Here is a 72,089-nt window from a genome sequence, read left to right on the forward strand (position 1 = left end):
TTACCAAGCTAATTTAACTGAAACTATAACTACCCTATACATGCCAACAAATGTTCTCATTTACTCTGTATATAACATCTGTAGAAGGTATATTGCAAATATAGTGCACTATGTAGTTTTAATATGTTATTTTCATGGGCTCCTCTGACACACTCCAGTACACATTACTATTAAAAGATGCTACATGTGTATCTAAGACTGTAGAAGAATTGTCCTCACCTCTTCTATTGCAAACAGTATGTGTAAACTCCGTAGCGTGGAACTAGTTGGCTAGATGCCACCATAAGACTGTTCTCCCACACAGTTTAGGAGATCTGCAGACTTCTGAGTGGCTAGGGAAGGCACAAGCAGTTAGATAAAGAACTGTTTAGGTGACCCGTCAGGCCATAGGAGGTCTTCAAAACTTCCCCTGCATGCAGTGGTTTAAACTCTAAGCAGATTAAAGGAGTCAGTGCACATTCAACATAATCAAATCAAAGCAGTTTAGTGTACACTTAACTTACCAGCACAGGTATCCCCAGTCAGCCTGCTTGGACATTACTGTGATGGATTTCTTTAAGAGCCCCTCTGAACTCCTGACACCTGGCTGGTGGAGCTCTTAAGGTCCTGGCAAACCTTTGAAATGCTTCTAGCAAGGAATCTACCTGTGGTATGTAGCTCTTAATGTGCACTGGGGCATTCGCAAATAGGAGCCATCGTCTCAGCCCCAGTTGTCCCTAATAATTTGGAGCAGTTCCCTGCCTAAGGTAAATTAGATAGCTGTACATGCAGGCACAACATACCCTTCCTTAAGGATACACTTAAGATGAAGGGGTGGGGATAGGGGGCAATCTACTGCACGTTCTCAATCAGCAGCTTTTTAAGGCTCACAATGTCTTCAAATAAAATCAATTTATTCTGGAATAAGGCAGGCTATGCACAACTCCCTCAATGAGGTTCTTTTCAGATGTTTCAACTGTAGGGTTATTCATAAAGCTCAGAATAGGGAAAAGTGTATTTTTTTCACCCTTGAAAAGGGGCAAAATCATGTATGTACTATTTTTTTTTAAATTACCTTTGTGGAGACACTGAGGGTCAACTTCTCACCTGCATGAAAAACCCATTTGGCATGGGCAAAAAGAGGTGGGCTAATTTGCACTGGTCCCAGCCTTGAAGTGACATGGAGCAGCCTACAGGCTGCTTTAACTTGCACTAGTGGTACATGGTCCTTAAAAACAATGCGGTGTCATGCCCCCTCCCACTTTCAACATGCCGTCTGCACTGGAGTTGCGGGGGAGGCTGGTTCTGCCAGATTTACAGCACTGGAAAATTTCCATCCACCAGAGAAATTATTCACTGGGCTATTATGGCCAGAATTCAAGGGCTTTTCACTGCCTGAATGGGCCAGAACAGAAACCAGAAGTTGGCCCCAAGGTTGGAAAATTTCATCTCAAAACTTGAACATTTCAGCAAGTACTGAATGGAAGGTGAAATAGAAACTCTTACGCATCTTTAACTATAGTGGTGTCTGTCAGGTGCCCACTATAAAACCAACTTTAGAATAACCTTCCTATCCATCCTTGTGCTATCTAGAAGAAGGAATATCCTGCTCCTGAAGGTTTACAACTTTTTAAAACTGTAGCCTGCTGCTGCTTCTGACGACAACCAGTATGCCAGAATTCCAAGTATTGGAGGCAACAAACAGAGAAGAAAAGTCCTCAGTTAATTTATGGATTACCTTTTGCTGGTTTTCTACAGATTTTCAAGATACCCATATCCACTGTTGGATTCTGGCCATAACAGCCCAGTGGATAATACAGATACCAACAATGATGAGGCAGTTGCTGCGCTTATATGCCTACTTAAGTTAATAGGGATTGTTTTGCTGCTTGCCTTGTCCTCCCCACACCTTCGTTTGTTTCACCCACCTGTTCTTTTTGTCTCTTCTGTATAGATTGTAAGCTGTTTTTGGCTTCTGGCTTTATGCATATAGGTGCTGAGAGCAGTGGGGCTCTGATCTCTAGACTGGCGGAAAATAACTAATAACAATAACAATAAGCTACAATGCTTTGTATTTGGATATTAAATATTCATTCATGAATATGCAGCAACTCACTTCAGAACTAGCAGGTGGCTATTTCATAGATTCATAGATTCTAGGACTGGAAGGGACCTCGAGAGGTCATCGAGTCCAGTCCCCTGCCCGCATGGCAGGACCAAATACCATCTAGACCATCCCTGATAGACATTTATCTAACCTACTCTTAAATATCTCCAGAGATGGAGATTCCACAACCTCCCTAGGCAATTTATTCCAGTGTTTAACCACCCTGACAGTTAGGAACTTTTTCCTAATGTCCAACCTAGACCTCCCTTGCTGCAGTTTAAACCCATTGCTTCTGGTTCTATCCTTAGAGGCTAAGGTGAACAAGTTTTCTCCCTCCTCCTTATGACACCCTTTTAAATACCTGAAAACTGCTATCATATCCCCTCTCAGTCTTCTCTTTTCCAAACTAAACAAACCCAATTCTTTCAGTCTTCCTTCATAGGTCATGTTCTCAAGACCTTTAATCATTCTTGTTGCTCTTCTCTGGACCCTTTCCAATTTCTCCACATCTTTTTTAAAATGCGGTGCCCAGAACTGGACACAATACTCCAGCTGAGGCCTAACCAGAGCAGAGTAGAGCGGAAGGATGACTTCTCGTGTCTTGCTCACAACACACCTGTTAATACATCCCAGAATCATGTTTGCTTTTTTTGCAACAGCATCACACTGTTGACTCATATTTAGCTTGTGGTCCACTATAACCCCTAGATTCCTTTCTGCCGTACTCCTTCCTAGACAGTCTCTTCCCATTCTGTATGTGTGAAACTGATTTTTCCTTCCTAAGTGGAGCACTTTGCATTTGTCTTTGTTAAACTTCATCCTGATTAACTCAGACCATTTCTCCAATTTGTCCAGATCATTTTGAATTATGACCCTGTCCTCCAAAGCAGTTGCAATCCCTCCCAGTTTGGTATCATCCGCAAACTTAATAAGCGTACTTTCTATGCCAATATCTAAGTCTTTGATGAAGATATTGAACAGCGCCGGTCCCCAAACAGACCCCTGCGGTACTCCACTCGTTATGCCTTTCCAGCAGGATTGGGAACCATTAATAACAACTCTCTGAGTACGGTTATCCAGCCAGTTATGCACCCACCTTATAGTAGCCCCATCTAAATTGTATTTGCCTAGTTTATCGATAAGAATATCATGCGAGACTGTATCAAATGCCTTACTAAAGTCTAGGTATACCACATCCACAGCTTCACCCTTATCCACAAGGCTCGTTATCCTATCAAAGAAAGCTATCAGATTTTTTTGACATGATTTGTTCTTCACAAATCCATGCTGGCTGTTCCCTATCACCTTACCACCTTCCAAGTGTTTGCAGATGATTTCCTTAATTACTTGCTCCATTATCTTCCCTGGCATAGAAGTTAAACTAACTGGTCTGTAGTTTCCTGGGTTGTTTTTATTTCCCTTTTTATAGATGGGCACTATATTTGCCCTTTTCCAGTCTTCTGGAATCTCTCCCGTCTCCCATGATTTTCCAAAGATAATAGCTAGAGGCTCAGATACCTCCTCTATTAGCTCCTTGAGTATTCTAGGATTCATTTCATCAGGCCCTGGTGACTTGCAGGCATCTAACTTTTCTAAGTGATTTTTAACTTGTTCTTCTTTTATTTTATCTGCTAAACCTACCCCCTTCCCATTAGCATTCACTATGTTAGGCATTCCTTCAGACTTCTCGGTGAAACAAAGAAGTCATTAAGCATCTCTGCCATTTCCAAGTTTCCTGTTACTGTTTCTCCCTCTTCACTAAGCAGTGGGCCTACCCTGTCTTTGGTCTTCCTCTTGCTTCTAATATATTGATAAAAAGTCTTCTTGTTTCCCTTTATTCCCGTAGCTAGTTTGAGCTCATTTTGTGCCTTTGCCTTTCTAATCTTGCCCCTGCATTCCTGTGTTGTTTGCTTATATTCATCCTTTGTAATCTGTCCTAGTTTCCATTTTTTATATGACTCCTTTTTATTTTTTAGATCATGCAAGATCTCGTGGTTAAGCCAAGGTGGTCTTCTGCCACATTTTCTATCTTTCCTAACCAGCGGAATAGCTTGCTTTCGGGCCCTTAATAGTGTCCCTTTGAAAAACTGCCAACTCTCCTCAGTTGTTTTTCCCCTCAGTCTTGATTCCCATGGGACCTTACCTATTAGCTCTCTGAGCTTACCAAAATCTGCCTTCTTGAAATCCATTGTCTCTATTTTGCTGTTCTCCCTTCTACCCTTCCTTAGAATTGCAAACTCTATGATTTCATGATCACTTTCACCCAGGCTGCCTTCTACTTTCAAATTCTCAACGAGTTCCTCCCTATTTGTTAAAATCAAGTCTAGAACAGCTTCCCCCCTAGTAGCTTTTTCAACCTTCTGAAATAAAAAGTTGTCTGCAATGCAGTCCAAGAATTTGTTGGATAGTCTGTGCCCCGCTGTGTTATTTTCCCAACATATATCTGGATAGTTGAAGTCCCCCATCACCACCAAATCTTGGGCTTTGGATGATTTTGTTAGTTGCTTAAAAAAAGCCTCATCCACCTCTTCCACCTGGTTAGGTGGCCTGTAGTAGACTCCTAGCATGACACCACCCTTGTTTTTTACCCCTTTTAGCCTAACCCAGAGACTCTCAACACTTCTGTCTCCTATGTCCATCTCTACCTCAGTCCAAGTGTGTACATTTTTAATATATAAGGCAGGAGGGTTCGGAGCAGGGGTGGAGCACTGCCTGCTGCCAGAAGTAACCAGCTGCCAGTGTCCACCCTGAACCATCTCCTCCTCCACCAGTGGTGTATCAGCAGTCCTGTGTACTGGGACAGCTACCTCAGCTGTCTCCACATGGACACTGTCCAGGAATTGCTCATGGATTTGGATGCTCCTCAACCTAGCCACCTCCTCCTGTAGCTCACCCACCTGCTGCCTGAGAGATTCCACCAGCAGGCACCTCTCACATTGGATGGTCCCCCCAGCCTGGATATCAGTAAGTGGAAATTGCAAGTTACAGTCTCTGCAAAACCACACCAGGACCTGGGTAGAAGCATCCATGCTCAGGCGCTCTGTCTGGCTACAGGCACAGGTGGAGCAGACAGAAGCAGTGCTGGCACAGGTGTTGCGGGTCTTCCTAACCATCGTAAGCCTCCCTCTGTCAAACTCCCATCTGCAGCCCCCTGTCCGCTGAAAGGGTTGTTTAAGCAAGAAGTTTTGAATGTAGTTGGTTTATAGGTATTAAGGGGAATAAAGAGAAAACAGATAGAACCGGCAAGGGACCCTCACCCCCTTCCTGCTCCCCTTCCCAACTCCCTTGCGAAACTCCCTGTTAGCAGCCCCTGGTCGCTTGTGCGCTGCTTTATAAAGCCCTGGCCTGTATGAATGCCCCGCCCACTGATTAAGGCTCAGCCACTTACCAGAGGCTTCTAGCTTTCAAACCTTCCTTTGAAGCTCACGGCTTCCAACTGCCAGCCACAGCACACGGTCCTTCAAACAACCAAAACAAACAAACAGACTGACAAACACAAGCTCAGCACACATTTCAAGCAAATACAAGTAATTATACAAATATACATATACACACATATATGTATTTATGGTAAAACAAGGATTCAGTGTAAATTCATGAAGAATCCAGATATACCCTGCACTGTGAATATTCCCAATATTTTAAATCAACCAGTCTTATGAGTATGCATGTCCCATCCTAGTATGGAAAATATTTTCACATACACTGTATGCTGCTTAGGATACACAAAGGGCAGAGGACAACAAATGCCCACTGCTGAATGAAGTACTGGATTTCTTACACTGTCGGATGAAAAACATATCAGGAAAATTGTCAAGAACAATGCTCTGTAAAAACTAGAAGTGTTATATTGTATGTTGTTCTGTCAAAATAAAATACAAAGATAGAACAAAATATGTCTGGGAGAATAAAAACAAATCCATATTAAGATCACAGGCCTTCTGGTTTGCTCTTCAGGACAGACATCTATTTGGTGGCATAGAAAATAAAAGTGTTTGCAATGTATGCTCTCAGCAGCTAAGCATGCAGGTGGGTGCACAATGGTTTGAGGGATACTTTTTAAATGACATACTGGTAGTTCAGAATTTGCACAAAATTGAAGGTGCTATGCACGGAGGGGATGATTAGGCTGAATTTTTCTTATTAGGCTGGAGTCCATGCAACAAAGCAGCCTTCTAAATGTCATAAAATGGAACAGAAGAGTGGGTTAACCCACTCTGTCTAAAACTGGACTGAAACCCGTATTAGATGAGATGATTAAAAGAGTGAAAGGTATACAGGCACATACTGAGTAATTAGTGGACTATACTGAGAAGCTACTCAATGAAATGTCATGTTTTCATCATGCAGCTATTTGTACCAAAGGGTTTACATTTAATAAAGAGGCTATTTAAAGGCACTGGTTTACAATATAGAAAAGTAAATCTCATTGTATATGTTTGTAAAAGTTGTAACTGCTTAGGGTAAAAAGAACAAGAGTACTTGTGGCACTTTAGAGACTAACAAATTTATTAGAGCATAAGCTTTCGTGAGCTACAGCCCACTTCTTCGGATGCATTATGCTCTAATAAATTTGTTAGTCTCTAAGGTGCCACAAGTACTCTTGTTCTTTTTGCAGATACAGACTAACACGGCTGCTACTCTGAAACCTGCTTAGGGTAAGGATTTCAAATATAACGTAGCTCTTCAGTGATGAAGATACTTTACCCTTAATATTAATGATGACTACATATGTTTGCTCTTGAGTTTGTCTGCACATGAAATGAATTTGTGTGATGTCCAAACAGCTTTAGCTTGTCCCTGTAATTGTTTACAGTGTGTACAGTTTTGATGTGCTGGGCCAGATTGCCCTTTCAGTTACAGCAGGGTAAAGCAGAAGTGACATGACTGGAGTGAAGGAGTTATCCTGGATTTACCTCACTGTTACTGAGCAGACACTTACCCACTGTTTTATTTGACAAGCTCTTTGGATGTTTTTGTAAAACAGAAAATTAAACTAATCCAGGGGAAGGCAAATCCTCCATTCCTCCTGCACCAAGCAAGAGCTGCCCGGCTTGGCATAGGGGTTTCTGCAGGGGAGGAAAGAAATTCTCCCTCAGAAGCTTTCCACATGTCGGAGTGTCTGCAACTTAACATCTGGGCACCTGTAAAGTAACATCCATATTGTGTTATTATGGCAGTACTGTCTATACTGCAGGCTGGGAGTGCGCCTCCCAGTCCAGGTTGCTTTGCTCAAGCGAGTGCATTAAAAATAGCAGCATGGCTCTGCAGGCACAGGCAGTGGCTTGGTTTAGCTGCCTGAGTGCAAGCGCGCTTACCCGCAGGGCCCGAGCTTGGGTGGCTAGCTCGAGCTGCCATCCAGGCCACAATGTGCACACTGCCATTTTTAGCACACACTAGCCTGAGCACAGCTCGTGCGAGTCTGTCTACCCAGGCTGGGAGGCATGGTCACTGCTGCAGCCAAGATCACGACAGCACTGTTCTAGCACATAATGAAGGGCAGTCTCTGCAGTGTAAATAGATGTCTAAGCCAGACAGAGGGTGGTAATGAAAACAGAGAGGTGAAGTGACTTGCCCAAGGTCACACAGCAGCAAAGCCAGAAAGAGAATCCTAGCTCTCTCAATTCCCAGTCCAGTGGCCTGGCCACTAGATCACTCTGTTTGTCTGTTTTTTTCAAACACCAATTGCTAGAAATATATTATTCAGTCAATACTATTTATATAACTTAATAATTTCACTATGCACAGCCTCCAGTATTGTTAACAATTTGCAGCCAAGTATTTAAAAATAGATAACTACACAATTAGATTAAAATCCTATTAGTTTTGCCTCCAACCGTACGGCTTTTTCTAAGTCTCCAGGGATGTTAATTGATATGTTTTTGTAAACAAATGTATGATGCTCTCTGTAGACTGGTGAAACAATACCCCTATTTTTTTTAAACAGGATTTTAGATTCAAGTGCCAACTTTCCCTGCACCTTACTTACGCTTACATGCATAACCCTGCTATCTGTAGGACTGGGATATCTCCAACTAAAAGGGAAAAATATTACTTTATCATTTAATCTTCATTTTTGTTTGGTTTTCAAATGTATAAAGGAGGCGTATTTAACTATAAAGAACTACTCAATATTTCTATTCAAAGAAAATTCAACCCTGTAGAAGTATGTTATGTAAAATGGTTGAATTTGTTTGCTTTTTGTTCACATTATTCAGTGGAAAAATACAAAATGCTGTAATGACTCCCCCAAATCTGACTTTAAAATTCGGTTTATTTAGAACGCAAAAATGCACATGAAATTTAATCAGTATCTCAAGTCACATTATGTACTACAGGAAGTGAGCAAATAAATTAGCTGAACTGGGACATAGTCCCAGATCCACCCTTACTTGGTTACAGCACCTTTTCCTAGGAACTTCCAGCAGGGGAAGCTCTTAGCACATCAGTGTCTCCACACTTCTTCAAGAGACAGCAAAGTTTAGTCAAGGCCCGGCAAAGGAGGAAAAAAAAATTAATGAAAAAGTAAACGGCAATGTAATACCTGTATTGGCAGTTAATAAGAATATAGTCCAATTAAATGCCTTTGCTGTGTTTTGAATGTCTTTATCACCTGTATGGAAAGTTTTCAATTTTTTTTTTTGGTATACATTTTGGGTTCACAAAAGTCCATCAGTGAGAGAACAGTCGTCCACTTCGAGTCTGAAAGCCAGTCTTCAAGCTTTATGTTTTGCACACTAATCCCTCATCTGCAGGTTACTGAAAACTACTTGCATTTTTGTTCCCAGTTCACCTTGGTGAAAAAACCAAATTCCATAAATGATAAATCCAGTGTCTGCAGAAAGACAGTCACCTAATTGCACAGTGAAGCAGAAGAAAGCCTTGCAAATGGTATACAATTTTCAAAGTGTTCCAAGCCTTAGGCAAAAGCCTTTCAACTGTGTCTAAAACTGAATGATAAAATATGTTGTACAAATTATCTGTGAACAGGAAACATGTGGTAGTGGCAGGGGACTGAAATGTAACACTTGTAAAGAAATAGGAACTGCCAGTCATTTATACCCTTTTACTTTTCTTTCAGTTGCAAGTTCCATCATTTTTTTTCACCATCAGTTGATGTTCAAGTTTATAATAAAACATTTATCAGATCTCACTAGGCCAATTACAGCTTTTGTATCAGAAACAACAAAAAATAATACCCTGCATGTGGCTAAAGGTTTAGTTTTGTCCCTTTCTACATACTCTTAAAATGTTTCTGTTTAATCATTTTGAGAATACATGTGGATGGAATTTTGAAAAAGCCTGAGTGCTCCAGAAATGGATAATTTGCCAATCCACAATATTTTGGACCCAGGTAAATCATAAATTGAGAAAGATTTCTCAAGTCTTATCTATAAAATATAGTAATAATAATAATTTAATAATAAATGTCAAGCACAAGTACTATTCAACAAGAAACAGAGAAGGGTCTATTCTGAAAGGTCATTTCTTCTGCCTGACTCTTTAAATTCCTACAGTGATGGTGTATCCTATGATAGCTCCTGTTATTTAAAGATGTAATCCTTATCACCAATACCAACCCCTGTGCACGGTGGTCCTCACTTATGGAATTTTTAATAGTTTATCTCCAAAACAACACTTCAGGGTTTAGAAAAAAATGTTTCTATTTTGTGCTTCACCTTGCAGAAAAAAAGTAAACTTTTACCTAGTTTCAGAAAATTATCTGGGGAAGCAGAAACACTAGGCGATTTAAATCTAGTACATAAAAAAATCCACTTTCAACCACTCAAATTCGAAGTCCTTTATGACGCACTTTGAAGGGGTTCTTTGGGCCTTGATTTAGCAATCCACTTATGCATGTGATTAACTTTAATCATGTGCTTAAGCTCATCACTGCTCAGCAAAGTGTTTAAATGCTTTGCTGAATGACAGCCTTAGTTTTTATTTTAAAACCTTGCTCTAGGCTTTGTTCCTTTGTTGTGTATTACCTGTCTAATTAGATCACATAAGGTGTGCTTAGTCTACTGTGGTGTCAATGCCTCACCATCATGGTAGCTTTACTCAAGGCATAGAGGTGCTCTTTGTGGATGGAAACATGTAACCCTTTGCACTGAGAGATGTTGATAGGACAAATTACTATAAAGCTAAATTATAGGGGTAGGATTTTTCAGAAGTGCCCCGTGTTGGCCTAACTTTGTTGCCATTGAAGGCAATTGCAAAACTCCCACTGACTTCAATGGGAGCAGAGTTAGGCCAATTGCTAAATATTTTTGGAACTCCCACCAATAATAACTAATATGGGGAAGTTTAAACTTCCTCTCCCTGGGCTGTGGATCAGCAGAGAACTTCTGCTTTGGTTGGGAGGTGCCAATCTGGCACCTTTCATAAGCACTAAATTTACCTGAAACTTGGTTTTTAAAAAAAGGAAAGAAAAAGAGACAAACCACTGTCTGGCCTGGCACACCAAAATACTGCCACAGAGCGGACAGAAATTCAGATCCAATGCAGTCCCCAACTCCTCAGGATGTGAGCGCTACTTGCTTCTACTGGGTGCTCAGACACTAGGGGTAAAATACCTTATAGTAGCTTCATACAACCTTCTCATGCTGGTTCATGGAATGTAGCTAATTGGCTAAGAAGGAAGCCACATCCAGTTGAATTTATTTCTTCACACAACACATAGTCACTCCTTGCCAGTGGAACTCCTTGCCAGAGAATGTTGTGAAGGCCAAGACTATAACAGGGTTCAAAAAAGAACTAGATAAATTTATGGAGGATAGGTCCATCAATGGCTATTAGCCAGGATGGGCAGGCATGGTGTCCCTAGCCTCTGTTTGCCAGATGCTGGGAATGGACAACAGGGGATGGATCACTTGATGATTACCTGTTCTGTTCATTCCCTCTGGGGCACCTGGCAATTTGCCACTGTTAGAAGACAGGATACTGGGCTAGATGGACCTTTGGTCTGATCCAGTATGGCCATTCTTACATTCTTATGAATGGATGACTGTCAAAAAAGTCTTGAGAAGTGAAGTGAAATAAAAGGTAAGGAAAAAGAGTATTCCTGATCAAACAGGTACCCCCAAATGAGTACCTGTAATGTGTTTCCACAAGCTGCCATTGATTTGCCTCGATAAAAATATAATGTAGTTTAATGCACATTTTCAGGATAATTTCTCTTTTAGATTATAAACCCCAGTTTGAAGGAATGCTGCTCCTGAGAAAGAGTTGTACAGCACAGTGGGTTTGCCTGTTTTCATAATAATAATAATTTACATTTTTATGGAGCCTTTAACTCAAAAGCATCCCAAAGTGCTTCATAAACACACTCCATAGAATGCCACAGATATGCAACCACATAGAGAATGACAGTGTAAAGGGGAAACTTTGTGAAAAGGAGGCAGGAGCAAACCCTTATTCTCATGAAAAGTATTATGTGATCTTTAATGTCTACATACAGCAGATGGAGCCTCATTTTTTTAAAGATCTCATCCAAAAGAGTCCCACATATGATGTGCAATGAACCAAATATATCCATTTGGGAAGGATAAAGACTGAAACAACCCCAATGAGATTTGGGCCTTGTGGTTTTAAAAGTCCCCAATTTGAAAGTTAGGCTTTAAGTCAATTCCTTCTAAAATTTCTCTGATATGAACTAAAAGCCAAATCCTGAGGCTCTACTTCAGTCTTTATTCTGTCCTTATTCAGGCAAATCTCACTGAAGTCAATGGCAGTTTATGTAATTAAGGACTGAGTAAAAACCGAAGGCCATCTTCCTAGGGAAAATCCTCTGGAAAGGGGCCCCAAAGGGTGGGAAGATATGTGCAACTCCCCTCACAGAGTTTCAATGAGGTTGTTCCATCAGGATGGGGGAAGGGAAGATAGGGACTTTCCAGTCTTATCCTGAGGCATGAGCAATGTGGGGTTCGCCTCTAAAACTCACTGATCTCAGAAGGTTCCACTCAAGAGCTGAGCCACCTGCACGAGGGCCCTGGATCTCCTTACTGGCTCTAAAGCTTCCCAAATTATGCGTCCATGTGGCACAGAGCAAAGAAATTAACTGAGACTTAAGCCTTGACCTGGTGTTACAATTCAAGGTCAACTGAATTACATTTCACCTACCTACAGCATAATTCTCCCTATAGTTCCAACTGTGAATATTATTTCTTACTTCTCTACATTAAAAAATTATGCAGTGTTGCTGCTGGAGAAATATCTGCTTTCCTCCACCCCAGCAGTGGCTGCAGTGCTCAGTGAATGATCCCTCTATTTGCAAAGCAGCTATTACTAATGTTATTTCCTCTCTGATGCTTTCCAGTCATCTCAGTCAGGAGGACTTTATCAGAGCTGCTTTTTCAGTCAATCACTCCTTCTGTAATCTTGTGCTTTTAAATATAATTTAAAGTTAAAACCCACCTTGTAGTCTAGAGCTTTTGCAGAGAAGCTGTTGATTAAAGACACCATGTGGGAGTAAAGATCAGTGAGTCCAAAATCAACTCAGGCTGTGGATTTTTCTGCAGGAGGACAGGAAGTGGGGGAGCGTGGCCCAGTGATTAGGGCCGTGGTCTGGGATTTGGACAATCTGGCTTCAATTCCCTGATCTAGCACAGGCTTCCTGTATGACCTTGGGCAAGTCACTAAGTCTCTTTGTACCTCAGTTCCCCATCTGTCCTGGAGAGGCAATGGGCACTGCTAGGATAAAACCTGCCCATTGAAACATCATGAAAATGATGCTCCTATGACTGAGCTGGTCACAGGCTACACACCCAGGACCGGGAGAGATTGTTCTTCAGCTAGTTCAACTGACTAAGCAGAAGGGGACAACCTATTGTTCTATTTACTGATATCTGAAAGAGCTCATACTAGGCTGATATATAGTGTTAGCACAGAGAGCTAGGGTGAAGATTTGAGAGAAATGTAGGATGCATCTGGTAGGCACTGGGGAGGAAGTGATCTAATAGGATGTGATCTTGAAAACCAGAAGACCTGAGTTCTGTTCCCAGCTCTGATATAGTCTGTTTGACTTTGACCACTTCACATTTCTGTGTTCTTGTTTCCCTTCCCACCCAGAATCAGTCTTGATTATTTATCTTGTCAGTTCTTTGAGGCAGGGACCAACTCCTACTACAAGTTTGTTCAGTGCCTAGCACAATGGGGCCTCAGTCTCAGTTGGGACTTGTAGGTATTACTATAATACAAATAATAAATAATACTGGTAGTCAGTTATGTTGTCATGGCTACAGGGCAAACTGCACCTCAGACTCTTTTTAGTGACTCTCAAGTGCACCCCTCAGGTGACAAGCCTGCATTCCTGCACCTCACTCTGGGTGGAACATGTGGCCCGCACACTGTTAGACTGGACATCTGGGCTGCTGCCTTCCTGGTTTCCAAATGTATTAAAAAACAGGTCCAACTTGATTTTGGCACCTGTATGAGTTTAACTTTGGGAGCCTGTGACAGCAAGCATTTGCAGTGTCTTCAAACCAAAGCTGTATTTATTCATTCCTCAAAAGATTCACAACATGTAGAGCAAATGGTAAGAACAAGAAAGAGCCTAAACACATGGGTATTCCTTACTCATTTGTTAGTTCCCCTCAGCTCAACTAACCCCACCTCTGGCAAGGAGAAACAGATCACTCTTGCTCACAATATCTGTGTCTCTCTGTGTTTCAGAAAGCCTGTCATCTTTCACTGATACCCCAGGCCATCTCTCTGGTTCACTCAATCTCTTTCCCTTTCCTAGTGAGTTTGAGGATTTTTTAAAAATCCCCTTTGATCCCTTGGGAAGCGTGTCGGAGGTCAAGTGCCCACTCTTGGCCACTCACCAGACTGCTAGAGGGGATCCAGCCAGTGAATCCCCAGATGTTTTAAACCTCTGATTCATTCAGGTTGGAAAATAAAGCCTCTGAACAGAATCCAGGCATTATCCCTGTCTTGGAGTCCCTAGGCACACTTTTCAGGGTGCAGACCATCTGTGTAGAACTCTGTCCTGAGAGCTTAAACCACATGGTCCTCTGACCATCCCCTTGGAATCAGTGCTGGCCCCTCAGACTTCCCCATAGCTTAAACACACCTTTTCCCAGAGCTCCACCCAAAGGTGTGAGCCTTTTGACTTACCTTTTCATGGGGCCACATGGTAGGTGTAACACATAACGTATACAGACACTTTTCACAGAATTCCAATACCATTGTGCTTTACTTAACATATAAAGCATGGAGAATACAGATCATATAGAAAACAACAAACATCCTGAACCCAATACCTCTCTCTCCAGCTCACCCTTTCCTTGGGAATTCTTGGGGGGACCATCTGAGTTCAGGTAGGCAAAGTTCGCCCTTGCCTCATTAGGCTCCTGCAGCAGCTTCTGTCCGCTTGAGCTGGTGAAAATGGCCGAAGCCCCCGAATAATCCCAGTCTCTCTGTCATGTGACTCCCAGATCAGCCTCCTCAGATGTTCCCAGACTGTGACCAGGTGATATTGTTGCTAGGTGACCTCTTCCCTAATAAACCAGTTCTCCTGGGTAGGAACCAATCTATTGTTTAGAGCTATTCCATTTCAATGGGAGAGTACTTAAGTCAATAACTATTGTCATCCCTTTGCCAGCAGCCTTTGGCATTCCAGTCCAACATGGATGTAACAAGACATCAGAGAAGGTAAAGAGCTCCACATCCAAAATTGAATCTGCAGTCCAACACCGATACGCTTAAAGAGTTCCCAATATCAAACAGAATTCATAGGTTGTATGTATGGATTACACAAATCACCAGAAAGAGTAAACCATTCTAGTTTTTCCCCCATGGCCAAGCCATCGTTATTTTAAGGCCTTTGAAGTTGTTTACCTCAGGAGTCTTATCTTTGCCATTGTTTCATTTCCTGTGGGTTTCCCTATGAGAGCTTCCCTTGAATTAACTCCATTCAGGCTGGATAATATAATCCAGATAAACTGAGGTGCATGATATTTATAAAACATAATACAGATATTTCCCAGTTCTCCTCATATGTACTTAAGCCTTGTCTATACTAGAGAGACTACCCATTGCTGATATGAGTGTCAGCTGAACTGGTGCTTAACAGCTATGAGCATAGCCAAGGACAAAGAGCTACACCTATGGTCAGAAATGGGAAATTCTTGTAGACTAGACAAGCCCTTAGGTATTATGTTTATAGGAACCTTACAATATGAAAGAGCGAGAGAGAGTAACCAGTGGGGAGTAAAGACACCAACATAAGGTAGATACAGCAAAACCATTAGCAGGACAGGGACCTAAAGAGCATTGACTTTAATGGGAGCACATGCCAGCTATTAATGAGGATGGGGATGGCATTAAGGTTCAGCGCCCTAATGAGCAATGAGCCATTTGAGTAGCAGCCACCAACTACATATAAGATGCAAAAGTAATTGCTATTACAAACTCTGACAAAGAGATGCCCCAGTTCTCTCATGGAAGATGAGCACTCTCAGGGAAGAGTAGTTTATTAGAAGTCCTTCTTGTAGCTGTGGAAAGAAAAAAATGGATGAGATACACCCTGTGTCAGTTTTGTTATTGTTGCCATCAGAAGAATCCTAAAAAAAATTAATAGTAAAGGTAACTTATTCAAAGGGTTTCAGTGCCAGGGTGGCATTTTATTTCATTTGAACCCAGGCTGATGTTCCATGTCTCCACTGAGGGATCTCCAAATCACTTATACATGAGATTAAGTTTACTCATGTGAATAGTCTCCTTGACTTCACTGGAACTAGCCATGTGAGTGATGTTACTCATCTGCACATTTGCAGGATCTAGCCCTAAGAGTACAGCCTGGATTACACTATATGTTCACAAACTGATCATTAGGCTAGCCACTTTGCCCAGTCAAATCACAGGGGTTCTAATGTTCATCTTAAATGTGAATCTAGAAGTTTGTTCTTTGAAGTTTAAGGAGAGACCCATATTTTTTTTACAAAAAGCTATTTTTCATGGTTTTATTTATTTATTTTCCATTTTAAAATAGCAGGTCATTACATTGCTAGAGAACTTTGGCAAGTTATCTGGAGTGTCCGAAAACTGATGACAAATGAGGCTGTAGGGAGGGAAGGAGTGCGATGGTGGGGGCATGGGGGAGGCATATGGAGCTAAGCTCCAAATGATAGAACGGATTAAACTTGTTGGACATCACCTAGCCTGATCCAGTGTTGCTTTGGGTCACTCCTTTGATGAGCTAGTAATCACTTGCAATGGTGCATGGAGAACTCGTTAGTCACTTCAGAACCACAAAAGAAATAGCCCATTTGAATCTTATTTTCGAGTATGCTTTGAAGCTTTGAGGTTAACAAATCCTTTAGTCACATATGGTACTGTCCTAATCAAACCTCTTTCTGTTTGGACATGCAGAGTATATTTTTTGAATGAGACCTCAACTGAAATGAAAGGGGCACCAGCAACTCAAAAATCACACTTCTGTCTGAAAATATTTTACCTACTATTGTGAGAAGTAACTCCTAAATTCACTGTAACTGAGACAGATTAGAGATTTTCTTTTTCTTTCCATTTTGTTTACTTTTTGCTATTTGACAGCTCTTTGTGTACAACCAATTTCATCATTTCCTCTGTTACCGTGACTCCTTTGTACAGCACCAGCAGAGAATGAACTACAGTACTTTTAAAAGAGAGAATATCATTGTAAACCCCAAAAATATGGGCAGAAGGACTCCAAGTCAGTTGTAGTACTACCTGAAAGTACTTTAAACTCTTTTTTTAAACTGAGTAGATTTAAAGTGACCTAGTCAACATAAAATGTAGATTCCTTGCCAGACAACATAGTTAAGAAAATAGAGGGATGAACCTGTTCCATTCAAATCAAAAGCGACCCAGACTTTTACTTAAATTCAAACTGAACCCAAATCTTTCTGAAGTCTGAAAAAGTTTGGTTCACTTTTATTCTAAAATAATGTTTCAGTTTGGTGCCTCTCTGTATATTCTTCTTCCAGCCAGCATCTGAATTGTAAGGCCAGAATACTGCAAGAAAACCGTCTCATATAATTTTCCTGCCCAGTTTATTAGAATCAAGAGATTTGGGTAAGTATCTGAATCTTTAGATGCTTATCCATACCAAATTTCTCTCAACCTTTATAGAGTTTATCTCATCATTTGCTCTGAGTCCTTTTGCATCAATTATTTCTGACCCTCCAAAATTAAATATTTCAGTATGTACATATTTCTAACTGCATTTACCTGCAGCTGCCCTTTTTTTACACAGAAACAAAGTTTAATTACTAGGGAATCAGCTTTTCTTGCATTGAATCATTTTTAGATATCTGGGGCTTGAATCTCACCTCACACTGGTTTATATCAAATGTAGCTCCCTTGAAGTAAACATCCTGAGATGTGGCATCACACCCTTTTATTTCCTTATATCTTCTTTCTCTCCTCTTTTCCTTACCTGATTTCTTTCTGTTCCTCTCTCCTCTGTTTCATTAATATTCTCCTCCTCTCTCATACTTACATTCTGTCTTTCATCACACTTTCTCTCATACTTCTCTCACTATTCTACCCCAGTGAAACAGGTATATTAGAGCTACTTAGGCTACATAATCAGCTAGACTGATCAGAAGAAAAGAGCACTCTGGGTAAAATATCTAATAGGAAGTCAGTTATTGCTTTTCACTGTCTGGCCACTGCTCTGGGAAAACAATGGTTGCATTATGAGACTACAGGCAAGATTCTCAGCTGGCGTAAATGAGTGTGGCTCCATCAAAGTCAATGGAGCTATGCCAAGATATACCAGCTGAGTATATTTATTCCAAGGTCTGGGTGGAGCCAGCTGAGAAACCAAAGCACACATCTGTAACAAGGTTGCAGTCTCCAAAACTCATAGTTACATGGAAGGTAAATTGCATGGAATCTTACACCCAAAGCTTGCAAGAACAAGTAGTTAATGTTAACTATTAAAGCTTGTACAGTTCTTTGAAAGAGTATCAAGTACTAAGTATCATTAACTACTCTCAACACCCATTGTTCAACCTTAAGGCCAAACTGTACAATCAGATCCCTGGAGGGTGCGGGGGGAGGGGCTTGCCAGTGAGCATATTTTGGGGACAGATACTCCAGAAAACAAAACGATTTTAGCCTTTAAATTGCACAACTGGTATGTGGCAGCTTCCTTGGATGTCTGATCCTTTTATTACCCAGAATGAAAATCAGCATTTCAGCCTTGTTACAGACCAGTTTCAAGATAACTCTTTATTATGAGCAGGAACTATGTGAAAAAATGAGGTAACAAAACTTTCTACAATTCTGTGTAGCTGCAGCCTGCCACTACTCTGTCTTGGGCTCCTCTTTTTCTGCTTCAGCAGGAAGTGAATCCTGGCAACCAAAGACTGCTGCTAGACTGTACAGGAAGTGTTGATTCTGCACTTCCTGGAGGACTTACTCTATATCACATCTTCCATTTTTTAGATCCCATTTGAAAATTCCCTGACTGAACTAAAACCATTAAACTATAACAAATACAATAACTAACGTAACTCTTCAAATTGCTTAAACTCAACGTTAATATGTTTCAATCAGTCTCTTAAGGCATTTCAGCAATCTTCCTGGCCTGCACTGCAAATTCTCCTTAGGCAAGTCCTTGTCTGCTCAGTTTCATGGTCAATAGCAGGGTCAGTTTGTGAATTGATTTCAACTTGTGCATCTACCCTCACTTCACTTCTCTTGGCCAAGTTGTCAAGTATCTTGAGCAGATGTTTACAATTCATTCATAAAATTTTGCCTTCATCTGTGATCTCTGAGTGAGGTGACTTCTGTCTGATCGTTATAGGTCTGAGTTGCCAGTGGCTATCTTGCCAAATTCTCACCAAGTCTTTGTTTTTAAATGTGGAAGAGGTCTTACTCCTTTATTGTAATATATTGTCTAAATGTACCTTTCCCTTATTGTCATAGACTCCTTAGTCATCCTTTGTTTTTGTCCCATATCTGGTAATTAAGTATTTATGTGTTTGTTGTAGAGGAGTTCAGCCGGTGACTTTCCAGATTGCTATAGTATAGCTCTATAATTGAGTAGTGCTAAAAATGTATCTTCTGTTCCATCCATTGCTCTTTTGAGTAAGTTTTTTGCTACATGTACTCTACATTCAGATAATTAATTTGCTTGAAGATATCTGGGACTAGATGCCTCATAATGACAGTCATACATTTTAGCAAAGTGCAGGGATTCCCTACTCTTGATCTGTGGTCCATTGTCAGTTATTGGCTTTCTTGGAATTCAGTGATGTGCATTATTGCCTAACAATTTTTGCTGCTGTGGTAGCTTGAAGTATGTCTGTTTCTGGAAAATAGATAAAGTAGTGCATTACACCCGGGTGATCATGTCTTCCCAAGTTGAACATGTCAATTCCAACTTTGTCCCAAGGAATTGCAAGTTGTTCATGTAGGCCAGGGGTCCACAACCTCTGGCACACGGCTCGCCAAGGTAAGCACCTTGGCGGGCCGGACCAGTTTGTTTACCTGCCGCATCGGCAGGTTCAGTCTATTGCAGCTCCCATTGGCTGTGGTTCGCCACCCCAGGCCAATGGGGGCTGTGGGAAGCGGCACGGGCGAGGGATGTGCTGGCCACGGCTTCCCGCCGTCCCCATTGGCCTGGGATGGCGAACCACGGCCAGTGGGAGCCACGATCGGCTGAACCAGCCGATGTGGCAGGTAAACAAACTGGCCCGGCCCACCAGGGTGCTTACCCTGGCGAGCCACGTGCCAGAGCTTGCCGACCTCTGATGTAGTATCATTGGTTCTTTCTGCTGGAATTCTCTATACTTGACACATTCCACACCTGCTCACTCTTTCTTCAATGTCACTATTCATCTGTGGCCAGAATACAAACTTCTCTAGCTCTCAGTTTTGATTTGGTCATTTCCAAGTGCCCTTTGCATATTTGTTCCAATATTTTCCTTTTAAGCACTGTGGGAGCCACAATTTTTATTCCCTTCGAGAGCACTCCTAAAATCACTGAAAGTTCATTTTTATACTGGGACTATGCAGTTGATTTTATCTTCTTTTACTTATTGCTTGTATCACTGCTTGCAGTATTTCATCTTTAGCTGTTTCTGTCTCCAATTCATTCCATATCCTTGGATATACAGCTTATCACACTTTTATCATGTTCACATGTAGATTTACTGCTTGTTCCTGATTATCAGGCTGTTTATTGTCAGCAGATGGAGCATATGCCCTGAGATTGTCTGCCATTACTAAGTGGCGTTCAGTTTGGAGCTCTTAGGTCATAACGTACTTCTGTTTTTTCCCCAAAAGGTAGTCACTGTATCATTGGTTGTGCTTCTCTAAGTCCCTTTTTGTGTATTGCAATCAGAGGTTTGTGATCAGTTTCTGCTTTGAAGCTAAAACCATAGAGAAAGTCATGAAACGCTGTACATCCATAAACCAGACCTAGTGTCTCTTTTTCAGTTTGTGCACACATCTTCTCTGCAGTTGTCACAGTCCAAGATGCATATGAGACTGGCAACCAATAAGTTCCATGACACTGTAATAGTGCTGCTCCCAACCCTCTTTTTGAAGCATTTGTGGAGAGTTTTATGTCTTTCAATGGGTCAAAAAAATGCAGCGCTGGCATTGATGGCAGAATGTGATTTAAATCACTGAACTCTTTTATGCTCTGGCATCCCGGCCCATTTGGTGATCTTGTGGAGAAGATGTCCTAGGTAAGTTTTGCAAGCTGTATAGTTAGATATGAATGTGCTGGCCTAAATCAACATGTCTAGCAGCATTTGAATTTCCTTTTTATCTTTTAGTCTTGGCATGTTCAGTATTGCCTGAATCTTTGATTCCCCAGGTAAGATTCCCTTGGTTGTCAGTCTCTCTCCCAAAAACATTATTTAAAACTGTCATTTGACTGTATCGATTTAGGGTTATTAGCTCTCACAAGTTCTGTACTCTCCTAGTCATTCCTGATAATCAATGGTAATGCTGCCCCAAATTACTGTGTCATCAATATACACTTCATGCATGCTAGACACTGAAGCATATGGCTTGTTGTACAATGAAATACTCCTGGAGCTGAACATATTCTGAAAGGCAGTCTTAGGAAGCTGGAAGTGGAGTGTTGAAAGTGCAGATCTTGGACTGCTCATTGTCCAAGGGGATCTGCCAAAATCCAGCCAATGCATCTAATTTGCTAAAGAATTCAGATCCTGCCATCTCAGACAATGGCTCACTTCTTGTGGGCAAGTGGAAGTGTTCTTTTTTATGTTTTTGGTCAGCTCCTTAGGGTCCATACACAGCTGTCACCCTCCTCCTTTTCTACAGTTATTAAGGCGTGAACCAATCTGTTGGTTCTGCTATTCTTTGAATGATGCCACTTCCTGTCTCGTTTTGCAGCTTTTCTTCTAGCCTCTTTCTTAAGGCTTGTAGAACTTTTTGTTTTGGATGTAGCACAGATTCTGCATTTTCTCTTAGCAACATCTTGTATGTTACTTGGTGGCACCCATTTCCTATAAATACATCTTCATATAATGATATTAACACTTTCGTATTTGGTTCTATGCTGCCTGTCTATCTCTCTATGAAAACAACAAGGAATCTGGTGGCACCTTAAAGACTAACAGATTTATTTGGGCATAAGCTTTCGTGAGTAAAAACCTCACTTCTTCGGATGCATAGAGTGAAAGTTACAGATGCAGGCATTATATACTGACACCCACCAGACTCCTTGTTGTTTTTGTAGATACAGACTAACACGGCTACCCCCTGATACTATCTCTCTATGGTATACACCCTCTTAACAAGATCAAGCATGTAGGTCTGAGATTGCTTGCTTTGTGTACCACCACAAACTCTTGTTTTATCATCTTCCCTGTAGTATTTAAGTGTCAGTGAGCATTCTCACAATACTGGAATTGTTCCTCCATTATAGTCTTTCACAGACACTTTTGACTTTTCCACTTTTATGTGCTCCTTACATCTTTCTAATTCAGTTTCTGTTATTACATTTACTAGATGAGACACGATAAATTGATCCCAGAAGATGGATTGCTTACTGCTGAACCCGGAGGTAAGTATAGACGTACCCTTAGACTCTCTTCCTACTACACATGTTACAAAAGTTCCATTCAATATAACAATCCTTAAACAATGAGACACATAAACGATTCCATTTTCTTAAGATTAATATTTTTGTGCCGCCTTAGGCAAGGGACATCATAGTTGTAACAAGGTTTTCTAGTTTCATGTTTTGTTATGTAGCAAACTTAGTCCCAGATTCTGTAATTGGATCTCCTGTTTAGAGCCCTAGCTCCAAAGGATCTGATTTCAGGACCTGAAGATGAGCTCTGTGTAAGCACGAAAGCTTGTCTCTTTCATCAACAAAAGTTGATCTATGAAAGATCTCACTACCTTGTCTCTTTAATATCCTGGGACCAACATGACTACAACAAAACTGCAAACATTGATTTCAATGATGTTAGAAACCTAAGTACCTTTGAGGAACTGGGCCATGGTGTCTGCTTGGGTGAAACGTATATTTCCATGTTACATCCATGCCACATAGCAAGTTTGCCCACAAATTTAATAATGAACATTGCCATATAATAGGCATTACATTGTCACCACGGTTTTCAGATCTCTGCTTAGGTCTACTAAACCACATTTAAATAAGTGTGGAAGGGTCCAGTAAACTCACTGTATAATTGTGGACTTTTGTAATCTAATTATGGGTTCTCTAACACTTTTCTGTGTGAAATGTAACTCAAAACAGCCAAAATTGATCATGTTGGCAAAGCAGCCTTGCCTGCTGATTACCTAAGCAGAGTGGGTGTGTCTATTCAAATATGGTCTGCTCCTGAAGTCTTTTCTCTCCAGTTAATCAATAAATGTCAGGGAACGTACTCTTTCAGACTCAGCTAATATCTGGAAAACATTGAAAGAAAAATTAGGGGAAGTGCAGTCTATGGGTCAGCTCCCTGGCTGGAGCAAACAGCAAACAAATGCAGGCCATCTGGCCTAAGGTGAATAGGCCAGGTGTAAGGCTGGCGGTAGGGGGACTGGGCCTACACTACTCTACTGGGTCACAGCCCAAGTTCCTAACTGTGGCAGGGAATCCCACCATTGGGTCAGCAAACACAACTGGACTAATGTCTGGTTTCCCTGGGCTACTTCCTACCCCTACATGTTCATAGGGCTTTGTCGCTCATGGGCCCTCAGGCTCCTCGGGGTATTTGGCTGCCGGCAGTTCCAGTATATCCTCCAGATATTCCTCCAGAGGCAAGGGTTGATAAAGCTCAGTCCCTGGTTCTGGGGCCAGCAGCCAGGCAGCACCATTTGACTCCTTCCCTTGTGCTCCTTCAACTGAGCTGGAGGCCCCGCCTCTTATACTTCCTGTTCTGCCTCTCTGCTTCTGGCACAAAAGGTGGGCCCAGCCTGCCTCCGCCCACCAGAGGGCAAGGAGTGGTTCCTCCCTGACTGCGTCAGAGGGAAGCCACTCCATCTCACTGCATGGGGTACTTCACTTCAGTTGTTTTCATTTTGGCACCTTTATATAAAGTTATAATTTAAAAATGGGTTTCATTGCACCAACTAAGCAGGTTCAAGGGGGATAATGTGCCATTTCTGCAGCTTCTAAAAGAAGCCAGATTGGAAGGTTTTAATCAGATCCAAGGGACATAACTATTTTTATTAGGCTAGTGGCAATGTAATGAAGGTATATGGCTTAGGTCTTCCCACTCAGGGGAAAAACCTTATGGATATTTCCTTGCGACATTGCCTCTGTTGGAAGGAGTTTGGGGACTACGCATTACATGAACTAAAAATAAAATAACTGAGTGGAATTTTAAGTGGTAATTCAACAGTGGAGCTGTTGTCATTTTGACAATATGGTATAACCATATTATGAAAACAATGAATGAATTAAAGGACTTTCATCTCTCTCACACCTTAGATAACCAAAGGAAGTTACACCAGAATTGGAACAAAGGCAGGACTTTATTTATTCCACCAATTTATTTTATAACCAGAAAAGTCTAAAACCCCCATATTCTGTTAAATCATATCAGACCGGGCTTGTCAACAGTACGAGGAGCTCATCTGTGTAATAAAAAAGCCTTATGTTCCATCCCAACCCACTGGTCATGATTCCAGAAATTCCCAGATGATTCCTAACAGCCTGAGTCAAAAGGCCTAAGGCCAATATGAACAAGTATGGCAATCAAAGGCAGCCTTCTCTTCCAAGCTCAATGGATTTGGATATTATTCCATTATATGGGGTTGGCAACTTGTGAGTAGATACAGACAATAAAGATATGTGCAAATGAATGGTAAATCCCAAAAGAAGTACAGCCAGCACAAGAATCATTAGAACAGTCATGTGTGTCAGGGTAACAGCAAGGACACATCACAAGTACTAATAGAGGGTACTTGAACTCAAGCATTAAGTGCTGGACTTGGGATCCAATTGCCATTTGTAACAGTGCATATTAAAGCTAAGAGTGGAAGAAAACATGTTTTTTCCTTGCAGAGGAGGGCTTGTGATCATTAGGACACAACACAGAAAAAGAAAATAATTGTATAAAATGCCCAGAGGTACTAAGAAATATAGAATATAGAAATATAGAAATCTTTCATGTGCAGAGGAGATTTTACTATGACCATTATCCTGGGGAAAAGGAAAAACACTTAAAAATATGTATACAAGATTAGAAATACATATGTAATTTTGGGGAATGTTAAATGGCTCTACTGTGGCATAGAACTTCGTCTCTGCTTGACAGATGGCATGCCTTGGGATAGGTTAAACCCAGAGCTCTGGCTAATGTAAATGACACCATGGCAGACATATTGGCCTCCAAGTCCCCTCACAGAGGACAGCATTGAATACAGTAGCACATTGAGCTTTCAGCAAAGTATAATGTAGCTGAGCCCATGGAAGTATGAGCAAGACTGCACACAGTATCACAGTGTAAAATAATCACAGGGGAAGCATACAGAAGTTTTATTCTGGCCTCAGCTCAACAGAAATTGGATTAAAAAACCTGTCTCAATGCAATAAACACAAGTTTCATCTCCAGCGTCTCAGTAATTAACCATACGGAAGCAAAACACAATCTTTTTAGGAAGCAGATTTTGGAGGGGAAAAAAATGTTCTATGTATAAGTGAACTTACAGCAAAATGTACCATATAAAACTTAGCATTTGATAGGATCCTGAGAGATCAAGTAGCTGGAAAAACTATGTGGATTTGGAACCACCCCCAACTCTGGGCTGAACTGTGATGTTTAAGCACCACTGAGGATGGTATGGAGGTTCCCTTCCTCAAGAAGAGTATCAGAGATACCACACCATCTCTCCTGGTGCTGCTACTTGTCCTTAATAATAGGCAGTGTATTAGGGCAGGTCATATTGCGGCACACAGGCCCCACTCCGCTGGCTGGTGTGTAGTGGAGTGGGAAGCTGTACTCCCCCACACACCCTGATCTCTTTCTGGTGTCACATTCCCCAGGAGAACAGACATGAGTGCTTTTTGTGTTCTTCATAGCAGAGAGAGAGTGCAGGAGGGGCTGCTGTTGTGAGAGGATGCACAACCACACAAATTGAGAGGGGAAGCTGTTGTATACTCCATGCCTGAGCAGCCATTCAGGGGCCACTCAACATCTGACCCTCTATTTGCAACTTTGTTTGCAAAATGTGGCATGCTTCAAAACAGAAGTGTAAGCAAACACTACAAACCCATATATGTGACACATAAAGGATGAATCAATCTGCATTGTGACAGGGCTTGTTGGCTGAAGTGGTGCAGCAAGGGGCTTGGGCTATGCTGCACCAAACTCATCTTGTAGCTACCTGTAAATGATTGGTGTATAATGTAATGTGTAGGGTAATGTGTAGAGTAAGACTGTTACAAATTTCTCAAATCACCAACATTAAGTATCTTCCATTGAGAGTTTTCAGGTGCTGTGCTAAGACTTGTGAAATGCAGAACAGCCCCTTTGCAGTCTTTCTGTTATCATTTTCAAATAGGCCACGGGGTATCAAGATCTTGCCAAGGTGATCTTGGTTTTAGTAGTTTGGTATTTGGCTAGAAGATGTCACTTTTCTACTATGATCAGTTCAGACATTCCCTCTGCCAGCTGGTGTCTGTTCCATCATCGGTGGAGATGATTGTTCTTTGGTTATGCACTGGTCAACTCTTCTCCACCCTAACCATTTGTTCTGATAGGTTTTATAATTTAAAATATATGCTCCTTTGTTTCAGTGTTTGGATTTCTAGAGTGTAACATAGACCTCAACATGACAAACAATTGAGCACATGAGCTCAAAGGGAGAAATGTTTGCAATATTGAGCCCTTATTTCTCAATTTCTTTCAAAACAGATGGCAAGAGACACAAGCAAACACTTAGAACTAGTATTACTGCCAAGGTTCATTTTTAAAAAATAAGCCTGATTTTTTTATGTTACGCAGGGTTAAAAAATATCCCCTCAAAATAAAACAGGTCTAACTGGAAAAAGGCAAAACTAAAGTAATAATAGTGTGTTCAAAATTGCATAATTAAAATATTATTTTTTATTGAAAAGTGAGTTTCACTTGGAAGACTATTGATACATGGCCAGCTGATCATATGCTCTTTCATGGCATGTGTGTAATTTAAGTGGTTGGAAGGTTGCTATTTCAAGTCTGCACATAGAATTCAGTATTCTGTGTCCTGTAATGTTAGCCTTTTTCAGCCTTGTCATCACTCTGATAGAGTAGTGTAGGTGATCCCTATGCTACAGTAACTCTCTCAAGGCTCAGCAAATAGATTCAGCAGGGGTTAGCCAGCAGGATGTCCGTAGCAGAACAGAATTTCCCGTCCTTTAAAGAAGCAGCACTACAGCAGACATTCCCTCTTTTCATATGTAAGGGAAAGTGCACACCCTTTAAAAATACATAAGGATAAAAGGGACAGGAGTACCATAGAGTTTATTTTAAACTCTCTCCCTGACAAATTAATGATGGTGCTGAGCGATTGGCAGATGTTTTACCTGCCCACTTTCCCCATTTCTTGATTAAAAGACATAAGAACTGGGCATACACTTCCTTGGAGGTCTGCTGCCTGCTTTAGAATGCTGGGTAAGGTATCAGCTTGGAATGCATAAGCTAGAAAGATGTTAAGGATATGTCATTTCAGGGTGGGAGTAGTACCTAACCTCATAAGGTTAACTAAAACTCCCCATTATAAGCCCCAGTTCAGCAGCCAAACCTTAACCATTTGGGCTGAATTTTTCCATGCTTGCTCTCTGTCTCCAAGTGATTTTCTTTTTGCATGTGGAAAGCTTATGCATAGCTTGTTTGTATTTAACAATTTAAAAATATTCAGCTTTGAAGTTGAGCAGGAAGTTGCTATTCAGAATTCAGGAACTAATTCCTGTAAATAGTCACCACTTTTTTAATTTAGTGTAACATGATAGAGTTATTAAACTGTTTTGCCTTTTGTTTTATATTAGCTTTTTTTTTTTTTTTTTTAAACTTATACTACAATTGTGCTCCAGGGCTACATTCAGGACTGAGGCCCAGTTGTATTGGAAGCTGTACAAACATAGAGAGGTCTAAGGACTTACTCTTTTCCATATGTGCTTGGTTAACTTTGAACTGTAGCGTGGTAAAACTGCAAAATGGAAAAACGGATTTGCCAATATATTGAGAAATGTCTCTGCTTCTCCACTACTCTGTCTATTCACTAATCCTGAAAGTTTTACAAATGATTGTCCTGAAAACATGTACCAGAAGTGTTATTTGCTATTAGTCATTGTTTATTTGCTTTAACAAAAAATTGCAGTCATCCAGTTAGGACATGGGAGCAATATCATGTGGCCTTAGTGACCAATCACACATCATGAACTGTTGAAGGCATCAGTTCACAAACCATTCCGTAGGCTGAAATTGGTTTATCATAAGTAGTCACCAAATGCTTGAGAGTATTGAACACATTTTAAGAAATCAGGATTGCTTCATGAATGATTTGTGAGGAAAAAAAAGGGCTAAATTTACAATGAATATTATTTGCAATGAATAGTTCAACCAGTTCTAATTATTTAGCACCTGTAGAGGGGAAAGAGGGAAATACATATGCTAATGTGAATGTTGTCTCTTTCCTGCCTAACTATCAGGTCTTGATGAAGAGAGTGGCAAATGTCTGTCACGCAAAATGCTTGTAGATGAGTTATCAGTTAGGGAAGAGGATTTAACTGGTCAAAGCTAGAAATAGCTTTCTTTGTTACGAAAAAATCTGATGCATTTGTATCTAAAGACTTTTCTAGAACAGCTCAAATACTTCAGAACACCTCAGTCGGCTGTGACACATGAGTAAATGGAGGCAAATCTCTGCCCTTGGTATATATATCCCACCCAATTACAAATGTGCCTCCTCCACAATCAATGGGGGACGAATTTTGGGTAACCACAGGGGAAGGATGCAGCACTGAGGTGGTTGTGGGGGCTGAAGTGAGAGAGTCACAGGTGCCAACTTTTGTTGGCTCCGGTGGGTTTTCGCGCCCCCGCCCCCACCCCAACTCCGCCCCTTCCCTACCCCTATTGTTCCCCTCCCCAAATCCCTGCCCCAGCCCTGCCTACTCCCCCAAACACACTGCATTCCCCCTCCTCCCCCCTCGCTCCCATGTTTGCCGCGTGAATCAGTTGCTGGGAGGCAGGACCCGGCGGCGCGCTCAGGGGAGGAGGCGGAGCGGAGGTGGAGTTGAGCTGGGGTGGGGGAGCGGGACACAGAGCTGCCGGTGGGTGCTGAGCACCCACCAATTTTTCCCCATGGGTGCTCCAGCCCTGGAGCACCCATGGAGTCGGCATCTATGGAGAGAGTGTGTGTGGCTGGGAGGAGGGGTGGGGCTGCTGTCCCTCTTTCAGGTCTTCTGCCTTCCCATTGGCAGGAGGTGGGCCAATGGGCTAGCTGTTGGGCTCTCATGGCCCTTCCCCTTTCCTATTAAAGCTTAGCCAGTCATTTAAAGAAGCCTTTTGCTGTGGCCAGCTACCTGACACTCCTTCCTCTTAGCATAGGGTTGGTACTGTGTTATTTAGGGCAGGGGTTGGCAACCTCTGGCAAGCAGCTCGCTTGGGTAAGCACCCTGGCAGGCCATACCACTTTGTTTACCTGCCGCCTCCATAGGTTCCGCCAATCGCAGCTCCCACTGGCAGCGGTTTGCTGCTCCAGGCCAAAGGGGGCAGCAGGAAGCCACTGCCAGCACATCCCTCAGCCCGTGCCGCTTCCCTCAGCCCCCATTGGCCCAGAGCGGCAAACCGCTGCCAGTGGGAGCCGCGATTGGCCGAACCTGCGGAGGCGGCAGGTAAACAAAGTGGTATGGCCCGCCAGGGTGCTTACCCTGGAGAGCTGCATGCCAGAGGTTGCCGACCCCTGTTATAGGGCCTTACCAAATTCACAGTTCATTTTGGTCAGTTTCACAGTCATAGGTTTAAAAATCATAAATGTCATGATTTCAGCTATTTAAATTTAAAATTTCACAGTGTTGTAATTGTAGGGTTCTGACCCAAAAGTGGGATTTGAAGATTGCAAGGTTATCATAGGTGGGGTTACGGTACGGCTACCCTTACTTCTGTGCTGCTGTTGTCAGCAATGTTGCCTTCAGAGCTGGGTAGCTGGAGAGCGGCGGCTGCTGGCTAGGAGCCCAGCTCTGAAGGCAGAGCCATCGCCAGCAGCAGTGCAGAAGTGAGGATGACATAATATGGTATTGTCACCCTTACTTCTGCACTGTTGCCTGCAGAGCTGGGCCCTCAGTCAGCAGCCGCCGCTCTCTGGCCACCCAGTTCTGAAAGCAGTGCAGAAGTAAGGGTGGCAATACTATGACTCGCCTAAAATAATCTTGTGACCCCTATACAACTTCCTTTTGGGTCAGAATCCCCAATTTGGGAAACGCTGGTCTCCCCTGTGAAATCTTAAAAGCACACAAAAGATCAGATTTCATGGTGGGAGACCAGATTTTATGGGCCGTGATGTGTTTTATCTGGTCGTGAATTTGGTAGGGCCTTAGTTATTTATGATGCTGCAGGTCTGACCCATTGCCCATTCTGTGATCAGGAAGGAATTATTGGATTTCGTTGGTGAGAGGCCTGATGTTTTTTTCACCTTCCTCACAGCACCGTGAAAGCTCAGTTAGGTTATATCATTAAGACTTAATGTTAGGAAAAGTATGACTTTTAGTTTGTTGTTACTTGCGTCTGGTGTCCAGAGTGGATAAAGATAAAAAGGAACAGCTCTCAGAAGCTGATGAGACCCAGGATTATGCCTATGGGAAAAGGGTAGACTTGAAGTTTTCACAGACTGATGTCCTCCCTTGGGAACCTGTCCTCCTCCCTCCCTCCTTCCCCCCCAGGGAGATGGAGGGGATTTAAAAGTGAGCAGATGATAGGATTTTGTTTAGGCAGGTCTACCCAAGTTATTGGTGGTGAGTGTCCTGAACACTACACTGGACTTAGTTATATGCCTGGTATGGAAGTGCAAGAGGCGGTGCACATACCGCCCCTCTCCCCACCCTCCAGATTAAATAAAGTTGTGTCCTGCTACTTAAAATCAATCCCCTGAGTGTCTTATACAAGAGTTTAAGGACCACATATTCTCTGAAGTTACACATTCAACTGTTTCCATGTGTAATTTAGACAGACACAGACACAGCGGGGTGGCTCCTCATCTAGGGTAATTTGTCATAATGTATGAAGTCATTGTGCATTTGTGCACACAACTTGTGGGCTCATTGTGTTTGAAAACTTTGCCATACATTATTAAAAAGATTAAAACAACATCAGCATCAGTATAAAACCGCAACTAAAATGAACATACTGTCCCTAAGACATTCGGAAATTAATTTTAAAAAAGTTTAAATTTAAATCCTATTGATCCATTTAGAAAATAAGTTGTCTGTTCCAATCTTTTGCCATACAGGGCTGAGTCTCTTTTCTATTACAGAACCTTTTGTTTAAGAGTGAGATAAGGTGTCAATGTTTTACATTAAAATGGCTAATTGTGTTGTGACGGATATGTAATTAATCATTGGACCACTCACTGTTCACTTTCATATTCACATTAGTGTGGAATGTTGCTAGCCATGAGATTTCTAGAATTTTGAGTGCATACAGACCTGTGGAATACACTGTCACTAAAAGCACATCTGCAAAAGGGAGAATGTATGTTTTTTTGTTTTTTAATATAAGCACAGATTTTTGACAATTTTGCACTTAAAGTAAAAGGAGCGGATTCTGGTATTTGCAAGTTCCAGAAAAAGCCAAACCCCACAAAATACAAAACAACTCCCCCCAAGCAACCCCTTGTCCCCCCCTCCCCCCCCCAAAAAGCCACAATAAAAACCAAGATCTTTCATGTTTTTCACAGGAACTAATTTTTTCCCCCTAATTGTATTAACTAGACTTAAGCCTTACTGGTTTTATTCCCCCCACCAGGCAATTGAACAACTCAGTATAATATTCCTGGTGCAACCAGCACAGCTGAGATTTTTCAAAGGAATGAGGGGCTTAGGTTTAATTGAAGATGCGTGGCTAAATGCTCTGCACAGCGTTGGAAATATCAACTCCTTTTTTTATAATTATGAAGGCAGCTGGGTGGGGGGTAAACATGAGATTTTCTCACTTGTTTTGTAATAGGATGAAACTTATTCAATAAGAGAAAAATTGGGATTTACTAAAAAATTATCTGAAAATAATATTACAACTGTCATATTTTTCAGTCAGGTCTGCCACATCAGAGAATAATAGTACTAACATTAGCAGAAGCGACACTTATATCTTGTATAAACTTCAGCTGGGAAAACGGTCAAAGCTCTCTGGACGTCACTTTCAACTTAATTACTCTATTTATTTTTTAAATCTTCATTTGGAAGAGGAGAAATTGGTCTAAAGTCTCAGCTGCTCCCAATATCCTCCAGACATAGCTGAGCAGTGGCTTGCAAATGAGCCGGCTCTGTCGCACTGATCCTGGAGCTGGTCTTCCAGTAGCTCGTTGTCCAGCTTCAGAGACAGCCGGTAATGGATCAGAAGAAATGGTATGGTGACTGGGGATTGCAATGGCTTGTCGGTCATGTCCCCAACACAATCCATAGACAAAAGCTGCTGTGGAAGCAAAGCAGGCTGTCAGTACCAGCTAGAGATTTCCCCATCTTGGCAAACACACTGGATATACAGGGCTTGACCCTTTTGCTCATTGAAGTCAATGGCAAAGATCTCATTAACTTTAGTAGGGAAGGGTTAGAGTCACATCCACTTTGTATTAGTAAGTTGTAATTGCAGATGAGGATCTGGCCCCATATGTCTAAACTGTTCAGTTGGATCAATTCTTTCCCCTTTCTCTATTTTGCTGCCACACTTTTAATATATGCATAGTTACTCATGCCCTTTTTGCTCCCCCATATCTGGCAAATTTCCCAAGATTCATGCCAAATTCTAAGGAGAACACCTATAATATTGCCTCATTTATCAGAGACATTATGCCATTTTGTCTTTGAAATTGCCTTTAAATGCAACCTTTCCAAAGTGAAACCTGAGCTGAGCATGTAGATTAAAACAAAATCCATAGAAAATCTTTCAAAATAGAAACAATTAAAGTTGTGAGGCTGTACTGAAAGCACATTTTAAATGAGAGAAAACAATTTTGATACAATGCTGAATGCAGTAATGGTTTGCTGACAACTTTGGAAGGCTTTGCTCGCAGACGAATAAAAGGGTGGTTAAAAGAAATATCGATATGAAATATGCTTTCATGAACATCTTACCTTCTCTGTTTTTTTCCATTGGCCTATCATAGCCGTGCACCATCCTCTTCAGTATCACTGAAGCTTTCATATGGCCCTAGATTTCAAAGCTACAGGTGGTTTACAAGTGTTGCACTTCAAAGACTGTTTTGATTAAATGAAACAATGTTTGTGTAATATGGAGCCCAGATCTTTGAACTTTTTTCCATTCAATTCATCCTACAAAGATTCAATTAGGGGAGATCAGAAGACCTGCTGCCAGCCGTTGTTTTCATCTGTCACTCAGGTTTGTCTTTTCAAATATCTTTCATATAAATACAGGGCCAACCATTTGTTTTGATTCAAATAATAAAATAAAATAATCACAACAACAACAATAATAATAATACATTTTTCTAGCTAGCAATGTCCTTTGCTCAAAAACACAGAATAGAACTCCATAACTAGTATTTTAAGTGAATATGCACATACTCGCACAGATTTGATGAATCATCTTGTTATTACTGTCTTGCTATTGATAAGCCACCCTTCCTGCTACAAACCAAGGAGCCAGATAGTTATGCCTCTTGGTGAGTACGTAAGGTACTGAAGCTGATTTAACTTCTTGTTGTAGCTTGTGGTTTTTTGCTTTCAGTGAAAGAAAAACTGATCCTAACAGTTTTAAACTTGTTAATTCGAGCCATATGTCAGACAGCCATATGGTGCAACACCACCTTATATTTACAGGGTGCTGCTTTTCAAAACATTATTCTAAAAGCTTTATTTGCCCCACAGTTCATATGTGGTATTCTGTGCTTTTGAGATTTTTAAAGTATCTCAAGCATCTAAATCACATGCTGATGTAGCAAAACCTCACTGATTATTAAAAGCTAATTGCAGCCTGTTTTATTGGCAAAAATGTGCTAATCAAGTCCCTGAGTCAGAGAGTATGCTAAAAAGAAGCGTGTTGTTAATCCTCCTGTCTCCACATATGGCAAAAGCAAAATGAGAATGTAGAAGGAAAAATCATAACCTTGTTGATTATAAGGACTGTTCTATTTGATGTTCCACTGAAAAGTACCCAACACTATGTCAGAGTTGGAGGCAGTAAGAAGGGCTTTTCCACCTTGGTCCCTGACAGAGAATAAAAGAAAACTGGGATTTTTGGACAAAAATGTAATAAGAAAATGCAATGGGCTAAAGAAGTCTGTTGGTTGCATAACTGATACTTCTAATTTCTCAGTATCCAGTTCTTCTAATGGACCTAAAAGAAAGTCAGTCAGTTTTTAATATAGAAATATTCTTTGGTCTAGATTGTGCTGCCGCAGGCTGCCCTATGTTGAGTATAGCTGTATCACCCCAGGAGCAGTGCAGGAAAGGATCTGTGCTCTCTGAGGCATGGTGCCTTTCCTGGTCCCTTTTCACCCCCTTGATTAGGGGTATTAATCTGCTATGGCCAGAAGTAGATTACTACTCCTCCTTGTGTCAGCTCAGCTGTTCTGCACAGTGCATTGGAGGACAGATGAGTCATCACCCACTTCCCCACCCATTTGTCTGTGCAGCGCCCCCTGTACACGGCCCCCAGGTTTCAGAGAAAACACTTTGAGGCAATGGACAGGGCCGGCTCCAGGCACCAGCCCACCAAGCATGTGCTGGGGGCGGCGCCTGGAGGGGGGCGGCATGGCGGGGCACTCCGGCCCGAGAGCGGGGCCATGACTGGGCTCACCACCCTCCCCGCGGCGCTCCGGCCACCGGGGAGAGCGGAGCCACAGCGGGTTCGCTGCCCTCCCCCCGGCGCTCTGGCCGCCGGGGAGAGCGGAAAGCCCCGGCCGGGCTCACCGCCCTCCCCCCGGTGCTCCGGCCGGTCAGGGAGAGCGGAGAGCCGCGGCGGGCTCGCCGCCCTCGCCCCAGCACTCTGGCCGCCAGGGAGAGCGGAGAGCCCCAGCCGGGCACTCCGCCCTCCTCCCGGCGCTCTGGCCGCCAGGGGCTCTCCGCCCTGCTCCCGGCGCTCTGGCTGCAGGGGAGAGCAGAGAGCCCCGGCAGGGCTCTCAGCCCTGCTCCCTGCGCTTTGGTCGGTGGGGAGAGCGGAACCGCGGTGGGCTCGCCGCCCTCCCCCGGCGCTCCGGCTGATCGGGGATTGCGGGCTCGGCGCCCTCCCCTGCCGCACTGGGGAGGATGTGGGGGCGGCGGGTGGCTTTTTTGCCTAGGGCGGCAAAAAAGCCAGAGCCGGCCCTGGCAATGGAGGATGTAGGCTTATCCCTCCTTACGTGCTTGTACAGGAACATAGCATGGTTCACAATTTAGCCCTGGATCTGGAACTTTGGACACTTGGTGCATGGTTATTTAAACCAATTTTGTTTGATCAGTGGTGACAGAAAATGTATTGTGGATGTAATATTTATATTATTAAATCTGTGCTGTATATGTTGTAGATATGAGAGATTCATTTATCTGCCTGCCGAAATCCCATACTTGAGACTAGTAAACATTTGTTTATGTATAGGTGGTAAATGTGTTCCCCCTGCTATCTTGAGCTTTAGATAAATTACAATACTATGTATTTGTTTATTTTAATAGGGACAAATCACTTCAAGCAATGAGCTTCTCTCAACCATCTAAAGTCAATGACTCTGCTCATGCTCTCCTTTATTTTTGTCCCTTTCGTGCGCTTTCACAGACTGCTCACTAAGGGCATAATTCTACCACTTGGACTCATATCGGTTAATACCTTACTCAGCAAGTAGGCTAACTGATTTGAATGGCATTACTTATGGAGTAAGATACAAGTCAGTGACAAAATGAAGCCCTGATTCTTCATTCCATGTCATGTATGGAAACAAGTCAGGCATACTGCATCATAGAATCCTTTTTGTGTTCTCTCGTTAAATAAGGGAATATCCAGTTTCTTCCAGGTAGACTCATGACTGTATGAATTTTTAAAGCCACATAGTGCATTATTTGTCCTGAAAAGTGATCCACAAACCTTCTGCTATCCTTAAAGAAGTTTGTAGATACACATGAAGACAAATTGTCCTTTCAGTTACACCACTGTAAATCCATTGGCATCGATGGCACTACTCTGGGTTTATGCTGGTGTAGCTGAAAGCAGAATTTATCACTATAGAAAAAGATATTTAATTCATAAATCACCAATAAAACTTGCTAAGAGAACAATCCTACAGGTTTTCATTATTGCCTTGATAATCTTATTAAAAACCAAACTCTGAGTTGCACACAGCAGAGCTTTTGGTAGAAAAAACCCAGGCAGCATTTAGTAAGCAGTCCAGCATATTGCACTTTAATAAGTTAATATTAATACTCTCACAGAAGCCGATGCAAATAAGCACAAAACACAATAGCATTCTGAAATTAAAAAAACCCCACACAACTGAATGAAATGGTTCAGTGTATAATACCACTACTAAAAAATACCTATTGTGTTCAACAGCCTCCCACTTAGATTAAGCTAGCAACCAATCAATCCTTTCAGAGTACACAATGCCTTTTTAATACGGTGGCCTATGAATGGATTGGTTTAAGAATGATGTATTGTGTATCATTTGAATACATTCCAAAGAAATTGAACTCAAATACAGAAATGAAATTCAAGATATAAACCAAAGATAAGTATTAAGGTGGCCCTGTTTGTTAAAACCCAACCCCCAAGGGTCCAGAACATGGTAGAGTGCCTTCATCATTTGAAGATGGCCGTCCATAAAAGACTAAAATAGTAATATGCTATGGTTTACAATGTCAGATTATTATTTCAGTCAGGAAAGGTGTCCTTTTAGATAATAGCTCAGTCAAGTTTCTTCATGTGCTGTTAAACAGCAGTATATATTTTGTATGCAAGTTTTGCCAACTTAATTAGTGGTGAAATTAAGAGATTTAATGCTTACTTAAATACCAATAGAGAACTAGATTGGCACAGTAATCTCTTACAAACTGGTCTGAATGTTTTTAAAATATCTTTTTTAAACTTGTTTGGCTTTCAGTAACCTCTTGTGCCTGGTAGGCTACTGAGGAAATCACTAAACATTAAACCTTGACTCATTTTTTTTCTTTTAAAAAGACAGATATTTTTGATATCAGACTCATGATAGATACCACATTCAAGTCCCCATATGGTACTAAACTCTCATACAAACTAGCGCTTGTCCTTGGAAAAACAGATAAAAGTGCCAGAAGAGAAGGGTGGTCTTATGGTTAAATCTACTGGACTGCAGCGCAAGACATCTATGTTGAATTATTCACTCTGCCACAGACTTCCCGTGTGACATTGGGTAAATCACTTAATCTTCCGGTGCCTCAGATACCCCTTTGTGAACTGGGAATACTAACCATACTTAGTTCCTTTCTCTCACTTTTTGCTTCTCTCGTCTATTTAGACTTCAAGCTCTTCAGAGCAGGAAGTGTCTTACTATGTGCGGCTGGTGTGCCCACCACAATGGGGCCTCAATTTCAATTGGGTCCATAGGAAATTACTGTAATCCAAGTAGTCATAATAAAATGATGCCACTAGCATAAGTTCTGTATAAAATATGTTTATCCCTATCTGTTATCCATTCCATCTGTCCTCAGCTTCATTACAGTGTGATGCATGCCGGAATGCTCTTGGCCCCACTAGCCAACCTTGGTCTGCCTTTGCACTGAGATATCTGGTTGCTTGCCTGCAGAGATAATCCCATCTTGCTAAAGGAGGGTTAAGAGGAGGTGGAAGCTATTTTCCCTCCCCTCTTCTCCCTTCACAACTCCCACCCACATCAAGGAGCGAAGGAATGAGTTGGTTTGGTCAGTTTTAATAGCTATTTGATGTCCTTGTGTTAATTCGTGGGTGCTTAATAACATACTAGCATTTTCCCTTTTTGTACCTGATATGGTGGTTGAGTAAATTATATTATTTATTGACGCTAGCCACTTTGAGGGTCTGAAGCACAGTTCTTGGAGGGGAAATCTGCAACTGGGGAGTGGTTATACTGGGAGATTGGGAAATTTGACATTTTAGAACAGTGAAACTCACTATACAGACTGCTGTGGGGAGGGAGTGTTGGCCTAGGGTTACTCTAGCCTTCTTTATGAGAGTGGAGTGTTTGCAGTAAAGGTTTTAGGTTACTTAGCCAAGTTGATTAACTGGCTGGCCGGAGAGAATTTTGAGGTTCTCTGTGACTGTCCCCTGATGCAAGAACTATTCTTTGTCCTCCCACCCGCATTCATTATTCTCATGTTTTTTTTTAAAAAGTGGGGACCTGACCTGCTCCTCTCAGAAAGAAAGCTTTGTAAAGGCAACTTCAGTACTATACAATGTTTAGTTAAGTCCCTAGAGGACACAGCACGATTCTCTCAGACTTGCACTCTGGGCCATGTCATCCAGAATTTCTGGGAGAATCCAGCTACTGCTGGGAAGTTACTAAGCTATCCCCCAACAAGCTGACTCACTTAGGATATGCCAGGTTAACTGACCAGCATCATTTATCCTACAAGATAAATTACTTCTATTGAATTGGCACCTAGGCTTTTTAGTTTTCAATAAATAATTAATAGAACAGAAATTGAAAGATGAAGTTGTAGACGGCATTTTTATTCCGGCTATTTCAAGTAGTGCCTGGTATTTTAAAAAAAATTTCCTGTGAAGTTGCAGTTACAGTTATTAATGATAGGGATAATAAAACATTAATCAAATCTTTACAACTTTAAATACGGAATTGTGTCTCATTAAAGTGTATAACAATCTTAAATGCAATCTTACCTATAGGGCTTTTTTCATTTTAATTATATTTGCCTTTTAGGAATTTAAAATGTCTTTATATATAAAGGAATACACTTACAAATCCTTGTTTCACTGTAGACTCTTGTATAAATGATTATTGTCATGCTGTGTAGTATTCTAAAATAATGACAAAACAAATTGGTATAGCACTTGATATTTTTTACAATGACCTGGCAAAGTAGTATTCTACCTTGTCAATATAAAAATCATTTTATGTATTCCGGCAAGTGAAACTACAGCTTTATGTAAAGACGGACCAATGTGTGTGTTTATTCATTTTTAAAATAACATGATTTTTAAATAATCAAGATAAAAGGTCACATATTTATTAATATTTAGCACAGTTCTCATTACTCTGACAATGTTATGCAACTGTTGCCGTTATACTGCTGATGTTTAGCTTTTTGCATTAATTTAATGTGCACAAATAATCTTGCATATTTCAAATGTTTCTAAACTTAGTTTCATTCAAACTGAATATAATATTAATCTCTACAACACTTATAATAAGCAATAGTGCCCTACCCCCAAATTCCAGAAAACCAGTAAACAAACAAACAAAATTTAGATGGCCACAAATCATTTATGAGGCTTCTTTTAAAACTGATTTCCTAACTGAGGAACTTTACAGTTGAATACTGGTGGTCGGTATTGAGCTAAATGCCCAAAGACCTAGAAAAGAGCTATTTTTCTGAGCTTTTCTACAGACTTTGAGACCAACTTCTTTCTTAAGAGAGTATATATTTTTGACAAAGGACATACTTATAAACATTGAATTTCCTATAGGAACAAGAGCTTTCCATGATAATGTTTTTATTAATGATAATGAATTGGTCATTATGCTATGTTATTATTTGTTTCTTCCCATCTGAGATATTTATGTTTCAGAAGGTCAAACATCTTAGCAAAAAGAGAGTGTTTCATTGGAATTCCCTGGTTTGGCTTTATTGTAAATCTAACTGAAAGGGAATACTTGAAGGGAGGTCAGTTAAGGATAGGTGGCATATTCATAGCATCGGATACCTGTAAATGGTCCCAGGGGAAATTATTCATGTTTCTGCTCAGGTATTGTGCTGTGAAATGGACATCTAGAAAAGGCTGTGGAAGGGAGAATGGGATAGCTCAGTGGTTTGAGCATTAGCCTGCTAGACTCAGGGTTGTGAGTTCAATCCTTGAGTGGACCACTTAGGGATCTGGGGCAAAATCAGTACTTGGTCCTGCTAGTGAAGACAGGGGGCTGCACTTGATGACCTTTCAAGGTCCCTTCCAGTTCTAGGAAATATAAATAAATTAATAGAGATATCTTAACTGTTCAGTTTGCTGGAGGGGTTGAATCAAAATGTGAAATAAATAGCTCTCCAGGTCAACATGTAAGGCAAGATGACAATGGTTAACTTTGCAGTGATTGCATTTAGAATGGTTTGTTTGAGATTTTTAGGTGTCTTGATCAGAACTTTCTGTTCCCATGACAAGTCTTGGGAAGGTGAAAAAGATATAAGATATTCTGCAGATATGGATCTGGCAACAATATAAACTGAGGAGGCCAACAAATATACCTCAGTGATGGGACTCATGTGGTCACCAATACATCACTAAGACATTCTGGACTGGAAGGGTTTAAAAAACATTTGTAATGAATAGTGAGAGATTCAACACTGTTCATGAATCATTGATAGAAGTGAGAGCTTCCCCGGGTTGGAATGGCTATGGCCATCACAATGAGACTTGCAAGAGGAATATTACCACCTGTTCTTATAAAAGTAGACAAACAAATCTCACTATAATATCTGTTCTGTATTGATCATTATAGTGGTGCTGGCTTACAGCAACTATAATTATTGGGATGCTAAAACACTTGTTACTAAACTTCTGTGGCCACAGGACATAGAATTCATAGATTTTTAAGGCCAAAAAGGGACCATTGTGTGTATCTAGTTTGACCTCTGACATAACACAGGACTTAGAATTTCACCCAGTAATTCTTGCACGGAGTCAAATAACGTGTGGTTGAATCGGAGTGTAACTTTTAGGAAGACATCAGTCTTGAATTAAAGATTTTGAGTGATGGAGAAGCCATCAGATACCTTGGTAAATTATTCCAGTTAATTGTCCTCATTATTAAAAACATGTGCCTTATTTCCAGTTGAATTTGCCTGTTTTCCACTTCCAGTGATTGGATCTTGCTATGCCTTTGTATGTTAGATCCAATCAGTGGAAGTGGAAACCAGGAAAATTCAAACCGGAAATAAGGCACATGTTTTTAATCAAAGAATCTTCTAACACCAGATACCTTGTCCCCAAATAAACATCTATAGATTATGATCATGTCATCTCTTAACCTTCTCTTTGACAACCTGAATAAACTCAGCTTCTTAAATCTGGATCAGTTATTGGACATAGAACCACTTTGATATTGAGATAAATGGCATTAGTGATTCACTTGGTGGCATTTTTCTCTCTGTGTAAGTATTGATAATGTTCAAACATGGAATGAAGATTGACAGTGCTGCAGTAAGTAGCATCTTCTTATGAAATATCAAACTGAGGTCTTCACTTCAGCTATTCAAAATGCATCTTCTTCAGTGCTTCAATGGCTATGAACTGGGGACTCTAACAGAGCTTGAGAGAGAATAGTAAAACTAGGCCCTAAACTTTTTCAAGAATTAGAAAATATTAGGTAAAGTAATAGAAAAAAATCTTCTAGTAAATTAAAACAATTTTCCTTCACTAGGAAGGAGTGTTGGAGATGAAATATTATTAATAAATAATCTGAGATACATATTAATTATGAGAAACAAAACTTTTAAAATTATACAATATAAAAAGAAACAGAATTAGCCAGCAGGTTAATAATTAATATTTCAAAAGCTAGTGTTCAAAATAAAACCTTTTATGTTTATTAATTACATCCCTATATACATTGCAACAGAGTATGCTCTTGGGCTAAAAGAATAAAAATAAAGTGTAAACAATCAAAATGAATGGGTGAATAGAACCTGAAATGTAGCTATATTTAAAAAGAGCAAAGAAAACAGATGAAAATATTGTAGATTTTAAAAACATAACTATAGAAAATCATTTCTTTGTACTTTTAGACTTTTGGGGCATGTTTCAAGTGGCTTTTGTTGTCAGAAGAGTGACTAGAGATGGCATATTAATTACCCCTCAAATAAGTGATATTTAGTTTGCTCAGTTTATTGGTCAGAAGATACTTTCCCTAACTTCTACAAGTACCGCCTGGGATCTGAAATTCAAGCTTTTCTGCTTGTTACATCATTTTCAGTAATACTCTGTAATCAGAATTTAGCTTTCAAATTTTGCTGATGTGTTAAACAGAAAGAATCCAGCTGTTTCATACTTAGTTGTATTATGGCTGCAATCCAAAGAGCACTAAAAGCCTGGTGTGGCTGGGAGGGTACAACACCCAGGGAAATGACATTCTCTGATGAGTAAGAGAATGCCATTTTGATTTTCTAGATTATCATTTGTATGACCAAGGCAGCATTTTAAGTGTTTTTGAAATTGGTAGCTCTGGAGAGAACCAGGAACTGTGTGGCCAGGTGTTCATGATTATCTCAGTCCTGAGCTGCAATATACTCTCTTATTACAGTTAAGATTTCTATATTGGTTCTCAATACTTAAATATGCTGAAGTGATTTTTAGGCTGTCCAGTTTTGTGATATGTATAAAATGTCCATTGAGGAAGAGAATGAGACCAACAGACTCACTTCACTTTTGATCTAATCTAATTTTGACCTCACACCTCCAGATGTAACAGACTAACATCTAGGGAACAACCTTGTTGTTCTTCATCAAACGTATTGTCACACTGTCTGGAGTGGCTCACGATCATGAGTGCCAGCCTCAGGGCAGACTGTCAAAAAGCAGGGCAGAAACCCCAAACTGGTGGTATGTTCTATAATTAGATATCACCAACCCAGTAACAAGTGTGAACTCCTGAAGCATAAAATAATCTTACCACAGAGTCACAGACAGTCCCCTTGGGCATTCCAGTCTATCTTGCCACCTAGGCAAGATAAACTACGTGATAGATGGTCATGTTACATCAAAAATGACTACAATATTCAGGTTACCCCCAGTCCCAAAGGATCAGTCACTTATCCCAGGTCATTTGTACTCAGATCTCAAACCAAAGACAACGCCTGTAGACAATCCTGTAATAAACTAACTAAAGATTTATTAACTAAGAAAAGAAATGAGAGTTTTACAAGGTTAAAACAGGAAACACACACACACACGCACACAAATAAGGTACAGTCTTAGAATTAAAAAGGTAACATAAGCTTCTATAACAAGCAGCTCTGTGTGTCCTTTAGGGCAAGCAGCATAGGGATCTCTTGCTTACGTTTAGGAATCCTTGCCCCCCGCCCCCCAGTGTCCAGACAGCATAAAGAGACCCAGTTTCTCCTTGTCAGGGATTTTTTTTGCCCTCCTCACCCCAGAATCCAAGCAATGGGATAAATTCATGTGCAGGCCTCTCCTTCCTGGAGGGAATGAGGAAGCTGTCAGCAAGGTGCCTGTCCTTTGTTGCCTCACAATGCCTGATTTGCTTCTTTTCCAGTTTGGCAAGTTACACTGTTACACACGTTTACAATGCACACACTCAATATAACTTATTGCCATGGGCTACACAGGTTATAAGTGAGATGCAGCATCCTACAAGCATTCCATAAAATCTAAACTCTAAACACTGTCTTATAATACTAATATTTTGCCAACTATACTAACTGACGGGTAAGCTAGACTAGTTTACAGCTATGCATTTGTCAGTATTCATTGAGGCCCCAGACCTTTGGCATGAGCTGGCATCTGGTCAGTCTCTTTTAAGTACAGTAATCCAAGAAAATTAGAAAACAATCCCAAAGTTTACTTTGAGCAGGGGGTTAACTGGGTGGCTGTCAAGTTTCTCTGAAAGTAAATCAATTGTCAGCATTTTTGCCATCTTGGAATGACGAGAGAGGGCTATGGAATGGACATGAAGGGAATTTAGGGTTAGCATGAAAAACCAAAGGATCACCATTTATTATGACTGACTATCATTGATATCGTATTTACACCTAAAGATCACAATCAGGATCAGGATTCCATCCTGCTAGACAGTGCACCAGCACAAAGGAAGATGCAATCACTGACCTAAAGAGCTTTCAGTCTAAGGCTGGCCTCAATCCTGCAAAAATTGAGTGTGTGCTCAAGATTCACTATGTGAATGATCCCAATGAAGCTAATGGTACTACTTCTGTATGGAAGATGAAGCAGGGGAAGCATAGGGTTCAAAAAGAACTAGATAAATTCATGGAGGATAGGTCCATCAATGGCTATTAGCCAGGATGGACAGGGATGGTGTCCTTAGCCTCTCTTTGTCAGAAGCTGGGAATGGGCGAGAGTGGATGGATCATTTGATGATTACCTGTTCTATTCATTCCCTCTCGGGCACCTGGCATTGGCCACTATTGGAAGACAGGATACTGGGGTAGATGGACCTTTGGTCTGACCCAGTATGGCCGTTCTTATGCTCTTATGGGAAAATATTTTGTAGGACTGAGGCCTAATTTAAAACAAGAAACAGCAAGTGAGTAATAAACAATGGGGAAAAAAGAGAGGGAGAATGAAGTAATGGTAATAACTTCAGATCACATGGTTGTGTAAGGTCACACTGGGGGAAATTCATCCCATATGGAGGGCCAGAACAAGGTCTATTCTTCATTTACTTCTCACTTAAGTCCTCTAATTAGGAATTAAATCTTCTAAATAGCCCTTAAGTAGTGTATAGGCCTTGGGCTGGAGCTAGTCTCAGGGGTGAGTTGCACCAGAGCTGTTCAACTTGATGTTCCAAACCATTTGAAAGCTTAAATAAGTTATCTCTGAATACCACTTACTCTCGCCATTGCTAACTGGCTGATTTCTTGTAGACAAAGTGGGCTTTGAGGATGGACTGGAAGGAGGACAGGATAATGGTCTTACAGATTACTTCTGAGGATATTGCTAGTGCAAGGGGCAGCATTGAGGATGCCATGGATGGTACTTACTAATCATCAAACAAACCACCAACAGGCTCAGACGAGCAGGTGGGCATTAGATGGGAAATTATAGACACAGTCGCTGACACAGAACCGCAACAATAAAAGTAGAGGTAAACTCCTGGCTCTGGCTTTAAACAGGTTTACCCTAATGGATAACCAAATATTACTGCACCCAACCTGTAGATTGCACCCAGATGACCACAGGAATGAAAATGAACTTATCTTCTGAATTGAATACAGAAATATAATGTGATAGGAAGGTGGAAATCTCAAACACTCAAAAGTAAGGAAATAAGTGAATCATTGGGACACCTTACCTAGGGGTACTGTGGATTCTCCATCAGCTGAAGTTTTTAAATCAAGGTTTGAGGACTTTGTAAAAGATGTGCTCTAGCTCACACAGATATTATGGGCTTGATGCAGAAAGCACTGAGGGCATAACCACTGGGGGCAAGGTTTTTCTTTTTGATTTTTTAAAAAATAATTTCCTCTTTTCATTGGTATTGGTGGTGGTAGGGTTTGTTGGGCAGAAGGTGGTGTCAGTGTTGTGTCATTGTTGTGAGAACCTATTTAAACACTTCTTAAATGGCCAGAGTGCTAATTGTTTGGTAAAGTAAGGGGCTTTCTCTCATTACTATGGCACAGAGGGAAATAATCTTTTAAAATAAACATTTTATTCTTGTTCCTGTGTAATTGGCTTACATAAATTAACAGTCCCTGTATTCAGCTAACTTTTTCCGAGTTCAGAATTTCCTATTTATATTTTCAGCTTTGAAATAGTTTAGCCTGTGCAGGAGACACTCTTTAATACAAAGAAACGTACAAAAGTGACAGAACACTATTACAAAATGAAAAGAAAGAAGGGATTAAAAGGTGAAGTGGAAACTGAAATAGAACCACTTTTTCCAGAGACTTCATAAAAGAACTCTCTTTCTAGCACTCTCCTTCCACCATCTCCCTTTCCCCAAAGATGTTTTGGGTAAAAGCTTGTACTCTAGGTGTGATTCTAGCTATGAAATATTCATCAGCTCTGCAGCCTTAGCTTAAAGGAAAGAAAAGAGCCAATAAAAAGAAAAAGACAATAGATATTTTATGAGAGGAAGGAGCCCAATTCTGTTTAGCTTCAAAAATTAGGTGGATTCAAGAAAGAACTATGTCACAATATGCAATATATTAGTGCTTTTGCTGTAGAACTATAACTAATGATGTAATGTGTAAGAAGGGTACATTCACTGTTGAATGTGACAATGAGTCACAATGCAATAAATACCGGTAAGAGGAAAGCCATACCGCATTTTTATTCAACACCATGAGGATCTCGACCTATTTTACTTGGAGCTATGCAAGTATCATTGCCTGCATAAAACAAAGCAACATCTAAAAGCAGAGGCACAAAAAACATACTCCAGAAATGGAAAGAGGGAGAAATTCTAATTATCTTTCATTTCATCTGACATAGTCTACGCCAGATGCATCAGTGGAGAGGAAACTATGCAAAGGAGGGAAGAAGAGGTGACTCTTTGGCATCCCCTACCCTTCAGGCACCACAAAAGGTACTCTGCATCCAAAGGCTGCATGGACGGGAAAGGGATAGTGATTAAAACTGGTCAGAAATTTTTCAGAGATCTGTTTTATTCACCGAAACTGCCAATTTGTTGAAATGGAAACTGTTTGCAAAACAGGACGAGTTTTGATCAATTTTCCAGGTCAAAAAGTTAGTGGAAAATTTTTTTAAAAGTTGTCTATGAGTCACATTTTGACATTAATAAAAAAAAGTTGGGTTTTTGAGTCTAAATGACTTTCTGCTTAGAAATTGTAGTGAATTCAGATTAAGAAAAAGTTTAAATAAGAAAAAAGGTTGAAATCAAAATGAAATGTTTTGAAATTATTGAAATGAAATATTTCAATTGATCCAAATCAGTTTTTAGGGGGATTTTTGGTTCATGAAAATTGTCTGGATTTTGACTTTTTGTCCTGATTCAGAATGGAAATTTTTTTTCAATATCTGAAAAATGTTTAGAGGATGGGGAAAAAAAACAACTATTTCCTTCCCAGCTCTACTAGAGAGTGTATGAGATGAGGACAAGAGTGAGTGGACCAGAGGTCCATGGAGATTCCCTGTTAATAAGTAGCAGCGGGGGCTATAATATCCTTTCCATAATATTCCCTGGTTACAGCTGCCCTTAGAACTGCCCCTGCCCTGGAGGCTGTGGGGAAAGCTGTGGCCAGCAGGCTCCAAATAGAGCCACACTGTGAGGAACTGGAATATCCATAAGAGACTGGAGCTGCTTCAGAAGCACAGAGTCCTGTGTGGATGCCATTAACTTACCATTGATCACTGGGAGTCTGCAGGGTCTGAGGTAGCCCATTCAAATTTTGGGAGAGGGGCCCAAACACACAGAGCCCAAACAGAACAACTGGGGAAGAACTATGCAAAGGGATTCATAGACATTTCCTCCTTTGGAGCTTTTTGCTTTGGAAAAGAAAACTCTAACCAGCACAATTTCACCAGTTGAGAGGACAATCTTGGCTTCTCTGCAGTCAGTGGCAGAACTCCCACATGGATATGCAAACCAGTGCTGCACTGAATCACCAGGTGTTTGCTTTTTATTATTTTTGTCCGTTTCTTCCTGAGGTTTCCTGAGACACACTTTTTAGGCTGTAACTGAGGGAAAGTGTTAACAAGTTATGCCTTAAAAAAAAAAAGAGATCAAAATACATTAGTGAGGTTAAAATTAATCAAAATATGCAGTCAATCCACTGTAGTTATTGTATTAATATAAACCAAGTCTGTGAGGACAGAATGTCAGACTGAGGATGCATGCCTTGTCTTGCCACAGATCCTTCCCCACTGGCTGGGTGGTGTCAGCTGTATATTCTATTATATTTGTGCTCTCATCAAATAGATGACTGTATAGAGAATACAAGCTGGTATGATGGTGGTGTGGCAAACATTTTACTGACATGAGTTCAGGTAGCTGTATTACTCACAACTTGAGAAACTTCAATGAGTTACATAGGTCAACTCAAATGGGTGAGATTGAAATCTTTAAACCTCACTACAAAGGGGTGTATTGTTTCTATAAATCTATAGCAGAAAGCCAGGAAGCAGAAGGCTCTAGAAGTAAACACAGCATTGAAGCAGAGACACAAAATGGCTTTTGGGATAATGCCATTTTCCTTACTCTAATGAAGTTCCTTGTTCAGTGTTAGAAGACAGTGATGCTTTCCCTCTTTGTGATTCTTTACTGTGTACCCGTTGTCACAGGGCACCACCACACCACTGGCATATACCACGTTTTCTGAAAAGTTATTTTAGAAATGTTTTTGATAATTTTTAAAAAAAATTGTTATAGTACTTTTCATATGCCGCTACTTTAAAGCCAAGTGCCTTAGCTACAGTAGCCTCAAAGTTCTCTTAAACAGGTGCAACTCATTAATTTTTGTAGCATAGGCTCTGTCTATCCTATAAAAATGTATAATTACATCATGTTTTGGTTGCAACCTTGTTTAAACAGGGTATTTTCTTGTTTACATGGACAAAAACCCAATCAGAAGTATGCTAGAGCACAACAGTACTTAATTTATTTTCTCTGAGCTATGTACAATTTTGGAAACCTCAATAAAAGATCTACATTTCTTTTTCTTAAGTGCTAGAAGCAAGTGTCCCATTCCAATGCAAAGCCAGGAATCTCTCCTTTCCAAAGTACATGAGTCGGGATTGCCAGATATCTGACCTTGAATCTCCCAAGAGATGGGGCTGAATTTTGCTCGATCTGCAACTCAGAGCAGTGTAATTTTGGGATAGAAATTCCACATTTGAGGGTGAGGAATTCTGGTGAGAACATTTCTCTGGCAGGTTTCCCCTTCCTTCTTTTTTACTTAAACTGATCAAAGGCTTAGAAACTTGGAATACATCCCAGGGGAGAGGGATTTGTGGGCAAAGGGCAGATGGTGAGGTCAAAGCTGCATGATAGGTGCAATTCATCTCATGGCTCTGTAGTTTACTTTAGCACATAGATATCTTATTTATCCTGTACATTACAGGAAAACAGTAGCATTATTGCAGTTTCTAATATGCAATATAAACCAGATACACCGATTACTTTTAAATCACCAGCAAATTGCTTACTGAAATGATTAATTTTGAATCTAAGATATCAGAACTACTTTCTATTTGCATGACATTTTGTCCCCCCGGCCTTCTGACCTGCGTGGACATTCCCATTTATGTGACGTAAGATACCTAGATGCCTCAGATCTCCTTGACCGTTTCAATCTGGGTACATATATTGGTTGTGGGAGAGAAACTGAACTGGTAGCATTGATGGATCATCTATAAATGAATTAAGATCAAGTGTCGAGGTTGACATTGTTAGAGCTATCAACTTCCTTCAATACATGAGGTGCTGTTAATTCAACAGCAGACTACAGTAAGAGTGGACGGGCTCTGTCTTAGGAAGCGCCATTCTTTCCTTTAGGAGCATTCCCGGGGATTGTGTAGGAAGGTTGCTTCTCCTTTGGAGATATCATGTGGGGTTCTACAGGGCTCTAGCATGTTTAACGTTTTGTTCGGCATGTATATGAAGCACTGCGAAGGTTAATCAAAGGGCTGATCAAAAATACCGTTAAAACTGATTTGATTGAAAATTGGTTCTTTTGATTTAAAATTATCTATGGAAAGAGAGTTTTCATGTGGGTTTTTTTTTTTTTTGGACAAACACAAACTAAAATAAAACAAATAAAACAAAACAAACCCCATGAAAACTGAAAAGTTTTTGGGTTCTGGTCAGAGAGCAAAAAATGCCAGCAAAAACCAGAACAAAATAATTTGAAAATGCTGTCATAGTGCCTCATAGGATATGCACTTCAGGTGCTGCCTGCTCCCATTATACCCTATGGGACGGGTCCCCAATACAGACCACATTTCCCATGATGCAATGTGCTGGCTCAGCATGGGGAGACCATAGTGCATCATAGAAGGTGTAGTCCAGCCTAAGAGTACAGGCCATAGAGAACCACAGAGGTGAGGCACCAGAACTACAAGTCCCATGAGGCACCTCAGTGCTATTTCCAAATCAAAATCTTTTGTTTTCAGGCAGAAGTTTTCAGTTTCTGATTTTTCAATTTCAAAAATTTCCATGATGACAGGTTTCAGAGTAGCAGCCGTGTTAGTCTGTATCCGCAAAAAGAACAGGAGTACTTGTGGCACCTTAGAGACTCACAAATTTATTAGAGCATAAGCTTTCAATGGCTACAGGGCTGTAGCCCACGAAAGCTTATGCTCTAATAAATTTGTGAGTCTCTAAGGTGCCACAAGTACTCCTGTTCTTTTTGTAAAAATTTCCATGTGAGTGAGAGAGAGAGAGAGAGAGAGAGAGAGAAAGACAACACCACATTTTCCAACCACCTATAATGAAGAGCTATGGTCTACATTGCTTACAGTATGCTGATGATGCACTGAATTCTATAGCCTGAGCCTCCCTCGCTAGTGCCGTTGAATGCAAGGCCCAGTGTGCTTGGAAGCTTGTGCCAGGGCTGAGAGCAGGGTGGTTGAAGTTCAGTCAAGATAAGATGCTTGTAGGATAGGGAAACAACCAGAAAATATCATTTATTTGAACATGTGTGCCCACCTTCAAATGTTTGCAAGCTGGGAGTTATGTTGAATCTCTAGGAAACCTGGTATGGCAAATCCTATGTCTCTTTGTTACTTAAAAGCCTTCTCTATGTTAGCAAAATAACTCAATGTCAGTGATGGATATTATACTTTGTGGAGACAAAGCTTTTGAAGGGGTAGCTTAAACTAATAATGAAGAATTCAGAGTTCTAGAAAATCTTTGGAAAAATGCTTCCCTAGATTCATTTTATTTCTTAAGGTGTAAAAAATAATAACAATACTTGGAAGCTTTGCTGAACCAAGAAATCATTGTCGGAATCTCCTAAATCACTTGTCAGTTTTTCAGATTGCTAAAAGCTAATTGATTCTTACCTATCTTTGTAAATTGTTCCAGAAAGACAGATGAAAACTGATAGTTATATATTACAATGTTTAATAATAATTAGTCAAGGGAAATAGGAAACCCATGTGTCAGAATGTGACCCGAGTGTAAGCAATTCAGTGAGATCTGTGTGAGCCTGCAACCATCCTGAAAAACAGATGTCAGAGATGTGATGTTCCCTAGTCTTCTCACTGGGTTCTTAACTTGAAATGGCCTGCTTAGGGGCCCCACCAAAACCAACATGACTGGGCACTCTATGCATGAGGGGCCCACACTGCCACCATCACCTGATGGCTTCTCTGTGGTGGTGCCATCAGGAGTCCTTATACAGAGTCCTCTGCTCATTTGGGTGGAAGCTGAGCCCCTCTTCCTCTGAAAGTCTTGGTCTGAGGATGGTGAAAGCCAATCCTGCCAATGGAGTGTGCCAGTGGGCCCTCGGGAGGTTGTCCCTGGAGTCCTGGATTGCTTTAATCTGGCCAGCAGCAGAGGTTCTGGAGTGTCACAGTAAAGGCTGTTCTCTGGACATTTGTATCTTGGATGATATCAGGAAATTCCACATCTCTCACAAAAAGGACTGCCCTCACGAGGTTTTCAATTGATTTGTAGACCAATGATAATTCAGTAAAAGAAAGGTAATTAATTAAGTCTCTGGTTTCTTATAAACCCTTTTACAGTATCAGAAGCCTTTGATGGGAGCTTGTTGGAAGCAGCTTAAAAAAATTAAGTACAATATTGTGAAAATTTACCTTTGTGAAAACATTGTTGCATTTAAAACAAAAAACAAATAAACAAGAAAACCCCAAAACAAAACCCCACAAGCTTCTTTTGCCCAGGGAATGTTCTGTGGAACAGTGATACCAGACTGATTAATTTTTGCATTTTACCCCCTAGTAACACTATACTCCAAAGAGAAGTTACTCCACAACTATATATGGGAGTAACCTTGGAAACAACCACATCAACTTTAGGAAGATAAAGTCTGCTCTTAAAATATGCTACATATCAGTGTAGCTTTCTGGACATCTTTAACACTATCTTCAATAATTTTTCAAGGTAATTTGTCCCTGTGAACTCTACATAGAATTTGTTCTTTTATGGCAGTATAACATTTGCATGTAACAGATAAGGTAAAAGGCATGCGGCCATTTCATATCACTAAAAAATTATGATTGTATTGCAGCATGATATGCTTTTTAGCATACAAAGGGTTAGCACGCATCATTAAAAGAATGAGCAAGCTTTTGATTTTAATTGTAATTGTAATCCTCTCCACTGAAGCCTCAAATGCATCATTTGAAATCTAGCAGAGATGTGAGTTTTTACTGCAGCCACTTTACGTTTGTGATACATTAAAAGGTGTCATCCAACTGAAATGTAAATCACTGTTCTTGAAACCAAATTACAAATGAAGATGACAGGGCAGCACACTAGCGCTGAAGCCTCGGAGAGCCCGTCTGAGCCAGTTTTCTTTCAGGCCCAAATTGCAGCAGCCCTGTTATCATGGGTAATAGGGTGCTGCTAAGGCAGGTTGATTACAAGGCTACAGTAAACAATCCTTTTAAATGCAGTGGCTGAACAGAAGTGCACACACAACATTAATCAACTGAATTCAAACAAAATCACAAGGGGAAGTGGTTGGCCGGCCCCGGTTTGCTTTAACTCACACAGCAAGTGGCCAAAGTGCAGGGCTCTCGGGTGATAACACCATTTTTCATCCCTTCATAATCAACATTAACTTGTGTGAAATCCTAATTGCAATCCCTGCAATAAATAAATAAACAAACAACATTAACACTGTGTGCTCATTTCTATCATTTGAATTAAGAACAGGTTTAGGAAATGTTGTATTTTGATGCCTGTACTATTTTTCATCATCTTAGATTGTGGGCTTCTGGGGCATGGACTGCCCGTTTTATTGGTTTACCTGGAGAATCATACAATGATCCCTGATAATGGGTCTCTCACCCCATCACATTAGAAAATAATCATAAATAACTTGTATCTTTCCCCAATTTTTATTTTAAAGGGCCACATTTTGCCCCCTATTAAAACTCATCCTATCTTGGCTTATTACACTATTCAAACTTGTTAAAAATCATCTTGTGTGCTTCTTGCATTTACAGTATGCAACGTCAGTAAATAGGCTCTAAAATATGGGGAATGTTTAGAAAAGTTGCTCAATGATGGGTGGTGGGGGGGGGGTGCATCTTTCAGAAGGCGAGTGGTGCAACACTAAAAAGAGGAAAAGCTGTAGGAAAGAGCAAGGTACAATAAATAGCTTCCATTTAAAAAATAAATAGAGTAATTTAAGTCTGCCTCAAAACAGCTTTAAATAATGCACTCTTCACTTATCCTGAATGATAGCAGAATTCCTGACTCTCGCTAGCATATAGCAATTCCATGAAAGCCTAGCTACATGTAATCATATACCAGGGCCACATTCAGTCATTCTATTTATTTTGTACATTTTTAATTTTCAACTGCATTTCCTTTAAAGGAACATCTGCTGATGACTCATTTCAGTATTTAAAAAGAGAACATGTGAATGTAGGCGTGTCACAGAGTGGTCGGAAATGGTATTTCAAAACGTTGCCACTTATCAGAGTTTGAATCCTAGGGCCCTGGATGGAGCAGGGACGTATTAATGAATCGTGGTGCCATTTGCCCCTAGGCTGCTGGTTAAAATCCAGCCCAGGTTGGGGCAATAGAAAGTTACCACCGCCTGCTGGAAGTCAGATGGCCTATACAAAATGAGTTGTTAATTTCTCCGTCCATTTCCCAATGGAGATGTGTCCACATGAACAAAACCTCACCACCACTATTGGTGTCCTTTTGGAGGCCTCAGAAGATTGAATGGGCAGGAAGAATGAATTACCCTCATCTCCAGAAGCGGATACTCTAGAAGAAGGTTAAGGCAACTTGGTGGAGTAGCTGGCCTCTATTCCAGGAGAATGGGCTTAGCCAAGGATTCTTTTCCCCTTCATGCTGAAAGAGGGAGGGGGACTTGGAGGCAGTTTTGTCCCCTTCCCTCTGACCCACAGGACAAGGAGCATTAGAGACAGCAGGTCTGGCACAGTAGAGCAGGGTAGGGTGGGTAATATAGATATGTGCTCTATAAGCTCTGGTTTCCTATGGTCGACAGAACTAGAGGAGCATCAGTTGGTTGTTCTGTGAAGCTCAGCAGTTGTCTTTGTATTCTTTTGTTAAAAACCGGTTTTGGGGCTTTTTGGAGAAAGACACACAGATGGCTATGTGCTTAGCAGACATGGAGACGTTAGTTTCCCCTCTTCCACACACTGGATGCATTTTATGCTTTGGTTCAAAAATGGTTAGTGTAAATATACCACCTGTGGAACTGATTTGGTTATGGACAAGACAGATCACCATAATCATATGTCATATTCCTGGTGACATGTTTATGTGGGAATCCTGCCATTCGATTTTACTGCCTTTGTATTTCAAGCATCTATCAGGGAAAAATAGGTGCAGTGTCTGTATATTGAGCTAAATGAAAGAACTTCAAGAGACTGGCAGACACCTACAGCTGACCACATTCTAGGAAGGGTCCTGATGATTGCATTTAATTGGTTGCTTCTGATCACACATTTGGAGTGGTTTACACGGCTAAGGCAGGCAAAGTTATTTTATGGCTGTATAGGGAAAACCAAAAGCTTTGTTAACATGGTTTATACAGATAAATTCACAGAGTGCAGCAAGCATGTGATTTCAACAGACCACACTAATGCAAAGCTAGATAATGAATCAGTGACTAGAAAAATTAATGAGATGGGTAAGTTACTAGCCCACAGAACTGGAGGCTGAAGTTCTCTGTATTCACAAAATAGGTACAACTTGAGCAGCTGAACACTAGGCTTCCCTGCCAACAAACTGGGGGACCAGCACTAGGAGTGAAAACTGGTAATTCAGTCCACTTACTCCTAGGTTTTCCATTGGCCCATTCAATCAGGATAACAACCTGTGGATTTTTGGGAGTGTTGCTTAGTAGGGACATGACATGGATACTTGTGTAAGCAGAGTCAGGATGAGCTCTACCCTGACACCTGGTGGTGAATTATGGCGAGTGTGGAAAAGAACTCCAGGGGCTGATCTTGTTTGCATAGGCACACCCACCCGCCTGGTATGAAACAACAGCAACTGAAAGTGGTTACTTCGGCTGGTGTGGGATCCCCAGTTTCTCTGTTATTGGGGCAGGGAGAATAAAGTTTTGTTACCCTGATTCTCTGAATCAAGGCCAGTGGAACTGTTGTATGACTATAGGACTCACCATTACCTAAGTAGCACTTGCTTGACAAGGGGCATGGGTTACAAAACCTAGTGAATTGAGAGAGGTTGGGGGCAGATATTTGTACCTGGTAGTATTGGCTCCTTTTTGTAGCCTGAAACACCAATTGCACCTCCTCCTCTCTCCACTGTTGAATGTCAGAGCTAACTTTGATTCCATTAGGAGTCTAGTTACAGGCTGCCGAGCTGAGTTCACTTTGGGCCAATAGTGCACCAGCACTGGGATTCCCCTACTACCAGCTGAAATCACAAAAGAGCTAAAGTTACCAAGAGCTGAGATCACTGAGGCTATGTTAACTAGTGGGGGAGCCTGAAGCTATATTGCTAAGCGGCTGGCGGAGCAGCTAGCAGAGTGGAGCCTCGGGGGGCCGGTTGGAGTGGAGCTGAGCGGCTCACAGGTCGGTGAGCGGAGTGGCTGGAGGAGCAGCGAGCAGAGCGGAGGCTTGTGGGAGCGGCCCAAGGGATGGCTGAAGTGGAGCAGAGCTGATCGGCTCACAGGTCAGTGAGCAGAGCGGAGCAGCTGCCAGAGCAGTTCGTGGGACGGCAGGAGCGGCTCACGGGACAGCTGGTGGAGTGGAGCGGCTTGTGGTGAAGGCTGTGACGGAACCCCATGGAGAGGCAGCTGGTGGGCCTCGGATCACGTAAGGTGCCCCTTAACACCTTGCATGCCCCCCCCCTTGAACTCTGGGGATGCACTGACAGAGACTTTGGGGGGTTGTTGGACTTTTGGGACTTTGATGATTCTTGGGTTGCTGGTTTCAAGAACCAACGGGAAAGGACACGGCCCAATCTGCTGGAGTGGGTCTTCGCTCATGGTTTGGTCTATGAACTCTAGTTGTGGTGTTTTCCCAATTTAATGCTATGTCATTTACCTCATGTTATTAAACATTTTCTGCTACACTGAGGCTCTGTGCTTGCGAGAGGGGAAGTATTGCCTCTTCGAGGTGCCCAGGGGTGTGTGTAAGATTTTCCCAGGTCACTTGGTGGGGGCTCGAGCTGGTTCTGTGTCACGCTGTTGGGAAGGGACCCCTATGTACTGAACCTGGTGCTATCAACTGGCCAGGCAGAAGGGTTACACTTGGTTCAATGGAAACTAGACTGAGACCACCAGTTCAATTAACACAGGCATCTGAACTGCCATTAGATGGTAATAACTTTCAGGAACAAGAATGGGAGTGATTATGCTAATAGCAGTGTTAAGCTTCTGAGCATGTCCTAAGCGAACTAGAGCAGACTCAGTCTGGACTGAATGCTCATTAAAGGCTAGATTGTGACTTGGACTTATACATCCATGGAAAGGAGGAAGAACAGCCCCCTTACACTGGCAACCCAGAATTTGGTCATAGAAACATAGAAGTGGACACTGTAAGCCATCTTACCACCCCTACCTTGGAGCAGTTGTGTACTAAGGATTGAGGGTGGATCCTGGTCTCTGTCCCTCCACCACACAGGCCAGTTTAAGTGAACCAGCATAATGTGTCCTAATTTGTTGCTGATATTGGCAGCTGCAAATCACTACCCTATTGGAGCAAGTGGGAAGTGGGGATGGAATTATTCCTCGGAGGGAATTCTGATGCACACTGCCTCCTGGGACTACTTTTGAGGAGGTGCTTGCTCAGGGCTGTGCCGAAAGCCATAATCTCTCTGTGCTATATCTTCTCTTCAACTAGCCAGACTCGAGGGTTTATTCACCATGACCTATCTTTTCTTTTAATTATGGACCCCAACATGCAGTGACACGACTGACACCATGGTGCAATGGTGACACAGTGAGATCTTCTCTCTAAGAAGCTCCAGGGAGCCGTGTGCCAGAGATCCACCTGGGACTGTGGGTAGCCTGATCCTTTTGGAAGGATGCCAGTGGGCCCCACTCCTGAGCAGCTATGATGCTCTTTCCTAGGGAGGCCATAAAAAGCCTGCTTTCTTGTGGGCCATCCATGATTTGCTTTTGGGAGGTCACAAGTGCAGAGGCAGTGTTTCCTGGGGGATTTTATTTTAAATTCACGTATGGACAGCTTGCCAGCCAATTGGATTATGGTCCTGGTGTGCCGGGTATGTGCTATAATAAAGCACTGATGTACATTTCATAATTTCATAATCATTTACCTATAATAAAAATAAAACTATTCATAATTCATGTTAAGCACAAAATGTTTAATGTTTCTGTATTAATATGACCTGTCATAAAACGATGGTTAAGTTTCATTAGACAATAACAGAGCTAGAAGGAATGGGTTCAGATAGTTATAAATGTTTATTCTTTCCCTGCCACTTTTTTAATGTTCATACTGAACAACTTTTCATGGGAACGTAACATTTTCTTAAATTTTTCAAAACATGTCTTTAACAATCAAAAATACTTAGCATTGTACACAAATGAAGGGGAACATGTATTTGAACAGAAATTCAATTCAACTACAGAGGCAGCTGACAGCACAAATTTGTAACAAATTGGGCAATCCAAGATGCCGTAGTCCAGAACTGTAGGAAACACAAGGATCATTTGTGCAAATGGAGCTGAAAAAATATGCCTGTTTTCACTCAGCGATAATAATCCTATACCTGGGCCACAGGATAAGGCCTGCTTTCTGGGTTCACGACCATTAAGAAACAACTCTCTCATTGTTACTTTACTTGTGGAGGGTTTACAAATGGTAGGCTCTACAGGAAGCAAAGATGTGGGAATCATTTAGTGCAACCCTACACTTAGACAGGTGCCACTCTTAGACTTTTTAATTGATCTCATTTGTTACTTATACCTGTAAATCGCACTGTTATCATCTCCGAACAAGCAATGGAAACCAGAATTTGTCACTGAATAAAGATAGCAGAACAAGTCCCTGAATGGACTGGTCATATAGATTTACTGGCTTAATTACACAACAGTACATTAGATTGAAATAAGATACCTGGAAAAATCCAAATTACATGCAGGCCTCTTGTTTCTTTATACCACATTGACACAAAACACGGTTCAAATGCTACTGCCAAGACAGAGGACAGCCCATGTTATAGTTTTCTGAGAGAGAGAACGAGAGAGAGTCAGGCCTGAAGTTGTAAAAGGTTCTTTTGTTACGATGCAGTAAAATGAATCTTAAGTTGATGTGAAGGCCTAGAGGATAGTAATGTGCACTATCATGCAGGAGACTCCAGTTCCATGGCAACTTCAGAAGGATGGTAACTGAAGAATTATGAAAGCAATGGCGGGGAGCACTGAAGATGTGGCAGTCTCAGGCTGTCTACGCTACGAGCTCTGGGTGTGATTCTCCTTCGCATGCACACATGGCCACACTAGCTCTCTTTGAGCCAGCATGAGTACAGTGTAGCCACAGTAGCATGGGAAGCATCAGTGAAGCCATAGCTGAGTTGTGAGTGGTACATACCCACCGGTTTCAGGTGGGTTTGTATTTAGCATGGATCAGTCAAACCTCCCTGGCTCTGTGATATCTCCACTGCTATGTATAGTCACACTCGCTCGATGAGAGCTAGCATGAGCATATGTACGTGAGCTTGCAGTGTACACGAGCATGCGTACATGAACTCGTAGGGTAGAGACAGCCTCAGATATTTAGGAAGGGCCACTATGTAGTATACTTCAGCAGCACCTAGTAGTGCTATGGGAATCTGCCCAGTTCTGTGATGCTAGAAGGATTATAAAGAGGAAAAGGCAGCTCAGAATAAAAGGGAGAAATAAACCCTCTGAACTGAGGGTGTACTAGGGTGATAAAGGTTTTAGAAAGGCTAAATCTTCATTCTAGGGAAAGAATGAGGAAAATTGAGGGAAAAAATGAACAAAGTCCAAAAAACAGCTGACATGGTAATTCTGTATTTTATTGAACATGATTAATCACTATTTTGATTAATACTCCTTGTGAAATGAGGTGGCACTGTACTTGCATTGAAAAAAGTGTAATACCTGAGATTTCCCACGTTTTTATCTTATTGATAGGATTTGGGCCAGAAGACTAATAGTTCCTCCCCTTCCTTTTACTCAGTATCTAAATGGAGATGGGAAGTAACGAGAGAGAGAAAGAAGAGAGAGTGCATTCCTTTTCTTCTTCTCAGCAGTCCATTGGGAGGAAAGGTAAAACGCTGTTCTCAGACTCCAAGAGCAGCTATTAGGGAAAAGAAAGGAGCCAAGGGAGAGATAGCAGGAGAGACATAGGGCCAGAGAGTTCCTATTTGAAGCAGTATAGCAATAATTGCTTATTCTCCTCCCCCCACACACACACACATTTTAAAGGTAGGGAATCTGAGGTCCAGAGAGGTTAAGTGACTTGTCTAAAACCACACAGCAAATTAATTGTTAACCTGGGATTTGAATTTAGCAGTTTTTGGTTCCTGGAGTTGTGTTCAGTTCATTGAACCACACTCACTGTCCCATCAAGTTTGCATAAAATACACGATCCTGGTAAATCCCATGGTTTAGTAAACTGTGTGGATCACCTGCATTCTACCCAGTAAATGACACAGCAACACAGTAATAGTTTTGTAACTGAGCGAGGTTACCAGATGTGCACTGGTTAGCATGACCATGGTAATCCCAGTTACAGGGCTTTTCAACCAGTAGTTGCACAGCATATTAAATATATGAAGCACAGTAGTGGTTGCAGTCACACTCTGGCACATGGCACATGTGTATTTGTGAAGTGAGAAAGGCATATCATACACCAGCTTTTTGCTTTAACATGCTGCATAAACTGCACTATGCCTGTGCTCGATTGTGGCATGATGTAATAATCCTCTCATTGTATCCAGTCACAGTTCTTTAAGCCAGTCATATAAAACTTGTCCCCCTTCTGCTAGCTATATTCAAGTCATGGTTATGTAGCAGAGAAAGGAGCATATGCAGTTGTTCTATTGAGTTCTGATTTTGGGATGTGTTCTGAAGACTAGGAACCTGTTATGCAAGTGAATGCAAGAAAGATACAGAAATCTGAATCTGAGAAGTGACAAATGTACAAAGCCAGTAAGAGTACAAAGCCAGCTGATGGAAGCCTAGTTAACCAAAACTCTCGATTGTCCTTTGGTGCTGCAATATACGCTTCGCTTCACTCAGTGTTCCCCAAATCTGGAGATAATGAAGAGCTGTCAGTTGGATTCCTAAAGGCCAGTTGGCTGAAGCAAAGAGCAGCTCATACTGCCTCGCTGCACTCTGGGACTAGCAATAGTGCACCACTCTTCAGTGCTGACTTGCCTGGTGGAAGCCAGCCATCTCATTTGCACTGTGCTGTGGGCCTGAGGAACCCACAGTGCAGTCTCTCCTCCCATTTCCTATTCTCTGCGCTCAGGCGTTGGGGGGTGGGTGTACCCAAAACACAGCCTCATTGTAGGCCAGGCAGGGAGGAGCCATCTGATTCCTTTCAGCTCTTCCCAGGCCCCGCAGAGCACGGCCTCTCCTTGCGCTGCCAGCTATCTGTAGTTACTGCCCACCAGCTTTACCAAACTCAGGAGAGCCACTCATGCTTGGACATCAGAGTAACACAAGTCATAGCACCATTCACATGCCCTTTACCAAAGCAAAACACACCCCTAGGTGCACATCCTTACCTTTACGATGCCCCCTCATGCCCGGATGCAGCATTGCAGGCAGACTTTGCCTCTCACGCACCCTCTAATGGCTACTTTCTCAGCCTCAAGGATCATTCCTGGCTGGTCCCTTCTCTGACTTGTCTCATAAGGGTCTTTTGTGGCTCAATTCTTGGGCCAAGTCACTAACAATTGGGTCCTTTCCTTTCAACTCTGAACAATAAGTCTTCTGCCACTCCTGGTGCTTGACTTCAATTCTTCCCCCTTGTTGGGTCACTGCTGCTCCCCACATAGGCTTTTCCTTGCTGGGAGTCTAAGTCCTGCTTAAACTCACCTTTTGCCCCTCATGGCCTTCTATCGTATTTCTTGGTCCTCTAGACTCTAGCTTAGGCTCCTCTCCACTCTAGAGCCCAACCAGAGGAGCTAACCCTGCCCCTGTAGCTCTGCTTCTTAGTCACAGCCAATCCCAAATGACTGGACCTTCCCACAGAGAGGGAATGCCTCTCAGTTCCTCTCTCCTAGAGGCAAGCTTTGGCTTTCCCTTAGCTACTTATACAACCTAGCTCTGCCTCCTCTGGCCAGGAGGCAGTTAATCAATTACCTCTCAGGTGCAGAGAATAATTAATTAGGTACTTTGCCCACCTGCTCTAAGGTTTGCAACCTATACTGGCACAAAATATGTGGAGCTAGGGAATCCCCTCATTCCCCCCACCCCCCCCTTAAAAGTCCCCACAGAGTTTGATAGAGTATGGATATGCTGGCAAACAAGTAAAGTGCAGTCCATATGAGGTCAAAAAATAAAGTTGGTAAACATAGACTGGAATTTGTAAGGCAATGGCAGAGACTGTAGTCTTGAGCAAAAATAATAAGAGTAAGAAATGTAGAATATTACAAACTATGGCTGGGTCTGTTAGAGGGCTAAGACAGCACACCACAAAATGGGCGAGGCAGGTAACAGAAACAAACAAACAAACAAAAAAAGAGTTAGAAAAAAGCAACAGAAGCAATAGAGCATAGAAAGGGCAAGCTCTGCTAGCAGGACAGAAAGCAGTCCAGACACAGGATATGTCACAGCAAGCACAAGAACAGAGTAGAAAATTGGAAACACCTGTAGAGACTATGCAAAGAAGAGCAGTGCCATCCCCTGTTATAAACCTTGGTGGGCAACAACAAGCTTCGGGGACTTATACAGTGCCTGAAGGATGGGGACAGAAATGGAAAAAGATGGCCCTAGCAAAACTAAAAGATGGAATATGGGATGTTTGGAATGGGTGTTGGAATGGGAACATGTGGAATGACCCAGACCAATAGTCACCAGGCAGTCCCTGGGCAGGGGCCTCTGCACTGCAACCACCACTAGATAATGAGAACCAGGTTCTGGCAAAACTGAAACCGAAACCTAGAATGGTGCCTGTTAGAATGGGAGAAGTAAGTGCAAAGGGAGAAGAATTATCAAATGATTTGACTAGATTGGTAGATAAGATGGATGGGGAAACACCTAAGAGCACCTAAGAGACAGAGGCTGTGATTTGTTTGTGAGGGTTGGAGGAATGACACTATATAATAATAAACCATGAGTGAGTGGTTTAACACCTAGAATTGATGCATTAATGCATGGCATTGCACAGAAATAGTTAACTGCAGCAGGGAAGGGCACTCCTGCAATCCATTTGGTATACAGACAAAAGCAACAGATGCTGGGGGAACACATTCAGATTTCGCGGGAGAAGGTAGTAACCCCCACTCTCCTCCCAGAGCCAGGCTAAAAACCAGAGGTCCTGGTTCCCAATCCCCTGCTCTAACTCACGGAACCCTACTCCCCTCTCAGAGCTAACAACATAACCTTCTTTCTCCATTATAACCTCTCTCAGTTTGCTAAGGGCTGCTATTCTGCTGTTGCTCTCCTGTGTCTGGAGCTCCTGTATATTCTGCACCAGCAGAGAGTGCAGCATGTTGATTCAGCACACCTCATTACTCATACAGAAAGACCACAGGCTTGGATCAGTGGTGAAATTGCTTGGCCAGGTTTATTATTGACAAAGCATGGTACTAGTGCCTCGTAGGAGCTACAGGTACACTAACACATGTATGTCTGTGACAAAGGTACCAGCTCAATCAACATAACATCATGCTGTCCCTAGGCCAGTACAAAGATGTCTCTCCTTCCACTCTCCTTTTAAATACTGATGCAAATGAGTTACATAGTACCTTCCACATGCTTTTCATTATTACCTGCCAGGTCAAAGAAAACGTCCTCATCCATTAGCCTGTCATTCCATCCTTAACTTGCAAGAGGTCTGTGTGTCCTGTTACCATCTCTTAGGAATTTGCTTACGTAATTACTGGGGAGGTCGGTGTGTTCTTATACCATCCTCTCGTCAGGAATGTGCTTATTTGGTTAGCCAATAGCTGGTGTGTTACTATTCTGCCAAGGCCAGGCCTACTTTGGTTCATAATATTAACCATGCCTAGGACTCTAGCAAGGCCTACATTGGGGTTAAAACCCATCACACACCCATCCCTCATCCTATGTGGATGAGGGAAAGGTGTCCTTTTCATAGATAACCGTGTGGCTCCCCCTTGAGTATGCTGCAGGCTCACGGAGCCCAAGCTTCTGTTTGCAATGTCATTTGTAAGTTGCTCTACCAAATACAGCCTTGAAAGTAGCGTATCTGGCTTGAAACACCCTCCTTTTCTCCAAATTATGCTCTGCCCCTTTGAGGTTTTAACAGACATACATACTGACCACCAGAATGAAATCCATGTTAATTGGAATGAGGTAGAATTCTGAGACACAGAGACCCCTGCCTGTTCTGCAGTTGCTTGGGATCCTATACTTTCCTCAGACATGTACAGCAGTTCTCAGGTTAGAATTTAGCCCACAGTTTCAACAAAGTTGACAATGGATTTTTTTAAATTTTCAAATCAGTCCAAAATTCTATTTGGCCATTTCTAATTTGCTTTAAAATAAACTTTTCACATTTCATTCTATTAACATTTTGTCCGGATAAATTCTTAACAAATCAATATGTAATTTAGTTGACTCTCTCAACAAAAATAAAACATCATTGGCATTTTGCAGTTCAAAACTGGATCAGAAATTGATCTCACATACCTTTTAATCCAGTGGATCCCTTTTTTATCCCTGTTAAAAAAGAAAGGGGAGGGGAGAGAGAGAGTTGGATTATTTCTTGTTTTAGTGTTTCTGAGCAGTATAATTCTACCTTTGTACTATAACAAACTGCTTGCATTTCATTGTTTGAAAATTCTCTTTGCTTATCTACATGGAATCTTCCGTCTCTTAAACTTCATATAGTGTAACTATGAAATGTGGCATTTCTGTCCTGCCAATAGTATGGAAATAGGTTGCACCTGGGTCATATATTAGCTCCTTAGTCCCTTTATTAATGTTAATTTGTGATCTATCACATACTGACAATATAGTTGTTGGTCTTATTTAATTTCAGTTGGTTTAACAATCAGAATTGCACAACAATTCAGTCACATTTTATGTTGGCAGTTGAGTAGTAAAATAATTAAACAGATTTTGCAGGTTTGAAGTTTAAAATTTCCCAGTGAGATTGGTTGAACATTTTTCCATTAAAAAAAAAAAGGAATCATAACAACAAGATGAAGGTTTTTACCAGACAAGGAACAGATAGGTTGGCATATGCTTTTCTAATCTGCAATTGCACTATGCAGAGCATATGCAGTATAAAAGAGCAAGCAGTAGATGACTCAGCCTCTAAAATAACTATCAAGGCACAGATCTGGAAGCTCAAAGCACCCAAAAGTGAATTAGAAAAGAGATAAACTTTTACAGGATTTAATATAGGTCACAGATATTTCCTTATGTTGGGTTTTGGGCTAGACACACGTGCATCTCAGAATGCCTTAAAATATTTTACCCTGTTAATGTCTACTAGGAAATGTAGGGACAAGGAGGTTTTATTAGCTTTGACAGGGAAGCAACAGTTGGTTTAGTGTGCACAGCTTAGTTATAGTGGTTCCTTCTTTTGTGCAGTGATAAGTAGTATATAAATTGAAAACTCAATATTTCACTAGCTTGAAGTACAAGAACTGTCAAAGCTTTATACTCAGAAACTCTAAATATAAGAGTTCTTCTATAAAAATAGCTGATAATGAAAACTGATGTGGAAATTATTGCTACCTGGCAGTGTATTTCTGACTCCACAGTTATGTTTTTGAGGCTCATGTGCAATTAGCCAGTCCGTTATTTTATCCTAATGTTCTAATAAATCACTTCACCATTTTTCTCTCATCCATCATCTACTTATCTGCCTCAAAGTCAAAATGGTACCAATTATTAATCAAGGCCAGTGGCACCCGCTCCTGCATAGGGACACCATGTTTCAACTGTCAGGTGGCATCCATCCCAGCCTCTCTTTGTCAGCAATAAAGAAAATGAAATTGGACTAATATGAATCTCATTTCTGCCCTGATTAAAGGCCTACATTTTCCCTAGGCATTGCCTGACCAGGTCCTGACTTGTGAGATATTCAATGTTCTTGTAATGTCATTCGGACAGAGTGCGCCTGTCTCCTTAGGTCATTGTTCTTCAGATTCACTTGTTTTACATGGAATATAGGCTAGAAAATCTAGACTTCCTTTGGGGTGTTAATTAAGAGGAGCATCCAAAATTAATCAGCAAATTCACTAGGGCGAAGGGGAGCTGTCTGAAGGCCTCGATATAAAATGCGCTTCTAGTGCAGAGAAATGAGCCTTCGGCTATTGACAAAGAGAAAACAAGTGCACAGACGGTGATCTGACACAAAAATTCATATACGTATACAATTTTACATTCATTTTCCTTGTCAGCTTGTCACCTTTAATTATAAAGGTTGATTCGCTATTTGGCAGATCTGAAAATTGTAAACGCTTGGCCATTTGAATATCATCATATGGTCAATGTCTTCGAAAAAGAATGACACAGGAGCACACCAGTAAGGGAACATTGTAAAATCCAAACTAAACATAAAGATAGTTCTTTATTGGTCAACTTGAAGGATTTTGCTTGTCCTAATGATAACTGGGAATTTGCCTGTGAAAGCAAATGTCACATATAAAGCATTTACAAAGAAAACATTCTATTGACAGGTTGTTAAATCCTTTTCCATAGACTATCTTGTACTCTCCATTTCTTTATTTCTTTTATTACTCACTCCATTCTGATATTATTAGTGTTTGGTGTTAAGGATTTGCATAGACCTTCAGGCTAATAATGACCTTTATGTAGGAACAGCAAATTCTCTGTTTTGCCCACTGAAGAAAAGACTACAAAAAAGGACTAAATCCAATTCATTCACTGCTCCTCCCATAGATGTTTCTTAACTAGTTAACTGTTTTAATTAGATGAGATTTTTTTAATAGCCACTAAGTTTGAACAGAGTTTTTGTAAATGGCAAAAGAACTGGATATACTCTGAAAGAGAAGAATGAATTCAGGTTTCTGCAGATACCTGTCATGTTTTTTTGTTTAGTTAAAGCTTTCTTATTAACTAACTGTTCTTCCTTTGTGCAACTTTTCAAGTGTTTGGAGAGATTGGGGGTACCCTGTTTTTAACTTTATTCCTTGCAAACCCACCAGGCCTTGGTTTCAAAATAGTAGCATCTACGTTCCGCAGAGTTGTGAGTATTAGTACCAGTCTTCATGTACTAGTGTAGAGAGAAACACAACAACAACAACAACAAATATAGGCCTTAAAGATATTACAAGAGAACTCAGCAACCAAGTGGCCACAGCTAGATAGTAAGATCTACAAATCAATCCTGAAGAGTTTGATGGAACTTATTATATTGAACAGCCATTGATATTGGCTCATGATAAATCTCATAGAGGAGACATGTTCAACTCTTTGAAAGAAAGTTTTCCCTACACAAAAAGTAAATTACTATGCAATATTATGGAACTGAAATCAAAGCAACTTATAGCCTTGTTTGTGCATTGCAATTCAATTCAGCAATCCATTATTTATAACTTTCAATAACTATTGCAAAAGAAAATCTTTCATTTCTAAATGGGAATGACATTCCACACTGTATCAGGTGTGAACTAACGGCATAATATCACTAAGTATCAAAGATATTGGTTATATTTATGCTAAAAATAACCATCCTCAGCCCTAAAAAGGCATGGGAGGGTAACTTTCCACCACTGATTTTCTTTCTCTGTTTTTTATAGACCTGTTCCATTTGTTAGGCATAGGAAGAGGTATGCCTAATGCAGTGCACCAGACTAATCAACTCCTTATCAGATTTATTTTAAATATAGTAACAAAAAGTGAACACTTATCTGTTAGATTCTTTTGACCATCCTATGCAGTGGTGCAACCACATAAAGAAAGTTATGGGGAGATTTAATCTTACCAGCCATACTTAAGGTGACAATTAGCCATTCTTAATGGTGCTTGCATCAATTTATACACTTTAATGACTTGGGCCAAAACCTTCAAAGGCGAGTCCCTAAAGTTAGCACTTAAATCCATATGTAGACACCCACAGAAAAATGGCCTGTTTTTCAAAATTGCTGAGTACCTGCTGCTCTCCGGTAAGTCAATGTGAACTGTGTGTGCTCAGAACTCTGGAAAAATCAGGCCACTTTTATTTGGATACCTGAAAATGGAGTTTTGGGCCTAACTTTAGACACCCAAATTTTGGCTTGGGTCTTGTTAATAATTGATAAATTGAGCATAAGTATCAAAAACTTCTAACCCAACAGTTGAGGCCAATATTATAGTACAGAGTATTACTTCTTTTGTTTTTTTAAAGCAAATGCTGTCTAAAAGGATGCCTACAAATGTACAATATATATACATTACAAAGAGAAGTTTGAACATCTTTGTTTAAAAATATGTGCTGCGTTTTCTCTGAAGGAATACATTCAATCTATCGTACTGTGACTCTGCTTTTGGAGATTGAAAAAAAAAATCCAGGAAAAGCTTGAACCTTCTGGTAACAGATTCCCATTTATTACCATCAGATCACTACCATACTGTTTAGAGTGCTTTATAAACAGGGATTCATCCAAATATTTGAGAAGCCTGCATTTCACGTAATAATTAGAAAGAGAAAACTGTGTTTTGTTTTATATTTACTTTGCAAGCTTTTAAGTGCTGGAACACAAATCAGTGTTGGGGGGAGGGATAGCTCAGTGGTTTGAGCATTGGCCTGCTTAAACCCAGGGTTGTGAGTTCAATCCTTGAGGGGGCCACTTAGGGATCTGGGGCAAAATCAGTACTTGGTCCTGCTAGTGAAAGCAGGGGGCTGGACTCAATGATCTTTCAAGGTCCCTTCCAGCTCTAAGAGATAAGATATCTCCCATTTAAAAAAAAAAAAAAAGTGTCATCTATGAAAATAGAGTACCATGTTTTCCCTTGTCCAATATGTAAATCAGTCTTCTGTTTACAGTGTAAAAGTCTAATCATATCATTACTTGTATATGCTATTTATTCCTTTTCTTTGGGTAAGCTTTTTCTCAAACAAAACAATTCCTTCTTACCTACAGGTACCATACCTCTAATTTTGAGGGAAAAGGTTTGGTTCTTGGAATCCAGTCATGCAGCCATGAAGTCAATCAGAGTTTCCCAGCATAAGGTGAACAAAACTGGGCTCTTTGCATTGTCTATATTTATGTTTATTGACTATCAATATAAAGTAAGAAGCACAGATGTGGAGGTAAGCTTGTTAGAGGTATATCATCAACTATTTGATTTATTTTTAAAGTGAATAGTTTAACCCCAAATAAATTTCCCAAGAAACTTTCTGTTTCAACTAGGTAAACTGAAAATCTGATTGGAAATTTATTTTATATTATCTCTCATACAATCTTGATTACAAATCAGGTTGCTGTTGCACTTTGTCTTGAAAAAAAAAAAACCACTTGTAAGTCAATGAAAGCAATCAAAATTACTGAATACTTGAATGCTATTAAAGATTTTGAGAGAGGTCAAATCATACTTAATCAGTCATTAATGTATAGTAATTTAAAAATGTAGTGACGCAAGGCATTTCCCCAACTACACCTCTACCTCGATATAACGCTGTTCTAAGGAGCCAAAAAATCTTACCGCGTTATAGGTGAATCCGCATTAGATTGAACTTGCTTTGATCCACTGGAGTACGCGGCCCCGCCCCCCCCCCCCCCCCCCCGGAGCACTGCTTTACCACGTTATATCTGAATTTGTGTTATATCGGGTTGCGTTATATTGAGGTAGTGGTGTATTTTGTTCCTACCTTTTAAAAGATTTCACAGGGTAATTTTGTTATAGCTTCATGTAACCAAATTCTCTAAGCTATTATTTCAGTGTTTGCAGAAAGTATCACTTTAGTAACTCCTACATTCCATAGAATAGATGCTTTAAAATACCCCAGGGTGGGAGACACATCTGAAAACTTCCTCAGATAAACAACATGGTGAAAAGTGCATTGTAACTGCTGAAGATAGACATTATTTATTAATTACATGGCTTTATTTTTAACTTACTCCTCATATTACTGAAAACGTGACAAACCCAGTGTTAAACATAATAAATAAATGAAAGAAAGAAAGAAAGAAAGAAAGAAAGAAAGAAAGAAAAGCCAAGCAGAAAGTCATTGCAGATTGAATTATTGTACAAATTCACTTGGAAAAAAGTTATTAAAAAGGAATGTTAGGTTCCTTACTCTTTAACAAGTTCTATTAGTTAATTCATTTTATGTAGAGTATTTTAACTAATTTAATTTTTTTTTAAATGTGCACAAAATTTTTTCCTAAGCAATCTATGGGGATTTAACATTTTTCCCTTTTGCACGAGTGACTGGTTCTAAATTACAGGCCTCCCAAATGGCCTGTTTGTGTTCTCACTCAGGCCTTGATTCTTGGTTCAAATCCTTAGGCCAGTCAATGGGGCCCCACACAGGGAAAGTGATCTTCCTGGGTGGAACAAGTTGCAGGATTGTGGCCTTAGATCAATAGAATCCCAGATTTGAGTGGAACTCTGTACCGTGGTAGTGGTGGATCTTACTTTGTAACTAGTGACTTTGATGGACTGGCTTCAGATTTACTCTGATGCGAATGAGATCAGAATAGGTCTAAAGAATTTAACCTTTCTAATATGAAGGCTGACTCTGATGGAAATACACATACACAGTTCCTAGATGTACAGGGCCAAATCCTGGTTTGGCTGCTGCAGTGCTGCAAGAGTGTAATAGAGCAAAGGGCCTTATACCACCTACCCACATAATAGGTAGCAGTGTGAGGGGACAAGCAGGCTGTGCAGAGCTGCTACTCCCTTCCTTGTGCAGGTAGGCAGGAAGAGGCATCATTTTGGTTCTGCATCTCTAACATACCTAGTGGAATAGCTGCACTGCACATCAGGGAGCGTACATTGCACCAGGTACAGATCCAGCACAGTGACACAGTGGCTCGGAATCTCTCTCCCAGGCTGCTCCAGGGGCAATGCATTTTTGCCCTGCCCCTTACACTGCACAGATTGTCACGAACTCACCCAGAATCAGCAACTTGTCAGGCAATGGGGTAATGAAAAGTGTGGCAGCAAAAGCTGCTGAATTCCAGAACTTTCACACAATGAACTGTGAACTCGGCTTTCTGGGCCTATATACTGTATTCCCCAAACTTTCTCCACCCTCGGCTACATGTCAGAATCACAGGGCAGTAGCTTCCTAAAGAAACACTCCCACGTCTTTTTAAAATTAAACTTACCAAAATGATTTTGCAGCATTTTCTTTTAAAAACAAAACGATTTAATTCTAAATAGCTCAGGGCTGGGTCCCAGGCTCACGGAAGTCAGTGGAAACATGTCTATCGACCACAATGGGGTTTGGACTGAACCCTAATATTTGTCTCTTTATTATGTTTTCTACTTTTGAAAATTGGCAAGTGTTTATTAATAGAACAAATTAATGGACAACTGATAACAAATAGAAGTTGGAATATATTGTATTTCACATTCTGGATAATATTTAGATAAGAAGGCTACAAGTCCTATTTTATACTAAACAGATGCATAGAATGAAGAGGCCTAATCCCGCAGCTTTTGGCCTGACAATATTTCCACTGAAGTCAGGATTGGCCCATTAATTCTATCCATAAATAATCAATGTTAAAAGAGACAGCAGAAGAGGCTTGCATAAGACCACTATATTTCTGTTTTGCACACACTCTATTGCAATTGCTTTTGGATTCCTAAACTAATCCTTGGTACATTCCCTGCACACCTCCGCATCTGCAGCAGTCGGCAGTTTTCCCACATACATAGTTCACCACACACCAAAAAATGTGTGCAAAAGTGCTAATGTGCATAATGGGTGAAATCCTGGCCCCACAGAAGTCTGTGGGAGTTTGGCCACTGACTTCCATGATGTCATGATTCACCCCACATCTAGTTAACTATACACTTTATTGATCTGTTTTGTTTAAAAATATTTCAAGCAATCTGAAAAATCTAGAGGTTCTAGCTTTTTGTAAAAAAATAATTAAAAAAAATGCATAAAGATGTTTTCCATCTTTGTTAGATCAGGGCTTTCTTTTTAACAAAGCAATCTGTGAGCAATCTGGAAACAGAAGAAAAAATATATATGTCTTGTTTTTACCAGTTGCACATTAACTATTGTTTGAAACCAATTTAAAATTTAAATACACTGAAACCATAAACTTCAACTTGTGTTAGATGCAAAGAAGCTCACAGTATTAATCTGCAGGCACATGTAATGCAGAGGGCAAACCTAACATTATATTTAAGCTATTTCCATTTATATACCTTACACAGTGCTACATGCTTTTATTTGACCAGAATGACTGCACCGCACCTTAAGCGTGGGAAAGGGGGCTGTTGTCAGACTTGTCAGGGGGAAGAGTTATGCTTCTTTCAGAGGTAGAGAAGCACTGACATGGTGCAGCCGCAGAGCAGGTCAGCGTGGGGATGCTGACTTATCCGCCCAGGTGACCTGACCAAAAGGGAGGGGAGAATATATAGGGGCAAGGCAAGTGGGAAAAGCCCTCTCTCAGACCAAGCTGAACAGCATCCACCCTCCCACCCTTGGATGTTGCAAAACACCAAGTTTGGTCAGGATCTGCTGGGGGTACTTGTGCTAGCTGCTCCTTTCTTGGAAGGCCGGGAAGGAATTTTTCCCTCACTGTCAGATTGGCCAAGGCAACGTGGCATTTTTTTTTTTTTGCCTTCCTCACAGTGGGTTCAAGGGGGTGTAGCTGGAGCAAGCATGGAACAGGAGATGGGCTATGATGTCACAACTCCTGTAAGCATGGGGTAGATGTCCAGTGCTGGTACTCCATAGGAAAGGATTACAGTGATCAGATAAATGGATTGTTAAAGGATTTAAAGGAAGTGTTTGTTAAAGAAGTGGAAACCAGGGGGAAGGGAGAGAGGGAATTTGGGACTCCCATGACTGGCGTGGCAGGCAGCCAACTTCCCTCCCTCTTTTATAGCTCATCTTAATGCTCATTCGAGGGGGAGTGTCCCAGCAGTGGGTTGGCTGGAGACCAGGATGGAAAAAGGGGGTGGGCTGGATGGAAGCCCACAGGGTAGATATTGAAATGATCATGGATTTACCTGTACTGTACACTTTTATCTGCCAGGTACTCCCAGACAGTTAATAACAAAGTTACGACCTAA

Source organism: Trachemys scripta, chromosome 1 (genome assembly GCF_013100865.1).
Source record: "Trachemys scripta elegans isolate TJP31775 chromosome 1, CAS_Tse_1.0, whole genome shotgun sequence".
Taxonomy (NCBI): Eukaryota; Metazoa; Chordata; order Testudines; family Emydidae; genus Trachemys; species Trachemys scripta.